Source organism: Acomys minous (genome assembly GCF_964271855.1).
Source record: "Acomys minous genome assembly, chromosome: 6".
In the NCBI taxonomy this organism is placed as follows: Eukaryota; Metazoa; Chordata; class Mammalia; order Rodentia; family Muridae; genus Acomys; species Acomys minous.
This window is the reverse complement of record NC_140487.1, coordinates 32,492,668-32,564,756: the sequence shown is the minus strand read 5'-3', so window position 1 is coordinate 32,564,756 and position 72,089 is coordinate 32,492,668. Positions and strand designations below refer to the sequence as shown.

Here is a 72,089-nt window from a genome sequence, read left to right as displayed (position 1 = left end):
AAGGGGAAATGGGAGGGAGGGAAGAATGGGAGGATACAAGGGATGGGATAACCATTGAGATGTAACAAGAATGAATTAATGAAAAATTTTAAAAAATTACTATGTGGAAATTTTTCTTTTCTGTTCTTTGGGTTTTCTTTAATTTTTCACCAGCAATACATTTTTTAATGATCGTGTTAATACTGTACTTCCCTGGCATAGTTGAGCAATTAATTTATCTTAGATACTTTTGATAAATTAATACTAAAGCAAAGTTGTTTCAGGAGCTCAGAAAAGTATTATTTTGCAAGCATTTCCACCTAAGTAGTTCATAATATCAAACTGAATCTGCAATAAAAATAAGATTCTGTAGAGTAACATGAACGGGTAATGCAGAATTTTGATACCCTGATGCAGGAAAGCAACAGAACACATCCAGGCTGCTCTCTTGGCTTCTCTGTGGACTCACTTTTCAGACACGGCAACAGGAAACACAACAGGGAAGTGGTCTCAATTCTGGTGAGACAGGATAGTACTGCTACTGTACTGGATAGAATTTGCTCAGCAAGACAGTAGAGAAATGAGCGCTCTGTGGCAGAGCTCAGAAACAGCCTAGAATGGTTGTCCCTTGTTGGCTGAATAGTTAATTATATATGTGCAGGGAGAGACGTCTGGAGATTGAACAAAGAGCTGCCAGGGGGAAAATTATTTTAAAGTAGATTTTACTCTAAATGAATTGCATGTGTGGAGCTGTAAGTTAAACAAATGCCTGAGCTTTCATAAAGTCCTGAAGCATTTGAACTGAACTACCAAAGTGGGTGGACCTCACTAAGAACTCAATTAATAAGTATTTGTTATGTTCTTTTTCTCAAAATTAAAGCATCTCGAAATTAAAGGAAGGCCACCTGAAAGGACCCAGGAAGTGAACACAAACACATAAGGCTTAGGAAGTTTCTGAAGCTTAGGAGATCTGCATGGTTCCTGACAAGGCCACATAAGCAGCAATCATTACAAGGGTGATGAGTCTCCCCAGACAAAAACCACATCATATTGTCTAGGGAGCTCCAAGGACACAATTTTGGTGACTGGTCACCAATGATGGAGTGAGCTTTCTGATGATACAGAGGTCTTTGAGTCACACATGCCACTAAATATCCCAGGAAATTCACTGATTCTTTAACCCATACTGACCTAGAATTGTTCCTTTGATCTATTGCCTGTGTTATATTAGAAGTAAACATCTTAAAACAGAACTCAAATACATAAAGACAAATTACAAATAGATTATCAGTCTTCAAAGAAAAAAATCTTAGTATTATATTAAAGAAATAACCCAAACAATAATTCATCCCAATTAATTACTATAGCAAATCTCATGTAATAAAAATTGGTAGGTATTAAAGAAGGAAAAAACAAAAATACAAGGAGAAAAAAGGAATAGTAAGTTTCCCAAAACAAATAAATGTATGAAGCAAAAGAAAATAATTGTAAAGATAAATAAAAACATGTTTGGAAGTGTGTCAAGAAACTCAAATACATCAATAGTTACAATGACTATAAATTTAATATAGTCTTCATCATCTTTTGGGAGAAGGTTTCCAGACAGAGTTTCCTTGTGTAGCCTTGGCTGTCCTGGACTCCCTTTGTAGACCAGGCTGGCCTCAAACTCAAGCCAATCTGCCTGCCTCTGCCTCCCAGGTTCTGAGATTAAAGGCATGCACCACCACGCCTGGTCTAGTCTTCATCTTACACTTAAAAATAGTTACATTTTAATAAATCCATTTAAAACCTTTAAAATAAATGCCAAACAGATGTTGCTAATAAAATATCTAAAATTCAAGGTACACTATATTCTTTCTAATGATAAAAGAGTAAATTTATCATTAATTCATACAAGTTCCAAATATACATGTCCTATAATAATAGCTTCAAGACAGTGTTAAGGAAAAAAAATGGGTAAACTAAAAAGGAAAAAAGGAATAACAGCAAATTTCACTGACATGCACAATACCATGATTAATGTATGAACAGATGGCTATAAAATTAACAAAACTATTGAAGACCTGAAAAACACTAATATCTTATTTGACGTAAAAGTATTATGTATGGATAACTACTGCCAAGACAGAAAATGATACATTCTTTTACAGGTTATATTGGTTATTACTGAAATTAACCATATCGCTAACAAAAACAATTGTCAAAAGCAAATTAAATTGCTTGAAGTCGTTCATTGTACAATCTTTGAACACAATAAAATTAACTTGATATCATCAAAAACCCTGAACTATTTATAAATATTTACAAATGATGCTACAGTAGTTACATATTATATGGATCACAGAAAAATACATAAGAAAAATGTAAAATTCTTTGGATTGAATGAGAATGAGAAAACAGAACAATGAAATATATAGAATGTTTCTAATGTTGTGTAAGTAATTTAGGAAAAAACAAGTTTAAATTATAAAAAGAAGAGAGACAAAGTGAAACAAAAACAAAGCCATTGAATTATAAATTTAAAAACATGAAAATATAAAATGAGGTCAAGCTAATTACTTATGAATATAACAAAATTGAAAAACACCTTCATTAATAAAAAGCAAAAAAAACTAAAAATTATAAATATTGTAAAAATCATAAATAATTAAGAAATAAAAGCAAAAAGGGAAGTACAAAAGAGTTTTAGCTTTATTAGATAATTTATACACCTATATTTGAAAATAAAATTTACTAAAACTAACACAAGAAGAAAAAATACAAATCTTGCTATATCTGATAAAGAAATTTAAAGTATAATTAAAAATCTACAAAGACAAAGGCTCATGAAATTTATTATTCAACCAAAAGAAATACTAATTTATGCAAATTGATTTTTAAAATACTGAAAGAAATAAACATATCCTTATCAGGAGTCTGGACAATTAATTTTCAAAGTTAGAACTATCATTACATTAACATTCTTACAAAAATTTCCCATGATCTAAAATATAAAAAAATCCTACACTATTAAATGTTGATTTCAAAAGTGAAATTATCAAGAGTTGTCTGGTAATGAAAATTCAGATAAAGTCTTAATAAAGTAAATGCAATTCAATATCAATAATCAAATTATTTAATCATATTAATAATTGTAGAGAAATTGCTTGAAATTTATACTTATCCACCCTTTAAAAAAATCTCACAAGAAAGAAATAGAAAAAAATTTTCTCAATAGGACAAAAAAATTTTTAAGTTGTAACAGTAATGTACAAGCAAGAAATAGAAGGAAATTTTCTCAATATGAGAAAAAATTTTTAAATCATAACAGTAATGTAAATGACAATGAGTGATCAAATTTTCCGTGCTAATATTAGAGAAAAGAAAGGCTGCCACCAGCACTTTAATTCTGCATTTTGTTGGAGGCTAGAGACAGGATAAAGACTGAAGAAATATAGCAGTGGGAAACCAAAGGATTCTGGTCATAATCAGTATAAATTGAACACCAAACATACTTTAAGTTTATTTAAAATATTGAAGAATGAAGTATATACTACTTTAAGTCTAAATATGTAAAATGATTAGTCTTTCCAACAATGTTGTTTTGAATCCAGATGAGTCGTTCCATACTAGAAGTGGGGTGGATGTGAGACTCGGGGAGCAAACAACTTCAGTACTGTTGGAGAGCTCAGACTGAGAAGATTCACAGCCTAGACCCAAGGCTGTAGAGATAAAAAGCAATTGCTGTGGGAAGGACAGGCTGCCTGTCTGTCTGGAGGAGATTCGGTGACTATGAAGCTGCCTGAGAGTCTTGCAAAGTCCATGAGGGTCCCAGGTTTCAAGAGCCTTCTTCCAGGCTGAAGTGAGCTTTCAGTTATATGGCTGCCTCTAACTTGCCTTTTATTCTGTAAGTGGCCCTTTGCCTCAATATTTCATTCATCCACAAAATTGGACTTGGCAGAGTTGTTCCTCTGGTGTATTGCTGGTGGTCCCCTACCTAGAGCGAATAGACGTTTGTATTGGGATTGTCAGGAAGTCTCACATAATAGAGCTTCACACTGAAATCAAACCATGAGAAACAAAACTTAAAACCCACACAGGAGATTTAAGAGTGGGGCTACATCGGAGGTTATTTCCATATGAAGTGGATTTATGGCCACAAATAGCGGCTGTTTCAGGGGGGCTATGTGGCATCGTTGTGAAAAATGATGAAAGGTCTATGATGAAAAGTTTGTCTGCTTCTTATTTGCATTTGATTTTAAGCAAACTGTTGTGTATGTCTGTACCCTTCTGCACCATATGCATTTTTTAGTTTTGTCAACTTATACAAAAAACGAACAGCCCTTGCCTCTCAGCTATAACCTGCTGCGAGCCCAGCTGAGTTCATTTTTCATTCTCATATGTTAGCTCCTTCTTAGTTTGTGGTCTAGTTTGCTGATGAGATATGACGTATGTATCTATATGCTTGGTAGCTCTATTTCCATACATAAAGAAAAACATCAGTTCTCATGGAGGCTTTGGGGATTTGAGGTATGATTTCTAGATCTCCATTTAAAAAAAAAAATCAAGGGTACCTGACTAAGTATGTTGGTGCGTCAGGATAATGCAAGGGCCCCGGATTTCGGGCCACCCAGAAAGAGGTACTGTAATGAGGTTGGGCCCTGATCAACACGAGGTATTATGTCCTCAGATGCTAGCCTTTCACACCACGCTAATTTCACTTGATTTCTTCTCTGCTACCCATTTCTTACTTACTGATTTTTGAGGTTTGGGGTCTTTCGTTGATTTTTTTCTAATACAGCGTGAGTCTTCCAGTTCTTCAGAAAACTGGAGGCTCTTTTTCTGGTAGTAGGCATACGTAAAAAGGAAAGTTATATTTTTTTTGTCATTTCGTAAGGGTATTTCTACATGGAGGTTTTCTTTAGTCTCTTTGATATCACTGTACAAACCAGCTCCACAGCAACTGTTGTCTAAAGCAAACAAACCAACAAACAACAACAAAAGCCATCTTGTCTTTCCTAGTTTACCAAAACCTTAACATAATATGTTACCCACAGGGAGCACTTTCAGTCATATGAAACAACAAAAAGTAACAAACAAAAGACAAAAACAACTTATTCCTTCATTACAGTTGAAATCTGTGTTTTTTAAATTAGCCCCTCCAACAGTAATGAATATACTGTTTGAATATAGCTGAGTTTAAGTTCTTGCCAAAATCAGTGATTGAAATATTCGACCCCAGAAGAAATTGTCTTAGGTATTTGTCTAGACACTGGAATGTGAAAAGCAAATACACAAATGTTGAATATGAAGCTTAAATATAAATTATTTTTTATTTGTCAGTTCTCCGTCTGTAAAATCAAGCGGGTAACAACTGCATCTGTTTGATAAGCAGGTAATTATAATTTCCCTCTGATTCACAGCTAACTTGTTGTGACTACATTTTATTTTGCTTTGAAGTGTTGTTGAGTATATGTCATCTTAAAATATGGTATATACTTTGATTTTCTACGACTATTAGATCTATTGGAATGAAAAGGAACTTACCCAGAAAATGAGACCTCTCTAAACTAACATAGAAGGGGTTCAGTTCTGTCACCGTGTCTCAGCTGTGCTCCTGTTAGCACATAGTCTTTTACGTCTAACGCACATAGACTCCCTCGTCTTAGAACCATTATAGCAGACAGAGTTATAATGGCCGAATCCAAGGTTAAGGCTGGGTGAAACAAATATATGCCTATATGCCTATATTAGGACCATATGGGGCCATTGTCCAGAGGAAGTGACTCTTTCAGAACATATTTTGTCTCTCTTAAACGTGTTTCTATGATCAAGAAAATGGTGACATCATAGAGATAAAAGAAGTAGCCAAAACAAATGGAAGTACCACATATGGCTTAAGCAGCATTTAGCTAATTGAATTAATTTATTTACTTACTAAAGTCTTAGCCATGAAGATGTTTCTTTTTAGAAAGTTCTATAGCTATTATAAGATACGAAAGGATCTTTTTAGGTCAGACCTTTAGAGCAATAACTGTGAAATATAAAATTCATGACTCAAATTAGTATTAATTCATTATGACATTTTGATGTATTATTTTTTTTATCTTTAAGAAAGATACCATGCTTATATAAAATCATCAGTCAAATATGTCATCTAACTCATTACCTGATGGGTGAAACTATGGGAAAAATGCAGTTATTTCAAAGGAAATTTCAAAATACAAACCTTAGAGAAACAGGTTTTTTGTTTTTGTTTTGCTGTTTGCTATTTGTTCTATTGTTCTTCCTTATGTAGAAAACAATCTGTATGTGCAGAACCATCTTAAATTGTGTAGGAAGAAATCATCTTTCATCTTCCAGCTGTATGCAATTCACAGTGTTGGGCCATAGTGTAAAAGGAATATGGGCCAAATGGCACGAAACTAAAGATACAGGAAGGTGGGCTTTAAGTCCCTTCAAGTTTTCCACTGAAGACATCACACACTTTACTGTCTACTTTAAAGTCTTTCACAATGTCTTTATTTACTAAATTTATACTTACTAAATCCACCAAAGTGGAGAATCTACCTTAAAATTGCAATATTTTTCCCATAGACTTTGCACTTACCTGGTTGTGGAATTTGACCTTTGCAATCTGAGAAAAATTTGGTAAAACACTGTGAACGTCAATGCTGCTCTATCAGAAAAGGACCTTCCTAGCTACCCATCCTTTGCTCTGTGAACCTACATAACCACTCTAAGGGGCTCCTGCTCTCCTATGTTTGAAAAAGAAAAAAATAAAATAAAATAAAACAAGGTTGCCATATTGTTCTTTAAGTTTTTACAATATACCTTATTGCTTTCTAGTCGTTTCATGATGAAGAAACTTAGAAGTAATGTTCCCTTTAGTGAATCCAACTTGTTTTAAGAATCCAGGCTGTGTTATTTGTGCTAGAGATTCATGATATGGCAGTTCATTTTAAAGTAAACTTCTCTGACTTATTTACAGGACGGACTCGATAAAGTAGCTTATATTATTAATGATTAAAGCTTGATGATAACATTTAGGAAACAGCTTTGCCATGGATAATCCAACAGATTTCTTCAGCAAAAACTAACTGATAATTAACATGGTCGCTGGCAAACTATCAAAGCAGTTCATGTAGAGTTCTAGGCAAATGCATCTGGATACAGTTCATGATTCAAAAATCTGCACAATAAAAGAAGGCATCTTATTAGCAGCCTGTCGGAGAGGAAGGCAGAAGGGCTGGGAGTTAAAGGCCACCATTCCTCACCCCCCCACCACACCCCCATCGGCTGCTGCCCCAAATACAGATATATCTGGAGAGATGGAGAGCACGCACTTCTGCAGAGGACTAAGTTCATTCCCAGCACCAGTGGGTGGCTCATATAAGTGCCTATAGCTCCAGCTCCAAGGGATCCAATGTCTGTGGCCTCAAGAGGCACCTGCACTTGTGTGTGTGCTTGCACACACACACACACACACACACACACACACACACACACACACGCAAACAAGCAAGCACACACACACTCACCTGAATAAGTTTAAAATTAATTTTTGAGAAAGTATATGTTTCTATTATTGTATTTTCACCTTGCAAAGATTTCTTCACTGTTAACTTACAACAATAAATATTACACACAATTTACCAGCGTTTTGATCATTTAAATGGCGCATTTTCTTTTTGGAAAAGTGAGTTTTATGACTTCTAAAGATAGCTAAAATTATCAAGTTGTGATAAATAAAACCAAAAGTCACTTTATCTTAGTGCTAATGAACAAACCATCACACTAATTAAATAGACATGTTACATTTTAGGAGGCTAATAGAGAGAACGCACACAAGATTCTAAAATGTATTAATGTGTTGTGTAAAAATCTACTGATCTGTTTTGAACATGAATAAAGTAAATCTTGAAAAGAAAACCATAAATGTTACTTACGATATATTATCTAGAGTGTGTGGTGGAGTCAGTACAACTACCAAAGAATATTTATGATATGTTATTGTTAATTGCTACTATGTTTAAAAAGAATTAGATATGAAAATATGTATGTATCTATTACAGCATGATAAGCTACTCTTTTAATATGTTTGAGGATTTTAAGTAGATAGAACATAAAATCCGTAAGCTAATAGAATAAATTTTATCAGGAAAAATAGAATGTTTGTATCCTGTTTGAATTGTGAAACAAGCTAGCTTGAAAAGGAACTGAATGGATTTTTATCATTCAACTGTAGTTCATTATGACAGTCTGTATGACATCAAGATAAAGATGGAATCGTGTATGAATTACAAGTGTAGTAATTTTTATTTTTTTTCTTTTCTTTTTTTGCCAATATTGGAGATTAACCCTAGGGCCCCCTTGGACTTGTTTTCTGCCCCAGAACCTGAGTACTTTTTTGCCCCTCTGTATTCCTTTAGTTACTCCTTTGGCCAATTCAATTCGTAGTACATGATTTTGTGCTTACTGTAAGCAACACTTTTCTGAGAGATGGAATTCCAACAGGACCCTTCATCATGAGTCTCACTTAAGTGCTGCTACCTGTGTGGGGTGTTATCTGTTGTAGCATGCTTTGTGAGTGGCTGTGAGGTTGGGGAACAGCTACAACTTTACAGCAAAGGAAACACTACATTGTTAGGTTTAAAAAAAAAAAAAAGACTAACACTCAAAGTAAAGAACAGGGTGAGATTTCCCAGAGAGGACTGGATAGAATAACCTTGAACCATAAACAGGTAAGATTGACTCTGCCAACTCATTAAAGACAACTACATTCAACAATGTCAAGACTCCCAGTTTTTCTCTCTATAATCATTAGTGAAAACCAAAGGTCAAGCCCATTGTTAAAGCTTCCATTTTCACTGTCTGCATTTCTGTCATCCTGCATTAAACCCAGACACCTTCGCCTCCTAATTCATACTCTTTTCTCAGCCTACTCAGCTCTTCCAGATTGTTTGGTTTCTCACTCTACAACTCTATTCCTAATTTTAAAAAAGAAACCATAGTTCCTCTGGTTGGTAAACATTATATTTTTCGATCTTATATATAAAGGCACATTCTAATGTATTTAAAACATGTTGTTTTCCTACACTGCCTCTTTCCAAAGGCTGCCATTCCTGTTTTGTATCCTAGGAATGGGAATTCCCTTTGTCCGTAGACCTGCAACTGAATGCCTTTGAGCAGATCCTGCCTACTCATTCTCTTTCTTGTCAGCTTTAAGCTTTGCTATTGTTGCAGAGAGCTCTTTTTCATGTCCTTGGGCAAAGCAATAGTCATGTCTAAATACTGAGCTGAAAATAGAGCTCCAGATGCTAAGAAATACAGCTATAGTTAGTAGATGCCCATTCTGCAGATGCTTCCATCTTTCTGTGCAGCTTTCTGCGTGTACTAACAGCAGCCTGATTATAGATGTGAAAACATGAAACAGCACAGTCAGTGGAGGAAACACAGGGGATTTTTTCAGAAGGGCTAGGCCATCTACTTCGTGAAGCAGTAGATGACAGAGCTAAAGGGGAAAATGTAGACATATATGCTAAATATTTGTTCCTTAGGCTACGAAAGATTTTCAACAGAAAAAAAATCTGTTTAGACTTTCATTTTTGCTCTAGGATTCTCATAAGGGAAGAAAAGCTTTTCAGAGGTGCAATTTGCAGAAATAATGATAGATTAATAGATACTCTAAGAGTAACTGGTTAAACAAAGATGAAAATGAATATTTTGATGAGTCACTCTTTTTCTGTATGTATGTGGAGGTGTGGGCAACTGCAAATGAGAGCATGTATATACATGTGGGTGCACATGTGACATGGTGTGTTTAGAGGCAACAGACCCACTATCAGAGTTCTTTTCATCAATCATGTTGCTCCCAGGTGAAACTTAGGACCTCAGGTTTGGAGGCAAGTGTCTTTACCTGATGGCTCTGATAATTTGTTGTTGATGGAAAATGCCCTGATAGTGGCTGCATTGGAATGGGCATATACCTGCCCCCCATACACTCACATACATACACACAAATATTTTTCTAGTTAGGTGGCATTTTTTTCAGATACACAAATACATTCATGTATCACCAAGCTAATAGCCAATATCTGACAAATACATACAAATAAATAAAAGTTAGATAGATGGTAGATTGATAAATAGTTGATTGAGTAATAGTCGATAGACAGATATAAGTAGATAGATGATAGATAGATAGATACATACATACATACATACATACATACATACATAGATACATAGATACATAGATAGATACATAGAGAAACCAGCTTGAACCCATTTCCATTTTTGTTTCATGTCATTCATCAGGATTTTTATAATTACATTTTTACACATCTGACATTCACATGTATCCTTTATTTAAAATTATTTCTGTATCAGCATTGGACTTCCAAACGTACTTTTTTTATACCACCTAGTAACATATATTTCAGAATAGGCATAAAGTGTCTCAAATACAATGTAATAAGTCTAAGAAACCCTATATATGTTTGATGCAGTCACTTGAAATATCATATTTAATTTGGTAAACACGTAATCTTATGTGATTTTTCTGCATTTTATAAAAAAACTATGAATAGTTCTGAACAATGAAATATATTTCATCACATATAGATCCTACAAATGTTAAATTTAGATCACATGCCCAGAGAAAACCTTTTACTTCATCTTATACCTGCTAGATTATAAAAGAGAGCAATTATTAATGAACAAAAATGGAACAAGGTATAAAAAGCGTGGTTTACTCAGTCACGGAATAAAAATTAATTCTTACTTATAGTATAAAAATCCATGCCAATTTAATGAGTGGGCCCTTGGAGTTTGTGCTGAATGATACCAAAACTATAAACATAAATAAAATGGAGACAATATCTTAAATGGTTTCAAATTCATGGCAGGGAGGCATGTTAACTTACATGAGAATGTCAGTCTGAGTTACCCGGGAATGGAAGTCAGCCACATGGCAGTAAGCAGTCATATGGTGGGAAGATGGTACTTTAGAGAAAGAATAAGGAAGCCCAAACCACCAGTAAAAGCCCACCTGCTTTCAGGTAAACATTCAAAAGAAGGAGACAGCAAGGAGAAAAAGGCAAAGCTACAAATGTTCAGGATGATGCAGCAAACTTGTCAGAAACCAAGCTTTTCTGAGGTGGTGGTTACTCTAGCCAAGTAGACCAATAGTAATCATGAAAGCAGATAACGTTTGGCAAGGGGATATGAAGTGAAACCGAGGGAAATAGGACTCACTGCAACACAATGACACTGAGCCAACACTAGAGGAAAGAGAGGAGATAAATGAGTGGTATTTCTATTACCTTTGGCCTGATTGTTTTCACATTCTGGGCTTAGGGGCTGGCTCTAATTTGCATGTCTGCCTTCATGTCACTTCCTTATTATTTTTTCACAACGCAACTGGGGAGCTACTTTTCATCACTCACTAAGCCAAGGTTTGAAAGCAGTGCAGCTGGCAGGACGTCTTTTTGTTACAGTATTACAGCGACTTCCTTTTCCAAGTTTCTCATGCTGTTCTAGACATACTTCATCTCAGTTGTGATCCCGAGGGATGCCTTCCCAGCTCTTCTATTCCAAGAATGTTGAGTCTCCGAGTTATAGAAATGTCTTTTCTTTTCCAAGTACTGTCCTGCAGGTAAAGTTTGCATCAGTCTTACTTTATACTACAGGCACAATGCCAATTTCTCTCTGTAGAATCTGTTCAGATTTTCAAAAATATTTTATCAGAGGTCAAAAGTTTTAAATGGCTTCAGCTATGAATACTTTTAAAACTCTTTATAAAGATCATTTTGTCTTTGTTGTATATTTTTTAGAACAAAAGTTGATTGTACACCAGCTTGTGATTGTGTTGCTATTAATGAAATACCTAGTGTACATGGCCTTTCCTGCCCATGAGGAATAGGAAGATAAAGTAAAATAGGTTGAGATTATTTCAAAATGTATTTAATGTACACCTGATGAGTCATTTGTTCCAATTTTACTAAAATTAATTAGTGAATTGCTTAAAATGTTGAAAGTTTTTCATTCTTTAGATGTGAATTCCTCCCCAAGCAAAATTTTTCCAACTGTGAGGATTGACACTGAGGGTAGAAAAAACAACATTTCAAAGGGTATTAGCAGTTTTACCGTAGTTGTTTTCTCATCTTCTTACTATTTTGCTCAGTTCATCATGACCAAAGTTAATAATGTCTTTAAGACACATATTCAGTACAAGCTGGAAGAATGTTTGTTCTACACATAAAAGCCACTTTCTAAATTATGTAATTATTATGATGGTCATCTGTGGGTCCACAGAGGACATCCACAGTGGATAAGCCTACTGCTATGCCAAATTTATAGCTAATTTGTCTTTTTCTACTCATTATAAGCAATGGGTGTTTAATAAGCTAAATAACCTAATTTCAATTTGTACAAAATATACATTTTACGTAGGAAAGTTTTCAATTACCTTTCCCTATTACCTTTAACTATGGGAAATTTCTTTTATACAATGATCAAGACTCAGAAATCAATCACTGGCACAGAACTATTAAACAGCCACATGTAAATATTTACTTTTATATATACAACCAGATACATATTTAATTTTAAAATTTTAAATGAATAAAATGTTTTAGTATAACATATAGCTAATATCAGTTTTTTATCAGTTTTATCAGATTTTTATCAGTTCCATTCTTATTTATAGTTTGCAGTACTTTGTGTGTGTGTGTGTGAGTGAGTGAGAGAGAGAGAGAGAGAGAGAGAGAGAGAGACAGAGACAGAGACAGAGACAGAGACAGAGACAGAGACAGAGACAGAGACAGAGACAGAGACAGAGACAGAGAGAGAGAAGGTGGGGGCATATGTGGAGGTCACAGGACAAATTTGTGAAGCTGGTTTTGTCCATTAACAATTGTATTGTATCTGGAAATGTTCCAGGCTAACACAGCAGTTGTCTTGATCTCATGAGTCACCTTTCTTGCCCAAAACATGATTTAAAAACAGTATTTTAAGGGTAGTAATGGTCATTAAGCTAAGTTCATAAATTGCTAACAGCTTGTATTCCACAATTAATAAAATGATCTTGTCCTTTGTATTAACTTGCCTATGTAAGTAAAGAAAAAGGTAAATACTTGGTGAAAGAAAAGATCACAGGAAAAAATAATGAAAAAGAAAAAAATAAAGAGAAACTTTCTATCTGTACAAAGTTACCTTCTTCGAGCTATGAACGTGGAAATGTACTGAGAAAGTACAGATCAATTTGGCATGAAGTAACTTAATGAGACTATAATAAAGATTGGGAAAGAAGGTTTGATGACATAATATAAATCTCTATTTTAAATAATAGCATTTGTAGTATTGTTATAAATGTCTTCTATGTTTGAATTTTAAAAGTCTAACAATGTCTGTACACACATTGTTTATACATGCATGTGCATTTTCATATGTATATGTATACACGTACATGGAGATTCTTCAATGAATAATATATTAAATGAAGAAAGAGTGAGAGTGAGGCAAGAGACATACTAAAAGGGACTCTCATTATTGAATTTATTATATTGTCATGGAATTTGAGAAAACAAAACATTACAATGAAGTTACTGACCTATGCTATGTTCAATAAAAATATCATAAAACTATGTGTTAGAGGCCAAATTCTTGACAAAAATTAAGATAGGAGATTGAGAATGTAGTTCATTTGATATACCCCATGACTAGAGTACATGAAGTTCTGGATTCATTCCCCATAAAATCTGTTGTGGTAGTCCATATCTACAAATCTTTACACTAGAGAGGTGAAGTTCATCTTAGCTACATAGTGAGCTAAAATAATGTCATCCTTGAGCAAGACAATATGGGGGATTTCCTCAAGTTCTGAATAAGGAAGATCTTGGAAAAACATGATCTGATGGAGAGCTGAGGGCAGGTCCCTAGTGTAGGAGCAGCCATGTTTATTCTGATCTGCTCTCTGGTAGTGAGTTTTGGCTGAACCTATGGCACTTCTAAAATGCTGGCTCTTCTTTCTGCCTTGGGTGCTTCTTATTTAGCAATATTGTTGGCATCTCTTCTTTCTCTTGGAGTATACCACAGCACACCCAAACTGAATGACTCTAAAACAGGGAAAGGCAAATGAAGTGCTATCTGCAAAATCTAACCCAACACTCTCGTCTATGTGGGCTGTAAAATAAGAGTGGAACTATTTCAGGTGGTCAAAGGAAACTCATTATATATATATATATATATATATATATATATATATATATATATATATATATATATATACATCAGTGTTCCACTGTTTGTGTTTTCTAAGTTTATTTTCATGCCAAAACAATGGCATAGAGTGTTTATGAAAGAGATTAAATTCAGAGCTTAAAATGTTTAGGCTGCTTACAGAGAAAGATCTGCTTATTCTTATCCTAAAAGAAAAAAAATAATCATTTACTATTTTTCATAGATTTTGTCAGTTAATAATTTCTAAATATCTCAATTGGCTACTTTCACCTTGTAATCCATCTACTCTCATGGATTACAGTCAGATATTGGATAAAAATTAATTTACAAAAAAAATGTGAATGAAGCCATAAGACAAGTCAAGCCAACATCTGATCATAGTCCAACTGCTAGGAACCATTGTCTCATCTCCAGACCTGCATTTCCCTCTTACATTAAAACTGGACTCACTCCAAATCAAGGCAATCAAAGGCTCTTCCTTACAAAACAGTCCAAACCTGAGAATCTTATATTTTTATATTAGTACCATGTATAAATGAGGCCCTATGAATTGTTTTTCCCAATGAGGAGATATGTGAACAACTGAGACATGGTTATCTGGTTCTTACATACTCAACATAATTATGAGGAATGGATGAAATAAAATTGTACACCTCAACCTGAACCAGAAGAGTTGATCTGGAATCACATGTGAATGGCAGTGGCAGTTCTGAAATCCAGCGTGTACAGTTGCTAGAATGTTGCAGCTCTCCTCTAAGCAGCTAGGTCCTAGAGTGAAAAAGACCATGCCTATCTGTGATGTCCAGGCCTTTGGAATTGGCAAGTTTCTTGAAAATCCAGAGCAAATTAAACTACCTACTGAGCCTGGTAAGAGGTGAGTAGTTTCAGATTTCACAGGTTTGTTTATGGATCCAGACAGAGAGGTTGTCCTCATGGGTACTATGCTACCCACCTGATTTAGAATCAGTTATTGCACCATCTCAGTTACTTTGACCTATGGAATGCAAAGGCACATGTCACAAATATCACAAACAGCACACTTTCCTGTGAAATGAGCTTGTTTTGTGTTGCTGCATTTGAGTCTTTAAAAGAAAAAGCCAAGTTATTTATAATTTCCCTTGAAGAAAACATATTTCCTATCTTGATGCATCTAAAATTCTTAATGTAAATCAATCTCCATCACATCTTGTCATTATTAACTTAAAACATCTACCTAGACCTAAAAACATCTTAACCCTAAACAGATAAACTTCATTGTAAAACTAAGCTACCTGGTCTTCAACTCCATCAGAGACTTGAGAAGGAATAAACTTGATTAGCTGAGTATGCTGGGAGTGCAGGTTAGTAGCTTTCCAAATGAGAAGACAGAGACAATTTTCTACCTGAATTTTCCACCCAAACTATCTATAATGTTGGAGCATCTTCTTCAGCCTTCTGGCTCAATATATCTGACAGATATATTTGTGAGACAGAACTATTGAAGACATGCTTACCCTGTCTTGGCAGAGTTTAGCCATTGACTCTGCCTAAATCCAAGACTGTCAAATACAAAGAGCCAAAACACTAATAATGTAACATTTATATAATTCCCGATTTTGTCATGTTTCTTCATGCTATAGGAAGTTTATTATATATATATGTAATAATATAAATGTACATGTAAAAAATAAAAAATTTTAATTAATAAAAATTTTTTAAATAATAATTGCCCTAATCCTATGTTGGCTCAATTTTCTTAACCAATATATTTTATTATGAACTGATTAACTGAGCCTATGTCCCTTATAACCTGACTAACCGAAACTATAGGAAAGAGGATAAAAGAATAACAAAACCATAAGGATATCAGTTCTGAGTAACGATTCTCCTGGCATTGCCAGCAGGATTTCTTCTGTTGGAACCTGCCGTAATCAGAACCTAGAACCTCAGCTGGAGCCTGGAGCCCCGAAGCCTTCCCTCGGGTGGTTCTTTCTAGGAGTGTCTCGAAGTGGAACGATGAATAGCCAAAACTATCCCAAATCTCCAAAGGCCCCTGTCTCCAGTTTTGGGCTCATTTATATATCTCCTCAAAGAGTCTGTTCATGGAATCTTTTCAGTTGGCAATAATCAAGCTCCTGCACCAGGTGGTTTGTCTTCTAGTGGATTAACCTCACCTGTTCTCGCAAGACCAATCCAATCCCACACTTAGGATAATAACAAAAACAGGTTTATCTCTCCTTCAATTCTCAAGAGTCATTTAGAGTATTTTAGTACCTGTTAACAAGTTTGGTTTAGGGATGATAAATGTCAAATGATAGGCTTGCTGAGTAAAGTTGAGAAGGGTTAAGTTGAAGAAAGATAGCCAAATATCTAAGCCGTTACTCTCTTTCACAAATGTGTTTTAGAGCAAAAAGGCAAAAGATACAATCCTTTCTTTATAAAGTACCCTGTATACAAAGATACAAATAGGAGAATGATAAAAAAAATCATCTATTCATATTAAAAATAATTTTTTAAATTTTTTAAATGATTGAGTTGGTGTCTGTTTGCTCTTTTGGTCGACAAATGTTTGTTTACATCATTAGTTGGTTAAAATTATTATTGGTCTTATACATAGAGAAAACTAGGTTGGACTCAGTGATATCTCTCTTTTCCTTTATCTTTCTTTTGTAAGTAAGGATATAGGAGCTGAAAAGAATGAAAGGGGGATATAGAAATATTGAAGGAGAATAGAATAAAAGATAGATTATTGAATCTATTCCTCAACTCAAGCTCTTAATTTTTGCTCACAAATAAGGATATTTTTAATTCATTGGTATAAATTTTGCATATTGATGCAAATCATGGTTATGTAAAAAACTAGTCTAATTTTGCCATAAGAATATATAGCCTAGGTCTAACAGGTAGATATGATTTTATAGATACAAAAATGTCAAATAGCTAAATAACATCTTCAAATGCCTCAAAGACCTACAGAATATGACATTTAAAGATGTTTTTATTGTTCTAAAGTTTCTTTGACAACAAAAAAAGTTAGCTCCTGGCAACATCCAGCCTACTTCAAAGAAGATGATCAACATCAAAGAACCTTCTTATGGAGTTAGCTTCAAATGTGGCAAACAATTCACTGGGCAAAATGTCCTCATTTCTGCCACAGACAAAATTCTGCCTAAAACCGAGCAAGTTTAGATGCAGGCAGAGTCAACAGCAGAATTCTGCCAAGACTGGGTAATCAAATCCTCAATGGTTCCTGCCTCACAAATATGTCTGTCAGATATATTGGGCCAGAAGACTGAAGATGATGCTCCAATGTTATAGGAAGTTTTGAGTGACTGTTAAGGCAGCAAACTGTGTCATCTTTTTTCATTTTGGAAACTGTTAACCTACACTTCATGTTTACTCAGCTAATTAATTTTTATTCCTTCTCAAGACTCTAATGGGATTGAAGACCAGATAGTTTAGTTTTACAACTAAGTTTAGTTTTTTAGGGGGTTAAGATGTTTTTAGGTCTAGATGGATGATTTAAGTTAATAGAGATGAGATATGACAGATGTTGATTAACATTCAGAATTTTAGACTCACCAACATAGGAAAGATGGTTTCCTCAAGGTTGACAAATTCAAGTAGCCAAAACATTATGAATGTAACGTTTTTATAATTTTTGATTGTTTTGTATATATGTGGTTATTGAATTTACGTGTAATAATATAAATGTATATGTAAAAAAAGATAACCAGGATAAGACATATCCAAAAAGGGCTAATGTAATGGTTCATATTTATAAAATAATCTTCATTATAGCAAATTCTATGCTTATAAGAACCATTATTTTATTTTAACATGCAAATTAGATCTAATAAAAATAAATTTATAATATATAGATAAATTAACATATGAATCACTTTGTTTATATATAAAACTGAAATAAAATACATATTTTTATAACTCATTAGTGTCTTCATATATATTTACATCAATCATTTTTAGAACATATAATATTAGTCATATATTACAGGATAACCATACTACAATCAGAGACTTAAAGAAGCTAAATAACAAGGAGGACAATAGGGAGGATGCTTAATTCTCATTCAGAAGGGCAAATAGAACAGACACTGGAAGTGCTTGACGAGATAGAACAGGATGTGAGCTTACCATAGAGGTCTTCAGAAAGATTCCACCTTGCAGGCAATCAAAGCAGACGCTGAGACTCACAGCCACATTTGGGGTAGAGTTCCTGGTGTCTTATGGAAGAGTTTGAGGATAGAAGGACATGGAGGGGACAGGAGCCCACAAGACCAACAAATCTGGTCCCAGGGGTACGTGCAGAGACTGATGCATCAACTAAGGACCAAGCATGGAAATGACTTAGCCCCCTTGCTCAGATGTAGTCAATAGACAACACAGTTTCCATGTGAGTATCATAATGTAAGGAGTAGGGGCTGCCTTTAACATGGATTCTGTTGCCCACTCATTGATCCCTTCCCTTTGTGGAATAGCCTTGCGAGGCCACAAAGGATGAGGATGCAGGCAGTCCAGATAAGACCTGATAGCTTAGGGTCCGATGGCAGGTGAGGAGGGCTCTCTCTCTTTCTGAGGACTAGGGAAGTGGGGGGAAGAAGGAGAGAGTGTGGGACCTGCAGGAGACCAGGGAGGATGCTATAATTGGAAGGTAAAGTGAACAAACTAAAAATAACCAAATTTTAAAGAGAACATATAAATCAAACATTTTAATTGCTACCATCATAAAATTGTCACTGCCTTAATCTTAAGTATGTTTTTATTTCTTTATTATTTTAATTATAATACTTCTATTAGTAGATTTTATATTAAAATACCAAGACTTTCTGTGACTGTATCGTACTGTCCATCAACTTGTAGGAAGAGTTGGGGAATAGAAGGACCCAGAGCATACAGGAGCTCCATGAGTAGAAAAACAGAACCAATAAATATGGGCCAGGGCAGGATTGCAGAGACGGAAGCATTAACCAAGAACCATGCAAGGAGAGAACCTAGACAGCCTGCTCAGATATAGTGCACAGGCCACTCAGTCTCCATGCAGTTTCCTCAATAGAGGGAGCAGGGGCTGCCTCTGACATGTACTTTGTTGATCATTTCTCCCTGCTGCTATGGCCTTGTCAGGCCACAGAGGAAGAGGATATATTTGATAGGCTGGGCTCAGATTTTGGGGGGATGAGAGCTCTCCTTTTGTGAGGACTAGGGGAGGGGAAGAAGGGGAGGAGGGAGGAAGAGTGGGGCTGGGAAGAGAAGAGAGATGGGGCTACTTTCAGATGTAAAGTGAAAACATTTTTTAAATTTTTTTATTAATTTATTCTTGTTACATCTCAATGGTTATCCCATCCCTTGTATCCTCCTGTTCTTCCCTCCCTCCCATTTTCCCCCTTATTCCCCTCCCCTATGACTGTGCCTGAGCGGGATTACCTCCCCCTGTATATGCTCATAGGGTATCAAGTCTCTTCTTGGTAACCTGCTATCCTTCCTCTGAACATTTTTTAAAATTATATTTAGAAAAGGAAATGCCCTACAGACTTGCCTACTCAGACCAGTAGAATGAAGGACTTTTCTAGATGATGTTATCTTGTGTCAATTTGACAGAAAAAAAAAACCAAAACAAAACAAAAAATCTAAGGAGAACAATTATGGAACTCTTTTCTAAGAGCTCTTCTAAAAACCAAATGAATTACATAGATGTCTATGGTGAACTATGGTGCCAATATAATTCATTTTAAATAAGATATTTATTGCTCTTCCCAGAGAGTGGAACCTCAGTGTTCAAGCCTCAATTGGATAGTTATGCAATATAAAAAGTAAATTATCTCACATGGTCATCAGATGCCTTCTACTTTTTTTTCATATTCTCTTATTGCTTCACTTTTTAGCAACTATTTGTTTGTGGTGAGTGTTTGAAACCTGGAACGTTTCAAGTGACCTTCAATGACACAACATTTCCCAACTAATTTGATTTGAGGCAATAACATTTCCAAGCACTGTAGAATGGCTGGGATGAGTTTGGCTAAAAAGAGCCTGCCGAAATTTAGTGGTTCCTTACCATGTAAAATGGCCTCTTAACACTTGTAAAATAAAAAGGGTTGGAGAGGAATGGAAAAGTCAAAGCCAAGAAAGTGACGAAACATAAAAAACATCTTTTAAGTATCTTACACAAAGAAAAGGGCAAGATTAAAACAAAGCTAGTGGCTTCAGTGATTCACAATGCTGACCCGGGAAAAGGGATGCAAGACTCGGACCAGAAGCCTAGGTTACTGTGTGCAGTTGAAGTACATGGCAGAAGTTGCCTTCTCAAAGCTACCAGGAAGGAAACTAAAAAAGCACAACAAAACAACAAAACAAAACAGAAACAAGCAAACAACAAAAAAACCCTAACTTCAGTTCTATTTTCCTTTAAGAGAGTTTTATAGATGAATGTATTTGTTACATATGATGTCTATGTGTTACAGGAATGTGAGTGTGCCTGAGCGTATGTCTGTTCACCATGTACTGTGTCACCCTATCTGCTGGAAGTGGGATTACTGGCATCTGTGAGCTCTCAGATGTGAGTTCTGAGAACTGAACCCAGTTCTTCTGCAAGAGAAGAAACTGCTAAGCTGTCCCTCAATTACATTTTTCTGAGGGTATTTTGTAAGATGATACATGTTTTCAAAAAAATTTAATTTATTTTGCTTTACAACATATTGGAAAAAAAGAAAAATGTTGTATAAAACACTTTGTTCATCTTAAATTTAATTACAAAAAAATTTTCCTACATATAATTTAACAAGTTTATTGCTTTTGACATTGCTGAATAATATTATTTTTAAAACTAAAAGCTCACTATGTAACAATGGGTTCTTGAAATCATATAGCAAAGTTTTCGACATTTATATATTTTAACATATGACTACGAGGAACATCCTAACTCTTTCCTTTCAAAAACATTTGTTTTGTTTCCAAAAATTCCAATTTCAAAAGTTCTTGCCAAATAATAAGGGAATCATCTTTGTATTCACAAACATAAAAGTTTCATGAAAATGAAATGTTTGACATTTTGAACATAAAATTTTACTATAAAGTGATATTTGGTTGGGACTGGAATAAACCGTTCTGCATGGTATACATTAGATTCTTCTAGCCACAACTATGACTTTAAGAATCAAGATCTAGTTCTTAGGAAAAAAAAACAGTAAGAGGGGAATGAGAGCTTCTGCCAAGCAGGTTTGCTGTTTTGCCTTCCAGTTCTCAGCGGCTGATGAATACCTGTCTGTGTCTCCAAGTGGAAGGCAGCCAGGAGAGAGGCGAAAGGCTGTTTATGATTTTGCTTCCAATGGTTTCAGGAAACAGAAAACACTGGACTGCTGATATGGGAGTTTCACGTTACTCTCAATTATTGTAAAACATTTGTATATGAAAATAACAATTCAAACTACTGTCCTCAGGAAATTCTTTCTCCTCTCCTTTTGAAATGAAGAAAATATCTTTTGTATAGTCCTAGATGTTTGAAATTATATATATATACACACACATATAGCTTTCTTGAGCATGATTCTCTGGAAATATACATTTTTTCAGTCCACTCAGTGTCAATTGAACATCCTCAAGGTAATTCTGCCATTATTTCATCTTTAATATGTACTTATTAAAATAAAAACAACGAAATGAAAATGAAGGCAAAGCAGATGTCTGTTCACCTCTAGGGACTAAAAACATGTATGCTGTTATTTTAAAATGGACTTCGGAGAGGCTTACTTAATTCACTTGGTACTTAGTCCCAAAATATATGTAATATGCTTAGAGCCTCTGACAAGTGATGCTTGCTGTAGCTGCCCATTGCTCTGTGAGATAAGCTTTTCTCATTATTCTAATATAGCATTGAGCCGGGCATGGTGGCACACACCTTTAATCCCAGCACTCGGGAGGCAGAGGCAGGCATATCGCTGTGAGTTAGAGGCCAGCCTGGTCTACAGAGTGAGAGTGAGTCCAGGACAGCCAAGGCTACATAGAAAAACCCTGTCTCGAAAAACTGAGAGAGAGAGAGAGAGAGAGAGAGAGAGAGAGAGAGAGAGAGAGAGAGAGAGAGAGAGAGGATGTCAATGAAAAGAAAATACAGAGGTATGTGTATGTGTGGTCAGATGAGGTCTCACTTGTATCTTAAGCTGACCCAGGCATCACGTTGCTTCCTCTGCCTCCTGAATACGAGGCCTTTAGATGAGCATCATACATATACCATGTATGTATGTATGTATGTATGTATGTATGTATGTATATGTCATTGGTCTATAATAGACACATATCAAATATAGATTTATTCACCTATTACACCCTTCCCATTATAGCAAAATCCATAAAGGTAGCAAGAAAAACACGTTGTAGTTATTATTTTATTTAAAAGCCCAAAGTGAAAACTCATAATATAAAAGCATACCTTCATGTTTAAGGAACTAGAAGTTTAACAGGGGTGAAAACACTAAGCCCATTTGCTAAACCAGAGGAGAGCTTGGTTGTGAATTAGGAAAAGTTTCCATCTGTTAAAATACACTTCAGTTTTTTCTGTGTGATATTTTAAATGAAACAATTACTAAACATATTTCAGATATGAAAGTTGATAACTGACAGAATTTGTTGATGTTAAGGGTCCCTCTACAGTTTCTAAATCCTAATAACATAGTTGGTTAATCCATAGTAGCCTAAAATAATATTTGCCTACTTTTTTGTAATAACTCCTAGTTAGTGGTTTCTGCCATGAAATGGAATATTTCTTTTTGTGCCCATGCTTACTCTATAAGATCTTTGTTAGTTATAATTAAATTTTTCTAATTTTGTAGGTTATTTTTTTTATCAGTAACTCAGTTTGGTCTAAATATTCCATAATGAGTCCTGATCCGGGCCTGCCATTGTGATCTTCTAATCTTAGCTCCTTGGAACCTGAAGCAGGAGGATCAGAGTTCAGTGCCAGACATGGCAGGAGAGGGAGTTGGAAGCTAGCATGAGCTACTTGCGACCTTAGCACAAAAATAAATAAATAAGAGAAAAACATTTTCATCAGCAAGAGATACTGGGACTCTAATAAAGAAAGCTTTTGAGTTTCTATTTTGGATTTTTGAAAATCATTCATAAATATTTTGTCTTGTGTTTCATTCTCCAAAAGAAATAAAAGGGGGTGTTTACCAGGTGCACTTTCAGGTTAATTTTCTTTGTGTATTCAAACTTCTATCATAATCTTAATAACCTTAACTGAAAACACCAGGAAACTAAGCTTTAAATCTAAATGGCTCTCAGGAGACAAAACTACCAATGTAAATAACAAACATTTTGCCTGTGTTCAGTTTCTATGTGCGTTTTTGCTTTGTGGGAAAATTTCCTTCTGGGTGATTCCCAGTACCCGGACTAGCACAGGAGCAGCAGTCAGTAGGCGAGAGATTCAATGAAGGAATTTTTGCCTCTGATGAGTTATCTGCTTACAACACTCCCAATGAGACAAGATAGAAAAGCAGACAAAATATGAAGGGACATGCGAAGGGAAAAGGGCCCCTCGTTTAGGAATGTGGTTGAAACCTCTTGTTAACAGAGCAGTAATAATTCCAGGACAATCACCAAATCCTTAAGGCCTTTCTGACTTATCCCCTGAAAACCTGAAATGTTCTAGGAGCCTCTTCAGAATCCCCATTTGCAGAGAAACATGCATTCGGAACCCTTTGTCCCATGCTATGGCTACATCAGTTATTTTCTTTCCAAAAAAAAAAAAAAAAAACAGAGAGAAGAGAGAGTGGTGCTTAGCAACTTTTAACAATATAATTTGAGTACTTAAAATGGCACATATGGCTAACGCTAAGAGAGAAAACGTCAGCTCAGCCTTGAGGAGACTATGCTCACACTTGGTACCACATTTTTCAGACCATAAAATGCACCTTCCCGCCCCCCAAATGTGTGGGGGAAGTGGAATTAGGGAGAATTTTATGGTCTGGTTGCTGTTTTTACTGTTATTACTATTTTAATGCTCTAAAAACTGGGTGCATCTTATGATCAGATGTGTCTTATAGTCTAAAAAATACAGTACATCCTACTTTGTGCTGTTCTCTCTGGAAGACCGCATCCAAGGTCAGCTTCCTTCTGAGTGTGTTTCTTCCTCTTAAACTTTATGGTCAGGTCTCTGACTCTTCTTCACTGTGTTGAGGGTTAAAGTCATAAATACCAGCTTAGGCTAAGTCTAGGGCCCTAAAAGATTAGGGGAGTGCCTCAGGCTGCTGAACACGACACTAGGGTGCTGTCTGTTTGTATTTCCTCACCACTGACACCAAGATTTTATGATCCAGTTTGGTTCCATATTCCATTCAACATTTGAATCTCAAAAGATAAAAAAAAAATAAAAAGAACAGAAGAACAGGTAGAAGAATGAGAAGAAAAAAAAACATTATAAAATTAAAAGAAAAATATTCATTTTTAGTTGTCTAAATATCATCCTGAGGAAATATGCTTACTTGAATTTTCACTTAAAGGGAGCACTCATCAGATTTAGATGAAGCAGAACACACACATGTGAAACATGCACTAGGCTGCACAGGCTCAACCCTGAAAGAAGAAGCAATGTCCCCAGGAACTTAGCCCTTTGCCAGCCTGAGGAGGTTTGCCTACCCTCAGTCCCTCATTTGGTCCTTCGGACTCTTCATGACAGAACCGCTAAAGGAAGCCCATGCTTTGCTCCTGATGTTTAACCAGTCTGACACCCCCACCCCCACCACGCCAACAATCACATGGTAAGAGAATTGCCATTTTAGGAAAATTAGTTTTTTTCTAATTGCCCTATTTCCAATGAACAAATGGTTTAATAAACATATCCTTTGACCTAATTTGTATCCCATGTCTCCCTCTATCTGGACTCTGGTCTTCTGATGAGCCTATTTTTACTGTAGAGTATCGATATCTGAGTTTCCTGGGAAACAGGCAGAATTTGATCTGTAAGTTCCAACATTTGGGAAGTGGGACATAATAAAGCATTCTTTGTGCTGGGTATATAAATCACACACTTTTAATCCCAGCACTTCGAAGGCTAAGCCAGGCCAGTCTCTGTGAGTTCAAAGCCAGTATGGTCTATATAGTATGTTGCAGGGCTTTGTGATCAGACCTTGTTAAATCAAAACATTAGTAAATCATATTTTGTCCCATGGAATTTCAGTCAAACCAGTTTGATCTGATTTCTGTACCACTGCGGACCTGCTGCACACATACTAACACAAACTATGATCAAACTTATTCTTTGTATAAATTATCTTTTGAGAGAAGCTCGATGGGAAAATAAAGTTCCAAACCCAGCTGTTATTCTTTTTTTTTCTTCTTGAACTTCTTTTTTTTTTAATTTTTTTTGTTTATTTTTTTTACTTTTTTTTCTCCTTTATTAATTTATTCTTGTTACATGTCAATGGTTATCCCATCCCTTGTATCCTCTCATTCTTCCCTCCCTCCCATTTTCCCCTTATTCCCCTCCCCTATGACTGTTCCTGAGGGGGATTACCTCCTCCTGCATATGATCATAGGGTATCAAGTATCTTCTTGGTAACCTGCTCCAGCTGTTATTCTTTAAAGAGAAATTCAGCAGCTTTGTGGAAAAGAGCTGACCAAAGTTACCTTTCAGATGAGCCTTCCTATAAGAGCCTTGAGGAAGGACATGATCCTTTCAGACCCTAAGATGCACATCCTTGGGGCAGGGGGGAGATCAAGCATATGAATATATAGTGTGACAGGGCCACTGAGAAAAGAGCAAAGTCCTTCAGTCCCAAATACTAGAAGAGATAGAACAGCAGGGCCTCAGATGACGATAGCAGGACCTTGAACAGAGAAGCCTTCTCTTCAACCTCAAGAACAAAGGTGGCTTCTGGCTCACAGCTTCTCATTGGAAAGTTTCCTACCACATCATCTAGCTTAGACCACAATCCTGCCCTGAAGCTACAAAGGAAGGGACTGCGAGGCCATGCACGTCAAGCTACCTTAACTCTCACCTAGATCCTCTAAGCATCTCTCTCTCCCTGCTTCTCTCTCCTTCTCTTTCTTGCTCTCTTGCTCTCTTTATCCTTCTTCTCTGTCCCTTCCCTTCCCTCACTCCCTCCCTTCCTTTCTTCATCACACACACACACACACACACACACACACACACACACACACACACACACACCTGATACTGTATCTGTTTGTACCAATTGAGACTGAAGAGTCTGCCTCCCTATCCCCAGTACCTCTATCATATTGTCTGTGGGAGCTATCTCTGCCTAAAGCTTTTTGTGTCCCTAAAATATGAGGCCCTGTCTCCTAACCAAGCTTTTTGGAACCATATCATCTCCTTTCTATAAACCACTGTCACTTCCTCCTTTTAAGCTATAACACACGTCACTTTATTTAAACTTCAATTTAGAAGTGGTTTCATTTACATAATTGTTTATGCTCTCTATGTAGGTTTAGCTCTTCTTTCAGAGTGTTATCTCTGTTCCTAGGACTTGATTCTCATCTCAAATTCCACAGAGACTCAAGCCCCAGATTACTCCACATTTCATGCATCATTACTTTCCTACATCTTCAATATTTCTTTTTCATATCTTAATCCCAAATGAGAAGCCTCCTCCATTTCATGCGTGTTGTTTCCATTTTTTTTGGACATACTGTTTTAAATGACTGCCCAGTTTCCCTCTTGGCTTCAAATCTGGAAGTACGATAGTAAATATATTTTTCTACCCCTTAACTGTTTTGGGGACACAGCAAGGTGGCTTAATAAGCGTTTATGGGTTGTATGAGTTGCATGAAAAACTTTATTTTCCTTTTTGATTTCTTCAATGAATTACATACATGTAACAAAATTTGCATCCTGTCTGCCAACATAGCATGATAACACGTGGACTAGAGATTAACTTGGCCTGGCAGCAAAGACCACTAATGAGCAAAACAATACAGCGATAGCTGGTCAGTGGGATGAAGAATCCCCAAGTAGAGGAGAGGAAGTTTTCATTTTCAATTGCCGTCCTTGGTAATTGAGTTGATATGAATTGATATTTTCTGGTATCTCTCCAGGTGATATTAGTGCAACACTTTCATTGTATACATTTATCCACAGGCCTTTACTTCAGTACTTGGAATTTATTCCCTCAAAGTAAAAATTTTTCATGAAAACATTTATTCCTATAAATGTGGCAGTGTGACACTAAATTATTTTACTGATTATCCTTGTTAAATAACATATTATACTTAATTTAATTCTTTAGCAAACCACTTCTAGTGTTATAAAAGTTAACTGGAACTGGAAAAGCAGTACAGCAGGCAAAATGTTTGCTTCTTAGCTATGAGAGGCTGAGTTTCGATGCCCAGAACCCACATAAAGCCAGACATAGTAGGATGCATCTGTAATCCCAACAATCAGATGGTCAGATGGGAAATGGAGGTAAGAGAATCTTTTAGGTAAGTTACCTTGGCACATTTAACAAAAAACAACACGAGATCAGATCCCAAACAAAGAGGAAGGTAAAGACTGCCACCCAATTGTTCTCTGTAGTGCACATGCATGCACACACAAATATCAAAAAAATAGTAACTTTTTATAAAGAAAAATCTATTTGTGTAAACTAAGAAAACATATGTTAACAGGATTTAAAAGTTGTTTCTCTAAGTTTAACTTTTGAATATATAATTGTCATCGTGCCTCTAGGAAACAGTTGGTTATTCTTCAGGTTTATTGTTAATGTGGTTATAAATATTACCATCAAAAAGCATAAATAGATATTTAAAAATAAGACATGTATGATCCAGGGAAGAGAGACCTGGACACCAGCCTAGCCACAACACCCTCTACCTACGGTCTGTCCTGCTAGGGCAATGGTGACGCTGAACATGTGAGAGTGCCCAACCAAGTGATTTAACCTGAGGTCCATTCCACAAGAAGAAACCCATGAACTACACTGTTTTGATGGCCAGGAACAAAAGCCTGGATAGTCCAGAGACCTAGGGTAGAACCAAATACTACTTGTCTTACAAATCAATGAAATGATCTTTAATGATATTCTGCTATAATCATAGGTTGGTGCCTTGTCTGGTAATCATCAGAGAGGCAGATGGAAATGGGTACAGAGAACCACAGCCAGATATAATGAGGGGAGAGAGTCTAAACTGGAGGCTTCCATCAGGTCCCTCCCCTTGAAAATGGGGGAACCCTGTGGATGAGGGGGAGGAAATACTGAAGGATAGAAGACACCAAGAAAACATGTCCCACTAACTCAACTAGACAGGGCTCATGAAGGCTTTCCGAGAATGAAGCAGCAAGCACAGCTCTGCAAGAGATGGCAGCAGGTCCTTAGTATATATATATGAGGGATACCTTGGTGTTTTGACAGACTCCTAACAGTGAGAGCAGCTATATATCTGTCTCTTTTGTCTGCCCTTCAGATGTTTTAACTCTGATTGGCTTGTTTTACCCAGCCTTGATATGAAGGCTTTCTTATTATTTCTTTTTTTTTCTTTTTTTAAACATATTTTATTAATTTATTCAATTACATCTCAATTGTTATCCCATCCCTTGTATCCTCCCATTCCTCCCTCCCTCCCGTTTTCCCCTTACTCCCCTCCACTATGACTGTGATTTCTGGTGCCCCATATTTGACCATGTCCCCTGGATGGGGAGGCCTGGTGGCACTCAGAGGAAGGATAGCAGGCTACCAAGAAGAGACTTACTGTTTCTTGTTTTGCACTGTTAGGCTGTCATCTTTTGAAGGCTTGATCTTTTCTATAAAATAAAGGGAAATGGGTCTGGCAGAGAAGGAGGGTAGAGAGAAACTAGGAGGAGTGGATGGAGGAGAAACTGTGGGTGGAATGTATTGTATGAGGGAAAAATCTATTTTCAATAAAGAAGAAATATATGGTGCAGAATATAATGGCACTATTAGCTTATAGAAGTCAAAAAGGATTTATAAATTTACTTTTGCTCACTTTACCATCAAGGGATAAAGTATATAATTTAAAAATATGTCTTAAGTTTTTTCTTTGATAGACTTTTAATAAATTATTCTTTGTCTTTATTTTTATTAATTAATTTATTCTGATTACAACTTAATTGTTTTCCCAACACTTGTATCTGCCCATTCCTCCCTGTCTCCGATACACCCCGATTCCCCTCTCCTAGGTCCATGATCGAGGGGGATTTTCTTCCCCACTTTATGGTCACAGGCTATCAAATCTCATCTTGGTAGCCTGCCTACTCTTTCTTTGAGTGCAACCAGGCCTCCTCATCAATGAAGGTCATCAAATATGAGGCACCAGAGTTCGTGTCAGAGTGAGACCCTGCTCTCCACAAAACTGTGGAGAATGTCCTGTCTGTTGGCTAGACCAGAGTAGGGGATCAGTCTTTACTACGTGTATTGTCCTTGGTTAATACTCCCCTGGGCCTTGATCCACCCACTACAGTGTTCTTGTAGGTTTCTAAGATCCTCTGGATCCTTCTATTTCCCCATCTCCTATATTTGTCTTACATAGAGTTGCAGTGGGATGTCCTCACGTCTGTCCCAATCTCCTGGTAAGTGAATACTTTCATGGGACATGTTTTTTGGGCTAGAGTCTAGTTTAAGTGAGTATATACCATGTGAGTCCTTCTGCTTCTGGGTTAACTCACTCAATATGATTGTTTCTAATTCCACCCATTTGTCCATACATTTCTGGATTTTTTTTCTTTCTTTTCTTTTTTTTTTTTTTTTTAATCTGAGTAGTATTCCATAGTGTAAATGTACCACAATTTCTTTATCCATTCTTCAACTGAGGGCCATTTAGGTTGTTTCCAGGTTTTGGCTGTTTTGAAAAAGGCTGCTGTGAACACGGTTGAACATATGTGCCTGTTGTGTAGTGGAGATTTTTGAGTATATTCCAAGGAGTGGAATAGCTGGGTCTTGCGGAAGCCGTATTCCCAGTTTTCTGAGAAAGCGCCAGAGAGATTTCCAAACTGGCTGTACTAGTTTGCACTCCCACCAGCAATGAAGGAGTGTTCCTCTCTCTCTACATCCTTGCCAGCATGTGGTGTCACTTGAATTTTTTATCTTAGCCATTCTGATGGGTGTAAGATGGAATCTCAGAGTTGTTTTGATTTGCATTTCTCTGATGACTAAAGATGTTGAGCAATTCTTTAAGTGTTTCTCAGTCATTCGATATTCCTCTGTTGATTATTCTGTTTAGTTCAGAGCCCGATTTCTTAACTGGGTTATTTGGTTTGTTGTTGTTTAATTTCTTGAGTTCTTTATATATTTTGGATATTAGACCTTTGCCAGATGTATGGTTGGTGAAGATCTTTTCCCAGTCTGTAGGCTGTTGCTTTGTTGTTTTGACAGTGTCCCCTGACTTACAGAAGCTTCTCAGCCCCATGAGGTCCCATTTGTTACTTTAATCCACCTGGACTTGAGTTTTGTGCATGGTTACAAATATGGGTCTAATTGTTTCTACATGTAAACATCCAGTTTGACCAGCACCATTTGTTGAAGATGTTATCCTTTTTCCATTGAATATATTTGGCTTCTTTGTCAAAAATCAAGTGGCTATATATGTGTGGATTCATTTCTGGGTCTTCGATTCGATTGATCAACCAGCCTATTGCTGTGCCAGTATCATGCTGTTTTAATTACTGTTGCTCTATAGTACAGTTTGAGATCAGGAATGGAGATTCCTCTCGAGGATCTTTTATTGTATGGGGTTTTTTTATTTTTCCATATGAAATTGAAAATTGATCTTTCAATGTCTTTTACAAGTTTGTGTATGTATTCTGATAGGGATTGCATTGAATCTGTAAATTGCTTTTGGTAAGATGGCCATTTTTACTATATTAATTCTCTTGATCCATGAACATGAGAGATCCTTCCATCTTCTCATGACATCTTCAATCTCTTCCTTCAGATATTTAAAGTTTTTTTTTTCAAACAAGTCCGTCACTTACTATGATTAGAGTAACTCCTAGATATTTTAACTGCTTGTGGCTAACGTGAAGAGTGTAGTTTTCCTGATTTCATGTCTTTTCAATTTTTCACAACTGAAAGAAAGTAATTTACAGTTTGTGTCTTTGAGTTATGTCTAACATTTATTATGGCATACCATTAGATATTATACAATATCTCATGTTTCTCATGAAAAATAGAGGTACTTGTAACAATAAGGTGTTAGTGGTCTCATTGCTCAAATAGGTTGACTTTTTTTATTAATTTATTCTTGTTACATCTCAATGGTTATCCCATCCCTTATATCCTCCCATTCTTCCCTCCCTCCCGTTTTCCCCTTATTCTCCTCCGCTATGACTGTTCCTGAGGGGGATTACCTATAGGTTAACTGACAAAAGCAACATTAGTCAGATAGAGTTCATTTTGGTTCAAGAGTATAGTGCATCACAGCATGAAAATCATAGGTGCAGGAGCTTAAAGGTACATTGTATCTGCAACTCAAGATACAGAGAAAGTGGCACACGCTTTTAGCCCTAGCACTGTGGGGAAAATGGCAGGTAGATCTCTGTGAGTTCAAGGCCAGCCTGGCTTATAGAGTAACTTCAAAGCTAACTAGACCTACAAAGTGTGATGAAAAAAGAGATGCTGAGAAAGATGAACTATTAGTATTCAGCTCACTCTCTGCCTTATATTTATTCTAGGACTTCATGGAATGGAGCCACCTGCACTTAAAGTATAATGTTCCATTTGTTGTTAACTGAGCCTAAATAATCCTTCATAGGCACAACAAGGATCATCTCCTAGGTGGTTCCAGGTGCTGTCAAGCTGACAATCCGTATCAGCCACCGCACCACTCTTTATCAACATGACACCTAGACATATAACTTTCAATCTTGATTCCATCTGTGCATGGTCATTTCATAATGAAAAAATCCATTCAATCAAACATCAAAATATTCCATAGACTGGGCGGAGCCCAACTCAGTCACTGATTGGAAATCTCTGGACATACATTTGCTTATGTATCACAGCAGGAGTTCTCAACCTTCCTTGGGTTGCGACCCCTTAATACAGCTTCTTGTGTTGTGGCGACCCCCAAACTTAAAATCATTATTGTGGCTACTTCAAAATGCTGCTACTGTTATGAGTCGTGATGTGAATATGTAAATGTATGTGTTTTCCGATGGTGTGTGGTGTCCCCTGTGAGGCGGTCATTCTACCCCCAAAGATGTCGACCCACAGGTTAAGAACCGCTGTGTTACGGGTTAAATATGTTTCCTCTTTCTCATTTTTCTTACATTCTAATTACATCTGTAATCATACCCACCTGGTCCTTATGGAAAATATTTATTTAGCCTTCTTGCTAGAAGCTAAAATTAGAGATTTTTTTTCTAATAAAAATTAAAATTAAATGTGTTAAAAAAATATTCCATAGAACTTAGTAGCAGTGATAATGTTTTAAACTGTAAATTCTGGCTCTCTTTTTTTTTATTTTTGAGATCCCGGAAATCACTTATCTGTGAGCTTCAATAAAACAAAAGACAGATTGTATGTCTCTAATAAACAATGGCACAGAATAAACATTCCCATTCCAAGGGGCATAAGGAAGAATGATTGGTTTGAGGCAAGACCGCAAGTCACTATGACACACAGCATATCCAGAAGCTTCACAAGGCCTGTAGAACAATCTTCTGGGCTCGAAGTCTAGAGAAGCATCACCCCTTCAGCTCTCTCATCCAAAACTATAGACAACAGTTCTCTCATTTTGAACCCATCCCATGTCTGCAGCTTTCCTCAGCAAATGTCCTTTGTTCTACAAATTTGCAATATTCTGTGACTTTATAGGTGGATGGGGACTTTAGCTTTAACATCACAGCTCATGAAGTGGTTTCTCTGGATCTCTCTCTCTCTCTCTCTCTCTCTCTCTCTCTCTCTCTCTCTCTCTCTCTCTCTTTCTTTCTCTCTTTGTTTGTTTTTGTTGTTTGTTTTTTGAGACAGGCTTTATCTGGGTAGCCTTGGCTATCCTGGACTCATTTTCTAGACCAGGCTGGCCTTGAACTCACAGCAATCCAGTGGCCTGCTGAAATTAAAGCATGCAGCACCACACCTGGCCATCTCTCAGGATCTCTTCACAAGAACTTTGATACTGCCACTAATTGCCTGGCCTTGGCAGCTTTATGGAATCAGGGCTCAAGACTCCATTGCCCCCTATAGTCTTACATCCCTCATGCCTGCAAACTAGTGTCATGTTGATGACACTGCCAATTTGTGCTGCCTAATTAGAATGAATCTTAGTACTAGCGTTGTAGCAGCCTCTGTGTGCTGACCTTAGGAAAATTCTTCCATAAGCAGTTGCTTTTTCAGAAGCATGGAACTGCTTCAGCGCCCTTCTCAGTTGGGCTCTCTCCTTCCAATATTTTTACATTTCACATAGGTATTGTAGATTTTAGACGACTGTCTTTTTGCCTTCAGGTAATCTTTCCTATTTTCTCAGTACATATCTGGGGTTTTCTCTATATTAATCGCAACCTCTTTTAACATATAGCTAGGTTTTAATGCTAAACATGCTAAAGCTCTTATATTCAAAATGCTACATATGTTTTTATTGTCTCTTTGTGCTTCATTTGTTGCTCTTTTTCACTACGAGGCTGGAAAGAATGGAGAGATATAATCATGCCAAATCAAAAATTCTATCCTGCCATGAAACTTCCACCAGCACATGCGTTACCTCCATACTTTTACATTCAGCCTCATGCAAGTTCTCAGAAGGGAAAAACACAATGAGATGCCTTACTAGAATAAGGCATAAATTGACTCTAGCCGAGCTCTCAATACAGTCCTTATTCCCACATATTCATGAACCTCCAGAGTTTGCATTATTCTCAGGTTTCTTGTCTTCTAAGACAAATCTCAGGATTTGATCACAACTTCCAAAGAATTCTCAAGTCCAAAGTTTCAAACACTTCCATATTCTCAAAATCCAGTTCTTAAACCTTAAAAAAATCACATAGGCTTAACAAAATAACAACCCCACTCCTTGTACCTTTTTTCCTCAGTTACTAATTTCATTGTTCTGATAAAATGTTGGAGAAAAGTTAATTAGAGAAGAAAGGGTTCAATTTTGCTCGCAGTGTGGGAGTACAGTCCACTGTGCAGAGGACGTCATGGCAGCATTAATTGGAGGCAATTTATCTCATTTCACTCAGTGTTAAAAACAGAGAATAGTGAGAGTGAAGCATAGAAAGCAATCCTTCTACTCAATGACAGTTTGTTATATTCAACATCATTTTACGTAAACACTTGCCTGACTCTTTATGTAAAAATAACTTTTGCCTAAAAATAATTTACAATCATTTGTAAAATAAGATGATGGTACAGGAGTTTCATGGCAGAGCACTGTTGAAACTCTCATGGATGTGTTTCTTTAAACCTGTTATTTCTAGGCCACTGTTATATTTTTAAAGATCATTTTCATTTTTGCATCTGACACAAGTGTACTGTTATTTTTACCTTTTACATACAAAAGAAGCTAACTTTAATAAAACAAATAAAATATAATGATACTCAGAATAAATATTTTACTGCTCTTTCTTTTCTTAAGAATAATTTATTTATGGTTCAGTGGACTGTTCCTTTTATTTCAGTACTAATAGCTTTCCTAAGGAAAGCAATAACAACTATGGAATGCTACCATTTAAACATATTGTAATACAAATACAACACCACCCATAATTTCAGGAAATATAGACACTGGTACTGGATATTATGTTTTTTTTATTTAAATGGGAAAAATACTTCAAAGTTTTTATGAGATTTTCTCTGTTTTAATGATATGAACAGTATGTATAATATTTTACAAGCTAAGATATAATCCAATTATAAGTACTTTGCTTTTATATTGTAAGAAATAAGTAATATTACATAATATTTATACTAGAGTATATGTATTTCACATTAATTTATATGATTCATGATTTTATATAGTTTGTGTGTGTATACATGTGTTTCTGTGTATAAAATATCTTAAAACTTTCTACAGACAATAATAACATCAAACATATAGACTTGTTTCTATCCAAGATGATGGATAGGAGTCAAACAATTCAAAATATAATTTTTTTATTATACAGGTGAACAGTACTTACATTCAGAAATACAACCTCCAGAATAGCAATTATAAAAAGAGCTCTGCTATGAATAACTGACCATATTCCTAACTCAACAAGAACTGTATTTTTCTCATAAATACTAAAAAAAAAAAAAGTCTTAATGTTGTCAATTAAAAATAAACCCGTAGCGACTCTTAATTACTGATCTCAGCTAGGCACTGAACATGGACAAGAATTCCACAATGTATTTTATTCTCTCCTTTTCCTCCTTCTCCTTCCCCTCCTCCTCCTCCTCCTCCTCCTCCTTCTCTCTCTCTCTCTCTCTCTGTCTCTGTCTCTGTCTGTCTCTCTGTCTCTGTGTCTCTGTCTCTGTCTCTGTCTCTCTCTCTCTCTGTCTCTCTCTCTCTCTCTCTGTCTCTCTCTTTCTCTCTCTCTCTCTATCTATCTATCTATCTCTCTCTCTCTGTATTTAACATATTGCTGAAGTCAAATTTGGCTTATAACACCATGCTTATCTCTCAAAGTTCTAAGAGTTGGGAAGGGAAGATCAGGGTGCAGGCACCTTTGAGTTCTTGGGAGCATCTTCTCACAGCACAATACATTCCTGATATGTTCTCAAATGGGAGCAAGACAGAGAAGGAAGAAGAGGGGAGGGAAGAAAGATACTCAGAGAAAGACAAATAGAGAGAGGGGGAGGGAGAGAGAGTTAGAGACAGAGAAATGACAGACAGAGAGAGAAAGACTGAGAACATGTTCTCCTTACAAAATGAAAAGCCAGCGATTTCCTTCTGTTACAGGACTTCTGCTCTGTTGCACAGGACTTGGAGCCCACCCATTTCCTTCTTTCCTCCTTGAATCTTCAGCTATCAAAATTGATCATTCTTTTATCCTCACATCTCACGTTTTTCACTTCTTTTCATTGAATTCATTGAAGCTATACACATGTAGTCTCACCAACATGACTTCCTAATCATATCCTGAATAAAGACTAGACCAATACACATGCCAATATGGAAAGAGCATAGAGCTCAGAATATATCACTCCTCCACAAAGGGTTATAGGCTACTAATGTACGCTGAGAGTGGGAGAAAAAAATCTTCCACAGGGAGGAGTACACCAATCGCTTTTCCAATACCAAGTGTTAAGCCTTACAAAAAGATATATACAAGTATCATTTTGCAGACTTAAAAGGCTGCATTTATACATTTAAGAATGTATGTATATATGCATGCACGTATGTATGCATGAATGTTTGTATACATGAATGCACATATGTATGTATCTCTGTGTGTGCATGTGTAAAACAATATTTAACAATTAAAGGCAAAAAGCCATAAAAGAGAAAGGGAAATATATAGGGTTTAGAAGGACCAAAGGAAAAGGAAAAAAGATGGAATTGTACCCCCATAGTTTCAACACCCATAAAACTATTTTTTATGGTTTAAGACTTATTTTTTACCCAATTAAATACACAATTTCACATACCTCTATGTGCTCTTAAAAATGACGTCATATATTATACACATCCCATATAATGGTAGCCATTTGCCTGAGTTGTGTTTGTCACAGTGGATTTCTCCTTTCTCTCTAGCTGTCCTTTAAGTGATGGAGGTCTCTGAAGTTGCATTCCTGTTCAACTTCCCCATACCCTGACATGATTTACATGAAACCCCATAAACCTATTTTTAAAAACAAATAAGTCTTTTTAAAATTCTGAACTGTTCACAAAATAATTATATATATACTACATTCTTTTCTATTACGTATTTGCAAGTTTTCCCTCTCAACTCATGTCTTTTGGATAATATCCAAGAACATACACATAATGCTAACATCTTGGGAAATGTGAGTTTACTCTTTTCTCTTAGGTCTCCACCTGTGTAGGAATAATTTGGCATACCAACCATTCTATGAGAAACAGGGTTAACAAAATGACCCACTGCCTCTCAGAACCATGGTGCTAAGGACAGCTTCATTGTGAATGATGTTTCTCCTCAGTACATTTGAACCTGCTGGATCCTGCTTTCCTCTGTTCGCTTCTTTCCAGATTCTCTATCAGCACTGCTCCTTACTTTATTCATTTCCACCCACATCTCATTTTCATGCGCCGAATCCTCTAAACACCATTTAATATCAGATTTCTTCTGTTTTCTATTTTAATCCTCCTACTCTTTTACTTTAAATATTCCATAGTCTAGTTAGTATTTTTCATAGGCTTAACCGTTCATAAAATTTCCCTAAACAACTCTTTCAATTTCTAGACATGGCACACAAGCACTACATGATATTCTTAAAAACACCTTGCCTGGTGGTGTCCTCATCCTTTATGCGCCATCTGGATAAATGCAACCACACAGCAACTTGTCCTGGTCAGACATTTTGGTGAATATCTTCATTCTTCCTTACTCTTCACCAACAAATGGACTCAAATATCTACTAATTTTTTCAGCGTCGAAAGCTCTCTAACATTCCTTCATGTGCACCAATTTACCTTCAGTACTGACCTCACATTATTAGCCATTGACTGCTTTTAGACTTCTATCTGAGCCTTCCGACCATCCATTTTGATTCTAGGATTATTCTGTGTCGTTATTTTTTTTTTTTTTACAAAAAGTCTTATAATATGCAAATCTTTGAGGATTCTTAGCACAATTTTTAGATTGTACCATAACTACCTAAAATGCTTTATTGATTCTCCAGCCACACTATTATCATTATCTCTCTAGGTTAGGCTGGCCTTGACCTCACAGTCCTCTTGTGTACTGGGATTACAACTAAGCCCCACAACGCTCAGCTCTATCTTATTTGTTGTGGTTGTTCATAATGTCAGATTGTCATGTACTCCCATGTATTTTGTTGTTTAAAAGAACCTTAAGCAGCCCTATGATTCTGGAATGTGTTTGTGAATATCTATCTGTTCTGTGTTAACTTTCTCCTTTGCCAACTTCAAAATTCTCCTTTTAATATGACCCTCAGTTGTGGCTGTTTGAAGCCACATTAACTCACTTCTGTAGTGACACCCACCTTTCTACTTTGCTATTTTTCTGCTTAGCTATCTTCGTTCAATAGCTTAAACACTGTAATGATATTTCTCAGTTTCTTATCACTTACTAGAATGTACACCTAGAAAAAGTAGGCTTTGTGTCTGCTTGCACTGATGTATTTTCTATAAACTATGTTTGAAAGCCAATATGTATTAAGTAAGTTACTGAATTAAAAATGCAACTCAATTATACAGAAATTATGCACTCATAGTTTTTTATGTTTTCTGTAACAAAGGCAATTAGAGGGCAGGAAATCTTGAATTGTTGCCAGATAAGGGAATTCATACATGACAAAAGGAGATACATTTTAAGATTGCTGTAAAGAAAACTTAAAATAGGTATCCCTTCATAATTTTGGAGTTTTAGTTATAGTCCGAAAGGCCAACTTCCTTATTAACAGTAATAACAAAATGCAGGAGGAGATTTGTAGTTTAGAAGCAAGACACTAAGATTCTTTCTGTTCATTCTAATTTTCTATGTAAAGTAAGAACAAGAGCCAGGAGTTTGTTTAGTGTAAGATTTAGAGAATACCAACAATAGTTGCAATAATTAGTGGGAGGGAGAAGAATATGATAAAGTTATACTGTATAAAAATATTTAAATAAACATAAAACTATGACCACAATGAGAAGATTAGAAAAAAAGTAGTTATCCATAAGAGGAATAAGTTCAGGAAATTCTAATAAAAAGCACTAGTTGGATAGGTAAATACAGAGAAACTAAAGAAGTCATATGTGAAATAAAGAAATATTAGTATTATAGGGACTCTAACAAATCAGAAAACTAGAATTTAAAATTACTTGGTGCCATACAGATAAGTGCTAAAATTAAAGATACACTTGACTTTTTATTTCACATGTGGATCAATTTCTGTCCCTGGTACTTGGTCAGTGAACAAGAATATCACTAAATATTTTTTCAGATAGAAGCAGTATATAAATTAGTGATTATTCAGTAACAATTATTCAATATGTAACATGGTAGGAAGTGTTTTAAAACATGGTATTTCTTATGAAATAATTTCTAGATTTATTATATTTTATATCTAAATGTATTTACTTGGATTTTTGTGCACCATTTATGAGGCCTAACACATCCCCCTCCTTAAAATTCATCCCCAAAATTTAAACAGTATGATACTTGTATACAAACAGATATATAAATCTGTGGACAGAAAAGAGAAGCCAGATAAATACTTGGATTCACGTATTGTTTCCACCAACCACTGATCATGGTTTCCAGAACACAGTGTGAGGAGAAGTGAATCTCATTAGTAAATGTCTCTGGGAAGAGACATCATTTACATGCAGAAAAGTGAGACTGGCCTTATTGTCATTCACATATGAAATCCAACTCCATTTCCTGTGGCAGCATAGAGTGCCTTTGAAAACAAATGAGGATGGAGCTTAACTCTTCTTTCCATTAACAGTGAGATGTATATGAGGTGATGACCATGTTGACTCATTTTACTTTACCCTGCACAGGTGTAGCCAAGCAACACGTAGTGTACCAGGAATATAAATAAGCTCACTCTGCCCATTAATAAACAGTAGGTAAATGAAGTTCAAATGCATACACATCTTAGAGTATTCACATTTTACATAAAATATCAATATCCATAATATTGCACTATAGATTACAGCTAATGAGACAAATCTGCAAAATACTTTAATGCAAGATAAGAAAATGGCACCTACAAATGGCTTGTGTTATTGTCATTCTCGATACACACTGCCAGCTTTCTTCTTGCACCAGCTGCTATGCAACATTGTCAACCACATGCTCTTGGAGTGGCAATATGTCTTTAGGCCAAAGAGTAGTAGAGCCAATATTATGTATTAACACTTGAAATTTAACAATTATATCTTATTTCAGACTCTGAGAAAGACCAATGTTTTATTACATTATGAGTTTTATATCATTGAATATCTTATTGGAATTAACAATAAGACATTAAAAGGTGGCATGAGGTGTGTGTCTTTCATTTGATTTACCATGAGTCTCAAACTCATAACCCATAAAAGAGAATGCCCTCACCTAAACATAGCAATGAGGTGGGCAGAACACATAGTGCATAGATAATTCATTTGGCTTAATCTTGTATTTCTAACATGAAGCCAGAACTATTAAAAAGACACAGAACTAAAGTCACTATATGTGGAACATTATCTTTCACTAATGCAGGTCTGTGAAAAAAATATTTTGTCGGTGTTTTAAATTCTCAAGCCAGTATTGGTCAAATAGCTGTGAAAAATGTTCCAAAAGCCTAAGAGATCATTTCATTTTAAAGGATTTTAGAAAATTTTAAAACTGTTATGTTCAAACTGAGTCATCATCAGAATAATGTTAGTATCTATAACAACATACCTTAGATATATTTTGCAAAGAAGAAAAGTCCATTTCAATTCACTGTGAGGTTGTAGCCAATGGCCATTTGGCCACAGTATTTCTGGTCCTGTGGTGAGAAAGAACACAATGGTGATGGATGGATGGTGAAACAATGTTGGCTGGGAAGCAGGCAGAGTGAAAGAAAGAAGCCAGGGAGGGAAAGTACTGTGCAAGAGCACACCTTCAGGGAAGTCTGACTAGACTACCTCGTTTCCATCACCTGCTGAGCCCAGTGAGTAATGAAGTCCACAGATGGGTTGGCCTGAATCCTCATGATTCAAACACTTCCTAAAAGCCCTGCTTGTAAACACTGCTTTATTGAGGACTAAGTCTTCAACACATGTATTTGGGGAAACACTTAAAATCCAAACCATAACGGTGGGTGTCAACTGCAATTTCAATGTAGAAATCTAATAAGAATCTAAATGAGTTTTTCTGAAGCCATAAACTAAAAATATACCATAATAGTGTGTCCAGATGACATTTATGAATGTGTTTCCCATGTAAATAATGGCAACCTTGGACTAAATTCCAACCTCAAAAAAAGGTGTTTATTTTCATATATATATATTTTAAAGGAAAGAAGTAGTAACAACAGCTAGCCTGTTTTTCCAATTAGAGGCGCCTTCTCATTTGGTTTCCTAGACAAGGGAACAAGATTTTGTTTATGTGCCACATCAACAGAAGTCCAACCAACTGAGTAAGACAACAAAAGTAAGCTCATTCAAGTATGCTTAGGTAAAAACAAAACCGAGGAAAGTGGTTTATGTTAAGCTTGAATAGGATTACCACCAAGCTGGATAGCTTCCCTGAAACCCAGGGCCATTTTCTCCTCTGGCACTGCATTCAGGGTACTGTTCCAAATGCAGCACTCCACTTCACCCACCTAGCAAGACTGCACAAAAATTGCACTTTGGACACAGGTTCTCATGGACGCAAAGGACCAGATAGGTATCTTTTTTTTTCATTTCATTAATTCATTAACTTATTTACCTTACATCCCAATAGCAGCTTCCTCTCCTCCCTTTTCCTCCCCTCCCTCAATATCCACTTTTTCCTCAGAGAAGGGGAGGCCTCCCATGGATATCAACTCTCCTTGCAGTAGGACTAGGTACATCTTCTACAATTAGGATAGACTAGGCAGCCCAGCTAGGGGAAAGGAATCCAAAGGCAGACTACAGAGTCAGGGACTGCCCCTGATCCTGCTGTTAAGTATTTTTGTTGTTGTTGTTGGCAGGATAACTTTCCTTTTGTCCATTCTGCGAAACCTTTTCTCCCTGCCTGCTTTTCTATGAGTACTTCAACCCCTCTGCGAAAACGCCTTAGATAATTCATTCAGGAAAAGTTCTACCTTAATCGGAATGCTTTCAATGTCGCCTTTACGAAATGGCCAGAGAATTTAGTTTCACTACTTAGCCCATAGAAGCTTTGTTTCATAGAAATCTTTGGTTATGAAATTTGCATTTATTTGTAAATGTTATTCTGCCATACATCCAAATATTCCTTTGCTCAACATTTCTTTATATTAGTTAAAATGATACCTGACATATGCTCATTGAAAATGATTTGAAGAACAAAAAAGGTATGTAGATAAATTTTCTTCAATAATACATGACCATACAAGTGTCACAGAAACACTCTCTACTGTGAAAGGCATTAATTTAGGTTTAAACAACATTGCAAATCAAAAATGAAGATGAAGGCATTAAGACTCTGTTTTTCTTTGTTCTAAACAGCAATAAACTCCACAATTTGGGAAAGAGACAAGAGGGAGTGATGAAAACATTTTATTCCTAACAGTTGTCTCTCATATCAAGAGCCTCCCACAAATGCAGCTCTCTTTCCATCCAGAACCAGTCAATATTCTGCGTGTGCAAACAGACTTACTAGGCCATTTAAGTATTAGCATTTGAGTTCTGAGGAACAAAGCCACTAAATTAGAATAAATTTTTTTCTTTTTCCTCCAGCCTCCCACCCAAACTACTGTTTCTACTCTACTTCCTCTTTTGGTAGGACTTTCCTAGTGGTCAAAGATAAACTTGTGAAAATCCAAATACCACGCCAACTTTCTTCTTAACCTCTAAGCAATCGGTAGCTCTTTATTCTATTTACATTATTCACTTGTAGCACATTCTTTTGACAGATTTATTTCATAAACACTGCACTCCCTGCTCTGCCAGCAGAGCCAGGTTAGGTTTCCAGCACGCACATGGCAGTTCACACTGCTCTGCAACTCCAGTGGGGCAGGACCAAACCTCTGTGGAATCCATAGAAGCATTATCCTCAAAGTGAGCAGCCCAACCTGAGCAGTCAAGAAGGAAGATAATAACAACAGCAGCAATGCCTCTTTTTTAATTCTCTGCCGCAGTGGTTTGATTTTGTTTTGTTGCAAGGTCTCATTAAGTTGATGAGAATGCTTTGACTGTAGTCTGTAGCCCACTCAGGCTTCAGACTGATTTCCTTGGCCCAGGCTCCCTCCTTGGAGGGAGAATTCTGGCCTCACTGCACAATGAGCTTCGGTTTATGGTATTTTTAAAGAATGGTTGGTTTTACTTTCTATGTGTTTATGTGCTTGAGTGTACATTGGCATAAATGTGCCCTCAGAGGTCATGAGAGGTCATCTGAGTCCCCAAAACTGGAGTGTTCTGAGCCGTCATGTGGGTACTGCAAATCCAAACTGGCTCCCCTGCCAGAGTGGCAAATGTTCTTTATCACAGAGCCATCTATTCACCCCTTTAAGTTTATTGTAAAGAAAAATTGGACATATCATTCCTCTAACATAAAGCTGTCAGTGCTATTTTAGACAAGATAATCCATAGCACCACCTATTTACTGTCCATGTCCATGCCTTGAAAACATGTTAAACTCTACTACCCATATGTTTATAGAGTCTGCCAAATGAGCTATGATTCTTGCTTCTGTTGAGCATAGGTGTAATAAATGTCAGTCCCAGTATTGCCCACCCACAACAAATACTCACTTCATTTCAGGATTAAGAGAGTTCTTATATTTTCATGTATTTTAACAATTCACATATATTAAGACAAATTAAAGTATGTCTTAATTTGTTATGGTTTTCAAAAGAAAGCACCTCAACTGGATATCTTAACAGAGCGTAATTATCGTTTTACAGTTCTGGGGGGGGGTCAATGCCCAAGATCAAAGGTCTGTTTCGGACCTATGACACAGAACCTGTTCCATGCCTCCCCTAATTTCTGTTGGCTTACTGAATATCTGTGATGTGTCTTTGTCGAGAAAAGCATCATCTTAATCTATAAATTCAGCTTCTCTTGATTCTTGTTGTGTGTATCATCAATCTGCCAATAAATTTAATCTGACTGTTCTACTGTTTGAGAGCCCACCAATTTTTTTTTTACATTTTAACTTAATTACTTCTGAGACAGTCTTACCTCTAAATAAAGACATATGCTATAGAAAATCCACACATGAGTTTTTTTGGTACATTCAACCCACAGTGATCTGTATAGACCCATTTCAACACATATGTCTCCATACAGCAAAATAAAAATTGATGAGGTAGACTAACCTCCTATAATTTGTTCAGTTTTCTATTAGAGTTGTAAATATCTGAGGCAGGCTACATTGTAAAGTAAAAAAGAAAAAAAGGCTTGCTTTGGTTTATACTTATTGAGCACAAATTCAAAGAATTTTAACAGACTCTTGCAATGCCTTTATACTGCATTATACGGTAACAGAAGTATATCTACACCCGTCATGTTCTCTCTCTCTTTCTCTCCTTTTCCTTATGAAGCCTGCATAATTACATCCTAATTACCTACTGAAATTTGATCTATAACTTCCCATATGCCAAACTTTTAAACACCATGCTTCCATCTCCATATCACTATCACTATTGCCTTAGTGTTTCCATTGCTATGATAAAACATTATGACCAAAATCAGACTGCAGAGGAAAGGGCTCATTTCACTTCTACTTCTACATTTTAGCCTATCACTGAAGACATTCAAGGCAGGAAGACAGGAACCTGGAAGTAGAGACCATGAATAAACACTGCTCATAGGCTTCCTCAGCCTGAGTTTCTATGCCATGCTGGAGCAGCTGCCCAGGGTGTCTACCACAACTTATAAGCTTGGCTCTTCTATACCAATCTTCAGTCAAGAAAATATCCCACAAGCCAATCTGGGAGGGGTATTTCCTCACTTGAGTTTCTTTCTTCCCAAATGACTCTAGTTTCCCAAGTGGACATATAAATAGATGATTTATAGACAGACAGAAAGATGGATAGATAGATGGATACATAGATAGATAGATAGATAGATAGATAAACAACCAGAGGACAACACTGTATATTGAAATTTAAATTACATGGTGTTGAAGGGCAAAGCATTTTCAATCTATAACAATGAACTTAAGATTGTAATATATCGTCAGTGTTTCCTTGGCTAGGTGTCTACTTCCCCTCTCCATGTGGTGATGCATCTGGCTTTAGTTTACATGAATTTTTTTTGCCTGCTGTCATAACTGCTGTGAGTTTATTTATGCAGCTGGCCTATAATATACATAGGACCCTGTTTTCTTGTTTTCATTCAACTGCTGGGAAAGTGAGCTTCAGTTTTCTTTAAACGTACGGCTACTGGTGGTTTGACCACAATCCAGTGGAAGGATATAGAACTTTGACCATATGAATAACCCAAATTGAACTTGATGGATTAAATAAAAAAGAATGCACATTGCTAGGTGAGTGGGGAAGAGATGTAGATCTGGGAGAAGTTGGGGAGGAGATGAAAATGCTGGAAACTTATTGTTTGAATTCTCAGCAAACTAAAAGAAAGGTAATAAAATTTATGATTACAGGAAAATGGTATACTTATTTAAAAGAAGAAAGTTATGTAAGACTCAAATATATGTCCAATAGCACAAAACCGAAGAACATTCATTTCTTCCTGAATAATGCAAAAACATTAGATATGTTGCAAACTATTTGAAGTCTTCAAAATTATTTAAAATCCTCACTTCTCAATAGTATAAGCATGAGAAATAACAATGAACAAAAGAAAAAGAAAGCAAGTAGATAAAAGACATCAAAGATAGACTGGCTGGCTAACATGGTCCCTATCTACGGTTTAGAAATATAACCATATTCTCATATTGATATGTATTTGACAAAATTAACTGATATACTCTTTTATATGCATGTGTTATTCATATTTTTATTTTCTGTTAATTAGAAATAACTCCATTAAGTGAAATATCCCATCATTTAATTTCCTCTTTTCTCTCTGTTCTTTTTCTGCCATATTTCAAATCAGACTATTTGTATGTGTATACTATTATACTATATAATTATATAATATCATACATATTAGCATGGTTTCCTGATATATGTGAAGTAAAAATATTTTTTTATTTCTGAGAAAATACTGCACATAACTTGACAACCAACCGAAGTATTTCTTTACAAGAAAGATAAAAAGTATTAATTTTAATATATTCAAAGAATGTATCAAATAAGTTCTTGGGGCAGAGTGATGTCTCAATGGTTAAGAACTCCTGCTGCTCTCCTCAGGACTAGAATTTAGTGTCCCACACTCATGTGCACAATCACCTGTCCAATTCCAGGCCATCTGATGTCCTCTTACACCATTTATGACCCTTCCACACATACTACATGTACTCAAACTGATTCACACCCATGTGTAAATAAAAATAAAAATTCACCCTTTAAAAATTAAGTATTTTCTGTCTCTTAATATATTTCTCATTGTTCTATCATGCTTACCAAGTGTTTAAGAATTTGTAGGGAAGCTGCTCATTACCATCCGCCATTTAACAAGTAAGATCAAGTAATCATAACATATGTCATCCTGTGAGGCAATATGAACTAAACTCTCCCCTTTTTATATCTTAGCATGCTTTAAGACAGACAGTTAATTTGTTTAGAATATAAATTCTAAGGATTGTAGTCTATACCTACAAAGCTCATGTGTTGACAAAAACAAATGGAATTAAAAAGCTAAATTGAAGTTAGGCTCTTGAACTGAAACATCTCCTCTTAAGTATAATAAGACTTAAAAAGCTACAAGTACTTATAATTCCAAGTCAAGCCATAGTATTGTTGTTTTTAACAAAATGTCAATCATTTAATTTTACCAATAAATATTGTTGAAGTGAAAACCTGCTAACTCAGAGAGGCAGTGAAAGGACCTCAGCCAACATTTCAGAAGAAAAAAGCTAGCGCTCCGTCTCCACAGCATCTCAAAAACCCCTAAACTGAGTGTTCTCTTTGACTTCCTGTGTGTCTCTCTATATACCCTTTTGAGCTCTTCATCTTCTCTATGGTTTATTTCTATATTCACTTTCTGTCAACTGGCTTGCTTGACCTAGGGTTAACTTTATTCAATCCTATTTTGGGGGGACGGGTGGGTAGAATTAAAGGTGGGTGCTAGGCCTGAGCCACACCACAACTAGAAACAGCTTTTGTTTCCAGTAAATAATACAATCTCAGGAGCTCATAGTGTTATTAAATATCCTGCAACAGACTGGAGCCTGAAGCTAAGGAAAAAAAAAAAACATTGATCCAGTCTTTATTTAATTTTCTCAGATTTAATCATGTCAATAATTTTGATTTTAATATAACCTGGGAGGTTTTTTTTGTACCTCTGTTAAATTATGCATCCAAGCTAACTACCTACTTCCTCAGTCCCAAAGCTAGGTATTTATAGTAAATATCCTTTTCTCTGAATACTTCATGTTGGAATAGAGATTTGCTCATTAAAAATGCTAAAATTCTCTTTGTGTTTTCATTTTGCATATGGAGCCAAGAATTTTATTTTTCTTTTTGTTTAATGAAGCACTACGTCATATCCAGCCTCAATAGATATTTACTGAATTTACTGACATGGTGGGGTTTGGACTACTGTTAACTTGATGGTGGTATCTGAAGTTTATGTAGCTCACTGAGTGATGTGAAAGCTTTTAATAAAGTCACTAAGACATCTTAATATCTTCGTCAGTGTTGATGTGAAATGTCTATATAGTGTGCTTTGGAAAGCATGACTGCAGTACTGATTGAGGAATGGTAGAGCCTGTGAGCAGAAGATGTATAGCTTTGTTTGCTGATAAGTTGATAGGTTGTATTAAATATATATCTGTATACATATTTAATTTTTGATGCACAGCTTTATTGCTGTAAGTACAATTGAGACGAGCAGATCCACTTGCCTTTCATGTGCATTGGAACGACGCGTTTACCAGGTTCCATTAATATGTAGAAGGTTTCCGTGCTTTGGCTGGGAGTCATTTATGGAAAAGAAAGGCTCAAGTGATCATATGTCCCTGTCTGAGAGGATATTCATCCTCATCAAATTGCTTGTGCTATTTTTCTCCTTGGCATTCCTGCCAAAGACGGCACTGGCGTTAAAAGGCAATTATTTCTCAGTGTTAGAATACTATAAGGTTTCTGAGCCACACCACAAAGAGGATCACAAGCCTCCTACTGGAACAGTGCTGACTGGGGCTTTTCACAGCACAGACTGGCTAATGGAGCAGCCTGCAGGAGCCCTGGCTCTTTTGCAAGAGGAAATTTCCAATATTTTACAGAGCAATGAGTAGAAATGGGAAACCTTCATCACACATCTACATGTTAAGGTAATTTCCTCCTAAAAATTTCCATTAAAATGCTGTCTTAGAAGTGGCGTTGTTCTGAAAGCACTTACTGAAGCGCCGTTCCGCAGCCCTTTCATAGAAAGCGGTTTCGCAGACAATTTGGCCCGCCATTTGGAATTATACTCTCCATGTTTTATTTATACAATCAAAGCTTTAAACATGTAGGATTTCCTAAGACTCCTCCGTTTAGCAAATCTCAGTTTGTAAAGGAAGACTGGAACGCATTAAGACTGGAAATGACTCGCTCCATAGCTCTGATCACATGGTGACAGAACCGATGTTGGTTCAATCTTGGGATTTCTTTTCTGCCACGGGAAAGTGCAAGGATTAATTTTCCAAACTAATGCAGAGAGAATTTCTATCACATAAGATGAGGCACCTGCAGGGGTCCTCTAATCCAGAAAAGTTTCTTTTCCCAGCTACAGCACAATTTTTAAATTTGTTGATTTATTGTAATTCATTCACCTTACATCCCGGTTGTTAACTCTCACTCCTACCTTCCTGAATCCTCTTCCTCTGTGTGCCCGCAGGGCCTCCCCGCCCAGGAGAAGTGATCAAATCAGGGGCACCAGAGTTCCCGTCAGAGGCAGTCCCGCTCCCCCCACAACCTTGGAGAATAAGCTGTTCATTAGCTATATCTGAATGGGGAGTCTAGGTTCCTTGGTTGGTGCATCAATTTGTGCAGCCCCAGACCTGGGTTGAGATGAGCAGTCATTGATGGTATCACCGTGGGGCTCCTGAACACTCTGGGTCCTTGATTTCCCCTTCTTCCACACTACTCTCAACGCTCCAGCCAAAGCCCAGTTGGGGATCCCAGAATCTATCCTGATCTCCCTTTGGGTGGAGTCTCATAGAGGACATCTATGTTGGGCTAATATCCACTTGTAAGTGAGTATATACCACGCATGTGTTTTGGGGTCTGGGTTACCTCACTCAGGATGATCATTTCTAGTTCCATCCATTTGCCTGCAAATTTCAAATTTTCCTTGTTTTTTAATAACTGAGTAGTATTCTATTGTGTAAACATACCACAGTTTCTTTATCCATTCTTTGGTTGAGGGACATCTAGGTTGTATTCAGATTCTGGCTATTATGGATAAAGCTGCTATGAACATAGTTGTATGGTAGAACATCTTTCAGGTATATGCCTAATAGTGGTATATTTAGGTCTTGAGATAGCACTATTCCCAATTTTCTAAGAAAGTGACAAATTGCTTTCCAGAGTTGTTGTAAAGTTTGCACTCCCACCAGCAATGGAGGAGTGTTCCCCTTTTTCCACATCTTCGCCAGCATGTGCTGTCACTTGAATTTTTGATCTTAGCCATTCTGGTAGGTGTTAAATGAAACTTCAGAGTCATTTCGATTTGCCTTTCCCCCAATAACTAAGGACATTGAGCATTTCTTTTAGTGTTTCTTGGCCATTCGATGTTCCTTTGTTGAGAATTCTCTTTTTAGCTCTGTAACACATTTTTTAATTGGATAATTTGGTGTTTAATTTCTTGAGTTCTTAATATATTTTGTTTATTGGCCCTTTTTTGGATGTAGGGTTGGAGAAGATCTTTCCCCAGTCTGTAGGATGTCATTTTGTTCGGTTGACAGTGCTCTTTGTCTTACAGAAGCTTTTCAGATTCATGAGGTCCCAATTATTAATTGGTGATCTTAGAGCCTGAGCTGTTGGTGTTCTGTTCAGGAAGTTGTCTCTTGTGCTAATGAGCTCAAGGATTTTCCCCACTTTTTCTTCTAACAGTTTTATTGTGTCTGGTTTTATGTTGAGGTCTTTAATCCACTTGGGCTTTAGTTCTGGGCAGGGTGATAAGTAGTGGTCTATTTGCATTTTTCTACATGTAGACATTCAGGTAGACCAGCATCATTTGTTGAAGATGTTATCTTTTTTTTCCATTGTATGGTTTTTGACTTTTTATTGTCAAAAATCAATTGACCATAGGTGTGTGGGTTTATTTCTGGGTCTTTGATTCCATTCTATTCATCAACCAGCATTTTTCTATAGTAGTATCATGCCATTTTTTAAATTACTGTTATTCTATTGTACAGCTTGAGATTAGGGATGGAGATTACTCTGGAAGACCTTTTATTGTAGATGATTTTTTAAAGTTATTCTGGGTTTCTTTGTTTTTCCATATGAAGTTGAGAATTGTTTTTTCAAGGTCTGTAAAGAAATGTGTAGGTATGGTAGGTGCTGAATATTCTATGAACCCTGCTTCCAAATCTATATACTTTAACCCCTGGAGTGAAGATATAAGACATTTCACACATGATTAAAATAAAACTAGGCTATAATGTGAGCTTTGATGTGGGATTAAGATATTAGGGTAAAAATGAATGGATGACTTTTTTTTTGCTGTACAGAAGCTTTTAAGTTTTAGGAGGTCTGACATATCAACAGTGGGTCTTTATTCTTCAGCAAATGAGGTTCTAGTAATTTCAGTAATACAGAGTTTACATTTTGGTCTTCAGTCCATTTGTAGTTAACATTTGTGCATAGGGATAAAGACATCTCTAATTTCATTCTTTTACAATTGAGGAAAACACTATAGTTTTCCATGTAAACGTGGGGCATTATGAGATATCCCTTACTGGACTTGGCATGCCCAGTGGAGTCATTTCTCATGTCAGGTGTAGGTTATTAACATATGTTTAGTTTTCACAAGTTCAGCTTTCCTGTTACATGTAGTAGACACGATCACATAGGAGAGGTTCTTGTACTCTGGTTCCTACTATCTTCCTGCCTACTCTTCTGTGGTGTTCCCTAAACCGTGGATATAGAGGTTGCAATCTAGATGCATCAGTTAGGGCTGAGCAACCCATATCTGCTGTTCTCTGCATTTTTGAACAGTTGTGGATTTATTAATAATATCTATCTACTGCAAAAGTAAGCTTTCTTTATAAGTGAGGAGAGCTGCATTTATCTGCAGGTATAAGGATGGATATTTAGAATAATGCTAGAAATTATAACTAGTTTAGGGAATTGGCAGTGATATATTCTCTTCTAGGTTTAGTGATGTCACCAGCCACTTGAAGAAGGCCATGTTTACAGTAGCCAATGGGAGTTCTCACCTATTCTGCAAGCTTTGAGTCCAGTAAGAGAGATGTCACTTGTCCCCAAGATATAAATTCCATCATTGCACTCTTGGAGACAACTTAGTATGCTGATTATTGCTGTGGTTCACAGGCTTTATAGCTGGGGAGTACTACTGATTGCTTCTATCCATAGGCAGCCTGCACCCCACTTTCAGACACTATGGAAGGCAGCCCTTGGATGGAGGCTTCCTGTTAAGTTCTAGCTCCATTGTCCAAGTCTTTTTCCTTAAGTGTGTGGTGTCTCTAGGGATCATCTCACCAAGTTCTGGAATGCACCAAAGGGCAGTCACAATAGCCTATATTGTTTTCAGCATCTCTTGCATCCACCTGAACAACAATTTGATGGTCCCATGAGTTTTCTTCCCATGGCTGGTATTTAGTTTTTGTTCAGTTATCTATAGTTTTTGTGTGAGCACCATCACCGTAGGCAATGTAAGTTCATTAATGTGTGTGTGTGTGTGTGTGTGTGTGTGTGTGTGTGTGTAAAACAATAGTTAAGAATAGGGCAAGAATTTGAGAGAGCATGAGGAGAATGGGGTGAGTAGCAATCGGAGTGGGAGAGAGGGGTAGGAATGATATAGAACGCACATTTAGGAATTGTTTTTTAAGTTTAGATTTTAAAATGTAAACTAGATTTGTTTTACAGAAAAGATTTGCTTCAACCATTGAAATACTGTAAGAACAAGTATAAAGGGTTAATCTATCTAAGGATTTACATATTGACATCTTTTAAATAATTCAAATATTTATATGGAAGAAAGAAAGATGAAGGGACAATTGTATTTAATTTCTGGCATGTTTGACAGAGTGGAGACTGTTGTCTTACTCAAAATGAAAGCCCTCACTCTGACCTTAGCTGTGCTGGTACCTGACCCTTAATACGAAGTCTCAAGAAATAGGAGAAGTTAATGTCTGTCACTTAAGTCATTGGGTCTGTTTTATTTTTTTTTAAACAGCCCAAACTTGCTTTTTAAAAGTAGAGATAGTATTTATTGGTAAATTCAAAAAGTGTGAGGGCCCTCTGAAGGGACTTGATCTCAACTCCTTTGAGTGAGACCTGAGGAGTAGACATATGGGAAAGAATACATCTCTTAAAACCAAGTGTAGACCTTTAACATGGAGAAAAGCTATTTCTTCGTATTCTACCATCACATATCTGCTTACTGTCACAGCTAGGTAACTCTTACATGTAATAGATGTGACCTAGCATTGAGGTACGTGTGAATATGCACACACAAGCACACACACATATACACATGCACAACCAATCATCTTTTTCACATCTTTATGAATAATGTGTCTCAGAGATGAGTTCAGCAAAATAAACATTTCAAAGTAAGAGGGAGAAAAATAATTGCATTCTAAAGGAATAATTGTTTCTTTCACTCTGCAAGGAAGTAATTCTGCTAAGTAAGCATCAAATGTTAGTAACTAATTACTGATTCAATATGTCTTAAGTCCTACTCACTAATTTAATTTAAGATTAATTGAAACTTCACAGTTTTCTCAATGGATTTAGAATGAGAAATTGCTTTCCGTTCGTGTAGGAAAGTTAGTCTGGGATTTTCCCAAGGCAAACTTCCAATGTTTGGTTGTTATATCAATTGTCAGACCCCACGAAAATTTCAAATATGTTTTATGTATTTCAGCTAGGTTGCAAGTTATGTGGAAATGTGGATGGTTTTAAATTTTTATTTATTTTATGAAACAATGAGTTATTTTTATTCTCTGAAATTTTATACATGTATGCAATGCATCTTGACTATATACACACCCCATATGTTATTTCCAACTCCCTTTAGAAACATCAACGGATTTCTCTCTGATGTTTTTGTCTTGTTACTTTCTATATTCCATTGAGCCTCATTGGTGCTGCTCATAAGCACATGGTTATTTTGTCTGTCTACTGGAACAAAGGCACTCTCCATTCCAGAAGAAAGTGACTCTGCTGCTCCCATTAGCTGTCGACTGCCAATAGCTACTCAACTAGGGGCGGAGTCTTGAGATCTTCTTCTGCATTTGTGTTGGAATGTCTACTCTACTGAGTTTGTTCAGGTCCCCTGCAGGTAACATCAGATGCTGTGAATTCATATGTGCAACCGCCATGTTGTTCCCAGAAGACATTTCACACCACTACTCCTTATCTTCCTTAATTTTTTCCCTCTACCATCCTGTGATGTTTCATGAGACCCAGCCTGAGAAGGTTGATTCATATGTCCTATCTATGGATGAGCAACTCGTGGTCACTTATTCACAGCAGATTGAATAATTATGAGTCTCTGCATTAGTCATTACCCATTCCCAGAAAAGGCATCTCTGACCAAGGTTGGGAGCAATATAAATCTATGTGTATAAGTACAACTGCTTAGGATAGATTTGAAAATATGCACATTTAAGAAAATAGCAAAGTAGATTCTTTTCCTAGACTGCATGGGCCCCCTCTCGCACCCAGAGTTTGGTTTCTGGTGAGCTTTATAGTACCAGGCTTGAATTTTTCTCCTCTGGAACAGGCCTCAAATGGGGCCTGTTCAATCAGAAAGGGATACTCAAATCACATCAATCAAATCAGAAAGGAATAATTAAAATGAAGGTGTATTTAAAAACTACATTAAAACCTGTGAACTTGTATTCAAGTAAAACAATAAGAGGGTACAGAAAAGCACATGTGACATGAAAGAACAGGGGGAAGTACTAGGATCTAAAAGTTTACTTGAGGATGGGAACAGTGGAAAGAAGACAATAAGGGCGGGCTAACAAAAACCAACCCCCCCCCAAAATATAAAGAAGTCTTATGAGAACCCACTATCTTGAAAGACAAATAAAAACATATATTTAATTAAAAGTTTTAAGAGCGATATCTTGAGTTTTTAAAATGTGGCTTCACAATCACATGGTTTATTAAATGAAAACCTCTGTGCCAGTCAAAGTATTTAGTCCAGGAGGTCAATTAGGTGCCTAAAACAGCAGTCTGCTACTAGTGGTCTTAGTTGCCCACCTTGAGACCCATTTCTGAAGAAACTACTACATGCTTTTGTGGCAGGGCATTCCCAGAAGACAGAATTTCACAAGATGACTCCTTACCTGACCAGGAAACTCTCTTTGCTGGGTAGCTTTCATAAAATGTAAAGACTTTATCCTCCTCCTGGGGGAGAAAAATCAATCAATGATCTTTCCAAGGGACCCTGTATGCTAATGCCTTTTTAGGCAAGATGAGACCTCTGATGTAATGTTAACCAGCTACTTTCTAATTATGTTTTAAAAGCAACAATGTATGTTTAATTGATGTTGGATATAATATGGGGTATTAGCCAATGAAAAGCAATATGATGTCTGTGAGCAAATTAGAATTTATTACCAAAAAATCACTGAATGATCAATGTTTGGAAGTTCAGATATAGCTATTAGGTAGAAGAAATAATGTTGAATTTATCAATGTAGTGATGGTAACCAAAACCAAAGGACAGGATAACTGGTAAATGGTAAAAGGTAAGTGCTAAGGGTGTGGCCAAAACAAGGTGAAGACTATTTGCAATATAGAGATAGAGAAGGCATAGGGAGCACAAACAAGATGTCATACAAGAAGGAAGGCATAGTTTCAGAGAATAAAAATAAAGTTATTCAACAAGGAGAGGTAGGCCCACAGTGCCAAATATAAAGCGGTATCAAATGAGATTTGAACTCAGTTGTCATTAAAATTTAGAGCAAGAGAGTCCTGTGTATTTATTGTTCATTATACTCAGCATTTACATTATCCTGTTGTTTAACATTTTACTTTCTTCTCAAATGAAACATGATAATTTTCTATAGACTCACAGAATCCAATATTGGAGAAAAGCCAGACAGGGATTGTAGCAACTACCAGTGGTCATAGGTACCATGGAGTCCCCTTAACACTCATGTTCTAGTGCTGGTCACAAGTGCCAGCTTCCCCAGTTCTGCTCTTACAGTGAATAGGTGTCACCTGCAACAGCAGCAATGACAATAGCGACAAAGAAGTGTTGAAAGAAGAGCAGCTTCATTGGAGAGATAGGAAGCAATGCCAACCTTGTCTATTTGGAGTTCTATAGGTCTCTTGTATGTTTATGGGAAATTCTTTATTTAGATTGGGGAAGTTTTATTCTATGATTTTTTTCAAAATGTTTTCTGGGATGTGAAGCTTGGAGTCTTCTCCTTCTTCTATTCCTATTATTCTTAGGTTTGGTCTTTTTATAGTGTCCCAGATTTCTTGGATGTTTTGCGTCAGGAACTTTTTAGTTTTAACATTTTATTTGACTGATGTATCAATAACTTCAACTGTGTACTTTATATTCTCTCTTCTGTTGGGATAATCTGATGTATTCTGATGTTAATTACTGCTTGTTGCCTGCCCTACCTTTTGCTTAATAAAAAGCCATCCTACCTGGGCAGGGCAAAGGAGATAGGTGGGGCTTGGAGAGAGGAATTCTGGGAAGAAGGACTGGCAGGAGAAAGAGAGAGACCTAAGGCGAAGAGAGGGAGGCTGCCATGGGTTAGCTGGAGGACAAGCACATAGCTGGCAGTGTGGACGGAGAATCCCGATGAAGTACATTAGTAAGTATTTGGGATTATGAATGGGAGGTAGCTTGATAGAAGTTATTAGAAGCAGATGGCATGGGATTGTCCTACTATGGAAAGTAGTTTAGAGGATAGATATCTGCCCCGCCGCAGGTTAATGAAGAATTTTTAAAAATATAACAAGTGTCTGAGTCTTGATTGATTGCTAGCCAGGCCTATAGATTATACAGGTAATACAGATAAATTTTAAAAACGATACTCTCATCTCTTACTTTCTGTTAATGTGGCTTGTGTCTGCAGTTTCTGTTCTCTTCTCTGTTTTCCAACTCCATGATTGTCTCAGATGACCATGTATGGTGAGAACCTAGACCAACAGCTCATATGTAGTAGATACGCAGCACAGTCTCCTTATGGGTCCCGTAATATGGGTAGAAGGGATTATTTCTGACGTGGACTCTGGTCCTTACACACTGATCCCTTACCACTGGTAGGGCAGCCTTGCCAGGCCACAACGGAATACAGATGCAGGCAGTGCAAATGACTTTATAGGCTGAGGTCAGATGTTAGGGGAGGAGGGCTCCCCCCTTCTCAGGAGTAGGGGACTGAGGGAAGAGGTATGAGGGACGAAGGGTAAGACTGGGAGGCACCAAGGGAGGGGACTACGCTTGGGGTGTAAAGTGACAACAACAACAACAATGACAACAACAACAACAACAGGAATGCTGATAGCAGTGGGCTGAGGTTGAGTTGAATGTGTTCACCCGGGGTAGGAACTATTTCAACATATAATTCCTTAATTAGTAAAAGGTCAGTGGCTGGAAGTAAAAGGATTTCACTAGGATCAGATTTAGGGTATGGGATTTGGTTTGTAACTTCCATCTGAATAAGAAGTCTGTGCCTTCCCACAACTTCTGAGAAGCATCCAGAGAACAGGAGAAAATTAAAACCCCAGAGAGAAAAGAGCCTAGGAGCCCAAGAAAGAAAGTGGAGAAATGAGAACGCTGTGCCTAAGCTGTAGGTAAAGAAGAGAAGCAATTAGTCAAACATTAGGGCTATGTCAAAAGCATCTGTGAGGAAAACTGGTGTTAGCATACTCACAGGCTTCTTCTCAGGACCCATGAGCTCCAAATTAAGTTGCCACTGTTATTGGAATGCACTGAGACCTGGGGTGGGAGGAGCTAAGGTACAGTGTACACCCTCGAATGGATTTTCATCATCTGTAATTTATGTATAATCTTATCAAATTTCATCCTTTACTTCAAGCAGTACTCACTTCACTCTTCCCCATCTTTTTTTTTTGTTAATAGTAATTAAGGGGTTGCAAGTTGTGTTTCCTTTCTCTTAGGATTTTCACTAATTTCAATGTTGAGTCTACTTGCCATGCACACCCCCTCCATTCATGAAGTTGCCAGTCTCACTGACTGTTCTTATGCATTGTTTCTTTCCCTTGTGTACTGGTATTATGTCTGTAACCAATAAAACTCCATTTCAGTTGGAAAAACCTTTCCTCTTGGTCATAACAAACCTCCATCCTGTCCCATCATGCCTTTCATTGTTGGCAGCTTTCCCAATACTGCATCAACTTTTCATACCACTTACTAAGCCTTTCATCATTTTGTAGTGTGCTGACAGAATAAATCCTGTCTCTTATGTGAAATACAAACCTGTTTATTATTGGCCTAAAGCTACTTGTAACAACTTATGTCCAACTAATGCCAAGCAGATTGCACGTGTCAACAACAACAACAACAACAAACTCTATCCTTTCTTTCTGAGTGACTTTGACATTTGTCTTTTGTTATTTTTGCTATGTTTTTATTCACTTTTAAATGCAGTCTCAAGACTGCTAAATTATATAAAAAATTGTCCATTACGTAACAAAATCAAAGCCTACCTAGGCTGTCTTCAGTCTATCTCAATCCATTGATTTAATTATTATTTATGCTATTTCCCATTGGCTTAATAGTATTACAGCTCTTTTTTTTTATGTTCTTTGTTGTATGCTTCAGTTTAAGAAAGAGCTGTCAGCCATGTTTTTCAAATACAAAACTCCAATTAACCATTCTTTAAGTTAGTAACTTCGATGAATTCTAACCCTTCACATCGGATTGTTTCCTCTATAAAGTGATTTTAGGAATGAATACAGAGCATGTATATCATATCCTCAATGGATGGATACTTACAATGCATGAGAATTACTTGCTAGTCTCACCATTAATGTTATTACTTAATGCTAAACTTCATTCGCAAATGAAGTTTTGTAATTCTCTGTTGATTCATAGAATTTAAAGCCAAGGCCAAGCCAGTATCAGTGATATAACTAATACACAGGGCTTACAGATTTCATGAGGCTATCCGCACACAACTGCTTCAACCAGACTCACTGAATCTCGTAATTTTCCACAAATTTCTCTCTTGTAGTATTCAACTTGTTACCTGCAACATAGCCTACTGACCATGTGAACCAGTAGCCTCTAATTTATGTACCGGGACTGCCCTCTACTCAAAAGTTAGCACACGTGACAAAACAACAAACACCCATAAGAGATAGGATGACTCCACCAGTCGGTGCAACAATCATAACAACAGCAACCTTGACCCAGCAGCAAGAGCTTACTCCTCTGCAGCTCCAGCTTTTACACCAGTACCAGAGGATTCAGCATGCACAGTAGCAGCAGCTTTAGTCCAACATCTTCAAGAGAACATTTTTCAATACCCTGCTAATATCCAGCAGCCACAGATTAGATGCCAGGAAGCCAGAAGGAAGTGTTTTGCTCTGGATGTTCCCATGGCCTTTCCTCTTCATTTTTTTAAAATTAATTTATTCAGATTACATCTTAATTGTTATCCGATCACTTGTATCTTCCCATTCCTCCCTCCCTCCCGCTTTCACCCTATTCCCCTCCCCTAGGTCTGTGACAGAAGGGGACCTCCTCCCCCACCATATGGTCACAGCCTATCAAGTCTCATCCAGATAGCCTGCTTATCCTTTCTCTGAGTGCCACCAGGCTTCCCCACCAAGGGGAAATGGTTAAATATGGGGCACCAGAGTTCATGTCGGAGTCAGCTCCTGCTCTCCATGCAACTGTGGAGAATGTCATGTCCATTGTCTGGATCTGTATAAGACTTCAGTGTTTACTGCATGTGTTGTCCTTGGTTGGTGCAGTAGTTTGAGGAGACGCCCCTGGGTCCAGATCCACCCATCATGAAGTTCTTCTTGTAAGTTTCTAGGACCCTCTGGATCCTACTATTCTTAATTATCTCATACTTCTCTGACCTAGAGTCCCAATAAGAAGTCCCTGCATCTATCCCAGTCTCCTGGTAAGGGAACACGTTCATGCAACATTCCTTTTGGGTTAGTGTCCAATTATAAGTGAGTACCATGTGAGTCTTTCTGGGTCTGGGTTATTTCACTCAGGGTGATCATTTCTAGTTCCATTCATTAGCCCAAAAATTTGAAATTTTCCTTGTTTTTAATAGCTGAAGAGTATTCCATAGTGTAAATGTACCAGTTTTCTTTATCCATTTTTCAACTAAGGGACATTTAGATTGTTTCCAGGTTCTGGCTATTATGAGTAAGGCTATGATGAACATGGTTGAGCATATGTCCTTGTTGTGTGGTGGAGCATCTTTTGGGTATATTCCAAGGAGTGGGATAGCTGGGTCTTGAGGTAACCCTATTCCCAGTTTTCTGAGAAAGTGCCAAAATGATTTTCAAAATGGTTGTACCAGTTTGCACTCCCACCAGCAGTGAAGGAGTGTTCCCCTTTCTCCACATCCTCACTAGCGTGTGCTGGCATTTGAGTTTTTGACCTTAGCCATTCTGATGGGTATAAGATGGAATCTCTGAGTCATTTCTCTGATGACTAAGGATGTTGAGCATTTTGTTAATTTTTTCTCAGCCATTCAATATTCCTCTGTTGAAAATTCTCTGTTTAATTTTGAGCCCCATTTCTTAGTTGGGTTATTTGATTTGATGGTGTTTAATTTCTTGAGCTCTTTATATATTTTAGATATTAGACCTTTGTCAAATGTAGGGTTGATGAAGATCTTTTCCCAGTCTGTAGGCTGTCATTTTATTCTGTTGACAGTGTCTTCTGGCTTACAGAAGCTCTCAGCCTCATGAGGTCTCATTTACTAATTGTTGACCTTATGGCCTGGGCTGTTGGAGTTTTTTTTTTTTTCAGGAAGTTGTCTCCTGTGCCAATGTGTTCCAGGCTCTCCCTTACTTTTTCTTCTAAAAGATTTAGTGTCTCTGGTTTTATGTTGAGGTCTTTAATCCACTTGGACTTGAGTATTGTGCATTGTGCTAAATATAGATCTACTTGCACGTTTCTACATGTAGACATCCAGTTAGACCAGCACCATTTGTTGAAGATGCTATCCTTTGTCCATTGAATAGATTTGGCATCTTTGTCAAAAATCAAGTGTCCATATGTGTGTGGATTTATTTCTGGGTCTTCATTTTTGTTCCGTTGATCAACCATCCTATTGCTATGTCAATACCATGCTGTTTTAATTACTGTTGGTCTATAGTATAGCTTGAGATCAGGAATGGAGATTCCTCTGGAGAATATTTTATTGTACAGGATTGTTTTAGCTATTCTGGGTTTTTCTTCTTCACTCTTAATCCCCTTCTTGAGTTGACTATGGCCAATGATGGAGACTTTGCTTTAGGCTCGATTTTCCATGAGATTTTAGACTTTCTGTTAAAGTGAAATACTGGGTGTTTTTGTTTATCATTTCTATAATAATTCAGAACTGTTGCACTCAATATATAGAAACTTTTTTAAAAAAATGAGAACAGAAAAACAACAAAAATTGCAAACACTCAATTAGAAAATGCTCAGAATGTCATATATTATGAAAAACAGAATATTTAATAAATAAATTCAGGAGTGTCTGTTAGATAGCTATTAGAAGAAAGAGAATATTTAAGCCTGAAAATAAGATTCTTAACACAAGAAACACATACATATAAAAACTATTCATAATACATAAAAATTCTCATACAATATTTCCTAAAGTAAAATTTCATCTTTATTCATTAACCTATGCTTTCATGATTTGGGCATTTTCCTTCCAAATTATCCTAATACAGAAACAGGATGTTAATACTCTTTAACATCTTTTCTTCAACTCCTGACTTCCTTTTACCTTGGACCACCTAATTGGAAAGTTGGATTATATGTAGCTCTAGGATATGAGAGAGTCTGGTCCTCTTCCTTGTACCTATTGTTATTCTCCTCTATTCCCCTTAGACTCTAAAGCCAACCATTTATTTCCTATGCTCCATGTACTCTGGATTTCATACACACAACTTACTAATTTATTTTCAAAGTCAAAGTAGATACTTGGTGTTTTATTATAGAAGAATATGAGCATGAGTAACGTATTATGTTATCAAAAGCACACCTCGTTCATATGGTAATTTTACAATGTAGTCAAACTCTATTCTTCATATATAAACATTGATTCATTATGTTTTTAAAAATGCAATGAATAAACTCTTAATATTATTACACAACAATAATTTGCTGCTGGAGATAATCCCAGAAGCCTACAATCCATACCAGTCCCCACAAGTCTCCTCACAGTGAATCTCACTGTTTACACAGGAGCATGAACATTAATGGAAAGGACAAATCATTCAATGCAGCTATAAGGAAGTCATCATTCACACAGAGATGGGAATGTTTTGTTGTATAGTTGCTTAGGGGTCACCCACAGTCCTATAAGGAACCGTTTTCTTAATTTTTGTATATAATCTCAATAAAAACATTTGTTTTCCAGACTGGACTTGGGTTCTAACCCAACTTTGATTTGTTGTTGGTACCTTCTAGGCATAGTGTAGATGTTTGTTCCCCTAGACATGTGGATACACACACACACACACACACACACACACACACTCTTGCAGGCACGCAGGCATAAGCACGTACACTTACACACTTCTTTTTTATTTTCATTTTTTATAATTTATTAAGATTACATAAAAATTGGTATCCCCTCATTTGCATCTTTCCATTCCCACCCTCCTTTCCTCTCCTACCCTATTTCCCTTCCCTAGACCTTGGAGAAAAGGGGACCTCTTCCCTCACCATATGACCACAGCCTCTTGGGTCTCATTTGATAGCCTGCTTTCCCTTACTTTGTGTGCTGCCAGCCCTCCCCACTGATGAGAAGCAATCAAATCTAGGACACCAGAGTTCATATCAGAGGCAGTCCCCTCTCTCAATCTTGTACAACCTCTTTGGAAGTCAATCTGGCATGTTCTCAAAAAATTGGGAATAATGTTACCTCAAGACCAAGCTATACCAATCGAGGCCATATACCTGAAAATTCTCCACCATACAGCAAGAACTTTTGCTCAACTATGTTCATAGTAGCCTTATTTGTAATAGCCAGAATCTGGAAACAACCTAGATGTCCCTCACTGAAGAATGGATTAAGAAACTGGGGTACATTTACACATGGGATACTACTCAGCTATTAAAAACAATTAAATCTTGAAAATTTCAGGCAAATGGATGGAACTAAAAATGATCATCCTGAAGTGACCCAGAAAGACATTCATCATATATACTCACTTATAAGTGGATATTAGCCCAACACAGATGTCCTCTGGGAGACTTTACCCAGTGGGGGATCAGGACAGATGCTGGGACTCCCTGCTGGACTCCAGGTGAGAGTGGTACCGAAAAATGGGGAGGTATAAGAACGTATACATCTTACCCCTTTCTCCCCAATTCTTCAGTTCCCTATAGGTGTGATACCAGAGCCATTTATGCTGTGAGTTTTCCTTGCATGAGTGACTTCATATATATCTCACCTACTTTCCATATCTTTATGAAGTTTTAGTTGAGCACTTTCTTGTTCTCCATGTCACATTCTAATGCACTGGGATGAGTACAAACTTATGGTGTGTGTTTACATAGTCCCTCTAGAATGTCAGGCCCATGATAACACAGTTTCTGTGTTGTCTTTGTACTATTCTTTAATATGCCCCAACAAGCATTCTCATTAGAGGTCTGAGATTAATAAACATTTGTTGAATTAATAAAGTAGTTTATATGTATCATGTGGATAACTTTGCAATACTATTGAAAACTGCATCTTTGCGAAATATTTTATTTTCCATATACACAGTTCAGCATGCTGCTTGTTTAAGTAAGACACGAAGTGGTGGTGAGATTTTCATTAAATATATAATCGGCTTTCTACTCTAAAATCTTCCCATTTGTAAACTGTTGTGATCCTGATGTTCTATCAGTCAATACAGTGAAAAATCACAATATCATCAACAGAATAAAACCATACTAAAAGACACGTATTCAGTAGTTACTGTGTGCCATTCAGAACTGATGATTTAAGCTGTGGAAAGAAAAAAGAGGCAAGGGAGTTATATTTATGCCAAGTTGAATCCTGGGACAAGCAAGCAGTAGGTAAATAAAAGACCATGATCATGGCAGGGAGAGAGAGAAAAATCTCTACTGAAAGAGTGAAAGTGTAAAGTAATGAGAAGCACACCAACATTAGCACAGCTAGTTGGATGGTGTGATCAAGGAACAAAATCTGACTGTATTCTAAGACAGTGAAGCTGTAGCCAGTACTCAGAGCATTGCAGCAGGAAGAGAGGACAGGTACACAGCATCTGAGGACAGCTTAGCCTCTATGACGTACCAGAAGGGAACTCCAGAGGCTACAGTGAGGAGCATGGAGGGGGGGTTGAGCAGGTCTCTGCATCTTCTTCTATTCAGATAATTGTTTGGGAATTTTTGTTTTGCATGAAGGAGAAAAAAAGCAACGCAAAAATACTTTATTTGGGTGACTATATATTTTAAAACTGCACTTGTAGTCACTATAAAGGCAAGGCATAATGATTTCTATTTAAGACTTTTATTTTAACATATGTTTTTATTCATTTCTGACATAAAATGGACTCTTTCAACTTTTTTTTTTCTAATCTTAAGCTAGATTTACTTTCCTGGGGCTAAAATGTTCTCCCTTATTTGATATTTTTTAGTCAAATGTGGTGAGAAAGCCAATCCTCTACTGTATGTAACTATTTGTTTTTTTGCTGAGCTTTCCAAAGAAGACATTATTCTTGTATGCCTTGAATATTTATTTGTAAAAGTTCTACAAGGAAGGAAGGAAAACCACAGAAATTTTTGAAGCAAGAGATGAAAGGTAAACACAGTAGCTTGTTGAAACACGGTTAACAAATGATGAGGCCAACTGCAGAAAGAGCACTGAGAATTCTCTTTGGACATGGAAAGTTGTTGAAGTTGAGACCCACAAACTGATAAATCAGGGAGGGAATGTTTAAGTTTAAGTAAAATAAATAGGTTTCAAGAGAAAAGAGAAATTGTGAATCTATTCCGTCTTTGAATATCAGAACCAGACGGAGTTCTTTGCTCTTTTAAAGTATAACTCAAATTATACATTTAGAAATAAGTTTACAAATGCCCTTTAGCCTTCAATAATATTAAGTTATACAAGATAATCAAATGTTTAAAATGTTTTCTTGATATTCATTTATTTTCTAGGAATAGTATCTTGGCCTATAAAACAGTAATTTCAAAAGAATAACATGAACAGGAATTTTAAAAAGAGAGACATATGCTACTGTCAATATATTTCAAATCAATAATTTTGTTAAAAGTAAAAATGGTAAATTAAAAATTTGCTAATAACAATAAACATATAAAACTTTCTACTCTTAAAACTTTCATAAAGTTAGTGGTTTGTGTAGGTATAACTTTGAAATTATAGTAGACAAGCTACTTATATTAAGACAATATATCTCAGCACTCCACACATTTGTCTAAATACAAACCGATATAAAATAGAACATTGTATTTTTATTTTCATTCAATTCTAGGAATGTTTAAGTTTCCTTCCTGTTTTCTTCCTTTTCTCAAGCTTGATTGAGTAATGAGTTGTTTAGTATCCATGAGCTTGTATACTTTCTGCCACTCTCTTGTTTTTTTGATATTCAGATTGAATACATAATGGTCAGATAGAAATCAGCATGTGATTGCTATTTTCTTGTTTGTTGAAACTTGCTTTATTTCCTAAAACGTGGTCTGTTTTAGGTAACAGTCCATGGGCTGTTGAAAAGAATGGGTATTCCTTAGTGTTTGGGTAGAATGTCTACAGAAGCCTGTTAGGGCCATTAGATTTATGATGTCATTTAATTCCAGCGTTTCCTAATTAGTTTATTTCTTCCCAGATGACCTGTCTATTGATGAGAGTGCAGGATTGAAAGTACTCACTCTGTCTTTTACAGTTGATCTATGACCTTAAGTCTGTTAGTGCTTTTCAGCTTTTTTTTTCCCCTTTTGGTTTTTCGTTTGTGTGTTTCCTTTGTTTGTTTTTTGGATGATCCTGTGTCAAGTGCATATATGTTTGGAATTGTTATATCCTGTTGCTGGATTTTTTTAATTTAATGAGTATAAAGTGTTTCTCTTTGGAACACACTACCTAATTCTGAATTGATTTGTCATATTTTTAAAAATACAAATACATTATAAACAATGAAAATGCCAAGGAACAGAACCTTACTCTGGATGTTTGTCACATCTTTGTAATAACTACCAAAACTTAATAGTAACCATGATAGCCTTCAGAAAGTGACTGTCTGAATAAACTATAATAGATCCAAACCAAAAAGAAAATGTCATTTCATCTAAACAATTATTAGCAATTACCATGGAAAAACATGAAAGAATCTTAAATACATCTTGCTATGTGACATAGGACGTATATGATTTCAGCTCTAGGATGTATGAAAAATATTACTCCTCAGTAGGGTCTATTGAAAAACTTTGGGTGATAAGAAGAAAAAGGGGGATTTTAGTACATAAAAGTGTGCTGTATGACATTCTAACGATACATGTCATTTTACATTTCCTTAAGCCTACACGATGTGTAAAATTGAAAGTTATTGTGGATTTTGTATGATAAAGAACTGTTAAAGCAACCTCATCAATTGTCACAAATATTACCATTAGGATGGGAATGCTGATAATGGGGAAGGCCAGTCATGTGTGTCCTTAACTTTGTTATGAAAAGGTATAAATAAAAAAAAAATAGTTACCTTTCTACCCACATGTAAGTGGTGTTCTCATCCCTCATCAAAGATGTTTTTTCCATTTATTTATTTATTCATTTATTTATTTATTGAACCGCTTTGCAGTCTAATCCTAGCCCCGTCTTCCTCTCTAACCAGTCCAAACAGCATGTCCTCTACCCCTGTTCCTCCCTCATCCTTCTCAGAGAATGGAAGGTCCACCCTGGCATCTAAAGTCACAGCAGGACTAAGCATCCCCTCCAAACGAGGCCTGACAAGACAGCCCATCTAGGGGAAAAGAATTCAAAAGCAGGCGGCAGAGTCAGAGACAGCCTCTACTCCCATCATTGGGGGACTCACATGTTCACTACAGTGCAAGGGGTCTAGGTCCAACTCATACCTGCTCTTTGGTTGTTGGGTCAGTCCCTGTGAGTCCCCATGGGGCCAGGTTAGTTTATTCTGTGGGTCTTCTTGCGGTGTTTTTGAAATCTCCAGCTCCATCTTTCCTCTCACCATTTCACAAGACTTTCTCAAGCTCAGCCTGTTCTTCGGCTGGGGGATGGCATCTCTACAGTTAAAATATGATTTTTTTTTTGCAGCAAATAGAGACTACTGCAGATACCCACAGCTAGCTTAAATGCTGAGATTGACTATGGGCAGCCTGTCCCAATTGTTACAACTGCCACACAATCCCTTCACTCAAGGCTCAAGGAAAATTGCAGAATAGAAAGCAGGAAAAAAAAAGATTAAAAGACAGAAGATCAGTCTTCCTGCTGTCCTCTACATGTGATTGGGAAGTTACATCCATAAAATCTCAACTATATGGTTGCCTGAACAAGACCTACATAATGGCACCAGTTGCCATGCCAATACTGACAGAATAAAACATCCATATGGTCCTACCCCTTGCTGAATAGCTACAATTGGCAAATGCCTGCTGTGAGCAGGGCAATCAATTTTCTCCAGTGATGTCTCTCCCCTATAGGTTGTCACATCCGTTATGTATACCTATACATGTGAGCAATGCCAAGGAATATCAACAGGTTGTACATCCCCCTATACACACACAACACCAACACCAAAAATGAAAATTAAAGAAGAGATCCTGAATTTGGGAGGGATGTCTGAGGTATCAGGGTTGGGAAGGATAGACCAGGAGTGATGTCAATAATGGATGAAGCTCTCAAAAAATACTTTTTAAACATCTTCTTTTAAAGGGACATACACATTTTTAATATTTTACTTAACATAATAAAGGCCTCTATCTATTTGTTAATTTAATGATATTTTAAAATGCAATCTAACAGGAGGGCAAATTCAGAATGTAGAGGTTCATGGAACAGTGACAAGCACTTTTTTTAAAATCAATTCATTTCATGACTAAGTCCCCAAAGAACAGAAAGCTCCCTACCAACATTAATTCCCTCTGGAATGTGTGAAAGTGCATTATGAAGACTTCATGGAGATAGTGTGACGTTAATGATGGGTAATCAAATGAAACTCAAGATTGTTCCAATAAAAAATGCAGTAGATCTGGCTTCTGTTAAAACAATAAGTCTCTCAGGCCTTTACAACTCCAAAGCTTTAATTTTTTTTTTTAAGATATAGAATTAGACCTTGACATCCAACCATGACTGATAAGATAAACTGTAAATGCAATTCTATTTTAAAGTCATGGAAAAAAACCTTGTGAATTGCTGAAACTCATAACTGATTTAGAACGCTTCTTAATACATTTATGTAGTGAGTTTAAAATGGCTTATTACTGTTCTGTGCTTAAACTTTCAATTCGGAGTAATCATTCTGAAAGCTGTAATTCTGCTTTCCACTTTGTTTCACAAACTATGAGGGGAGACTAAGGATTCTTTACTGCTGTTATCACCTAATCTGCCTTCTTTAAATACATGGGGGTTAGTTCAACTCCTTTCCTCTAATTCTCAGCCAGTCCCCATTCTATACAATGCTCAGCTTCTTGTCTTTTGGGGAGGGGAAACAGAGAAGCAGGCGGCATATAGGAAAGCTCTCTGTGAGCCAGCATGGGACCGCCTCATCTCATTGGAGTCTTCCTGGATCAATTGGGGAAACCTTAGAAAACCTGAATCTAATTGAATCAATCAGAACTGACTAGAAAGGCTTGACTCCATATGCATGCAAATGTGCCAACCTGTGTTTTCCCTATGTTTGAAGACATAGTAGGCTGAGGGAAAGGAATAAATGTTTAAGACACTGTTCTGAAGAAGAAAAAACCAAGCCAATTTTGAAAAACTGTCTTGAAATATTACCTAGCTTTTGAGTGCTATCAGTTGAAAGACGGAAATTGTACAAATATTACTTCAGAGCTAAGCAAGGAAGAGAAAATGTGCTTCATCATTTTGCAGTTATGAAGATTTAAAACCACAGAAGCACGCACTCTTGTCAAGAATCACTGAATGAAGCAAGCCTGTGCAGCATACAAGAAATTAGAGTTAGGAGAGGAGGTTACTCAACTTAGCCGTGATCTATTCTGTTTGTATTTTTGAACATACATTCATTTGATAAATATTCATTAAGTAGGCTGAACACTGAGAGTAAAATAAGCAGGACAGCTGTGGCTCTCATGCCTACAATGTTTAGACTATAGGACTGCTATAGTCTAGGTTAAAAATAACATCTTATGAAAATTATTGCTCACATTTAAGATGTTCATTTCTAAGATTCTGGGTTAAGTTCTGCTCATTAGCAAATGGATAATTTGTTAGGAAATAATATGCAAGACAGAAGATGTTGTGAGGAAATCTGAATAGAAGGTTTTTCATCTCCACCTGCATTCATCTCCTAGAACATGGGTCATGATAAGGGTAGTGTCTGACCATGATGAGCCCACCACATAGGAGAGTGTCCTCCTTATCCATGGAAAGAGACAATGGTATTTAAAATGTAAGCTAATGTCATACCGCAGATTTTCCTAACAATGTGACAAACGATTTTATCTAAATTAAGTTTTCCTGGGGAAATAAGCTGCCATGAAAAGAAATTTTCAACTTTTTAAAGTCCAAATTCTGTCCAATTTCTAAGCTGAGATTCACTGTTGAGCCTCTCCAGGAGAGGAGAGTATTTGTCCCACGCCTTGCACTGGTGGAAGAAAGCATCTTGGTGCATCTTGGTGACATCATGGAAATGACTGTGGTCCTATTAGTTCATGACTCTAACATCCGTGGAAAATAGGAGCTTTGGATATTTGTTTTCTTATTCTAGTGTCCCAAAACATGCTTGGCTTTTCACATATGGTTGTTAGACTCCATTTATACCTTCAGTAAATGAGATTAGAAAGCAGTTGTTAATTTTGGCAAGAACTCCAAATGTAATAGAAAGGGGTCTACTTTCTCATATCAAAGGCATAGGTGCCCCACTCAAAGCCAAAAGGGATAAGAACAGCATGAGCATCCTGTAGCTTACTTTGTAGTAGCTCTTTGTATTATTTACTTTCAATCTGATCTTTTCATAAGCAACCAAGTTTCTTACCTAAAATCTAGAAATCTCCTGGGACAGTGAATGTTAATGTTATTTTACAAGTAGCTGGTCTCTTAAGGGTTTTAAGTCAATAAGCCAAAACAAACCTGCTAACACTTCTTGTTTTTCCATCAAGGCCAAAGTGTTATGCATTCCCACCAGCCTGCTTCTAGGTTGCCTAGCAACCTGTGACATCATCACTGCTGCTGCCAGGTTCCAGAGGCAATAAGAGACCCACCAGCCTCAGTCTCTGATGGGTTGAAGCCCAGGTAGTTTAGTTTTACAGTTAAGCTTAGTTGTTTAGGGGTTAAGATGTTTTTACGTCTAGATAGACCTTTTTAAATTGATAAAGATGAGATATGATAGATATTGGTTTACAGTCAGAATTTTAGACTCACCAAGATAGGAAATATGTTTTCTTCAATTGCTTTATGGTTCTTGTTGCTGTGTGTAGTTTATTTTATATATGTGTAATAATATAAATATATATGTAAAAAATTAAAAATAATTTTTAAAAAGACCCACTAGCCATCCTGTGCACTCTCTTCTGGTCTCTTCTATTCTTTCTCTCTCTTTCTGTCTCTCTCTCTCTCTCTCTCTCTCTCTCTCTCTCTCTCTCTCTCTCTCCCTCTCTCTCTCTCTGTCTTGGTCACCCTCCACTTTCTTTATACTTCTGCCTTCCCCCACAATAAATGTCCTTTAATACCAGATTTGTTGCATGGCATCTTTATATATTATGACACTAAATTTTGATTACTTATTTTTGTGTTTTTATTTACATTCTACTATCTACACGTTCAAAATAGAATGACCACCCAAGGCATTCTTTTCTTTATAGACTTATTGTTATATTGAAAAGTGAAACTAATAACTATATGGAACCAAAAATAATTAGTACTTGGTTATCTGTTTGCAAAAACCCTTTCAAAGGGGTACAATAAATGGATGCCATTTTGTTAGGTATTTAGTGTATCTTGTAAGGGAATTAGACAGAATATTAGAAACATTCCTAACAAGAATAAATAAAGCATTTTATTTGTTAAACTAGATACATATAAGTCAGTAGTAAATAGCTGAAAGTTATTTTAATGTCTGAAAGTAATTTGATATAGACCTCAAAATAGTGATACAGTTTTTCATAGCATCTCACTCAGGTGGTTTAAATCTTTGAGTTTTTATCCTTAATTATGGCTCACTCCTTTAATTCCAACACTCAAGAGTAGGAGCAGGCAAACTTCTGTGCATTAGAGACCAGCCTATATATACAGTAAGTTCCAGACCAGCAAGAGCTACATAGTAGTTCCTGCATAATGACGATGATGATGATGATGATGATGATGAACAAAATACCTTGGATACAAACAATATGTGTTTACTCTGTCTGTATATCCTGGCTCAAAAAACAAGATAGATGTGCAGCTCTTTAAGATCACTAAGAGGTCTTGAGTTTTAGGAAGCCTGAGTTTATACTTGGAGCTCTTATCTTTTCTTAGACACGCATTTTCTGAAATTTGACAAAAGCATTGTCTTCCCTGTTCACACAAAGCTCAGATTATCTGGTTAGAAAAACAGAGGCAACGTGCATCTGATTCCTTATTGCTAGGCAATACACTCCCAATGATCATATAACATGCAATTGTTCTCCATGGGGTAGAGTTATCATCTGTTCCCACATCAATGAAGAAATGTAACACTCAAAAGCACTTTAATGTTTCCAAATTAAATCAACTACTGTGGAAAACAGCTTGGAAATGAGGTAAACAACTTTTCAGTGAACACAGCAGCCTCAGAAATTTAGTTTACAGAAGTGATTTGAAATTCAGGATCGTACTGATGTTCTCAGGGGGCCATGACAGCAGAGACCTTGTAGTTAACATATGCCTTGCTCTATCATTCTGTGTTAGCTTTCGTAGTCTTCAGATTAATGGACATTCAGAATGTATTTACTAACAGTTTAAGGATGATGATTTTCTAATGACTACCGATGTTGATAACTAACCTAAACTCAAATGGTAACTGGTCCAACAGGAGCACACATCTAGGTTTTCCTGCACACCTACCATTCCCACTCAGCAGCTACCTTGAAAGTCCAATAATACTGGTTTAATTAAACACCCAATATCTCTTAAGTGGACTCTAAGAAAGAAATCTATTTGGTTTACTAAGATGCCTTAGCACTATGGAAATTATTTCATATAAATTTAATATATGATTATACACTTGAAATATTTCATGCAAAGAATTTTGTATGAGCCAAATACTGATATAAATACTGATTTGGGGTTTATTACTTTGTCTTGTCACTATTTTATACTAAATCTTTTAATAAGGTTTGTTTTTGTTTGTTTGTTTGTTTGTTTTTTTAGTTTAAAAATGAAATGCCTTTATTTGGGCGAGGAAGCACACACATAAATCAAACACACGCAGAGAAAGACATTCTGTAAAGCAGAGGGCGAGGAGAAGATTCAGAAAGATGCTCTCAGGCCTCTCCTTAAGGGGTGAGGGGTTTTTAGAGTCTTAAAAGGGTCTTGCTCCCCTAATTTTGTATTGATCATTTTGAAGAAAGACAGG

The 72,089-nt window shown here is 36.6% G+C and overlaps 1 long non-coding RNA gene across 2 annotated transcripts; it reads right to left on the bottom strand.

Annotated features, from left to right (window-relative positions):
- Nucleotides 1–40,653: 40,653 nt before the first annotated feature.
- On the bottom strand, nt 40,654–69,698 carry LOC311600357. 2 transcript variants are annotated; one of them, XR_014780219.1, is made up of 4 exons: nt 69,626–69,698; nt 66,430–66,597; nt 63,638–63,706; nt 63,135–63,328 (listed from the first exon to the last, which is right to left on the bottom strand). It is a non-coding gene; the product is annotated as an uncharacterized lncRNA (long non-coding RNA). The 2 variants fall into 2 exon arrangements; XR_014780218.1 differs by lacking the exons at nt 63,135–63,328; nt 63,638–63,706 and adding an exon at nt 40,654–40,742.
- Nucleotides 69,699–72,089: the final 2,391 nt, after the last annotated feature.